The 70,094-nt window shown below is 48.2% G+C and overlaps 3 protein-coding genes across 11 annotated transcripts in view; 2 read left to right on the forward strand and 1 right to left on the reverse strand.

Annotated features, from left to right (window-relative positions):
* Positions 1 to 14,174: 14,174 nt before the first annotated feature.
* On the forward strand, positions 14,175 to 18,212 carry LAMTOR5 (late endosomal/lysosomal adaptor, MAPK and MTOR activator 5). 3 transcript variants are annotated; one of them, XM_045816815.1, is made up of 4 exons: positions 14,175 to 14,292; positions 15,158 to 15,219; positions 16,994 to 17,111; positions 17,886 to 18,212. In XM_045816815.1, the coding sequence occupies exons 1-4, from the start codon at positions 14,258 to 14,260 to the stop codon at positions 17,944 to 17,946; spliced, it is 276 nt and encodes a 91-aa protein (XP_045672771.1). In that variant the 5' UTR covers positions 14,175 to 14,257; the 3' UTR covers positions 17,947 to 18,212. The 3 variants fall into 3 exon arrangements, with proteins under 3 accessions (XP_045672771.1, XP_045672768.1, XP_045672769.1); XM_045816812.1 differs by having other exon boundaries at positions 16,994 to 17,088; XM_045816813.1 differs by lacking the exon at positions 17,886 to 18,212 and adding an exon at positions 17,225 to 17,466 and having other exon boundaries at positions 16,994 to 17,088.
* A 7,328-nt stretch (positions 18,213 to 25,540) lies between these two features.
* On the forward strand, positions 25,541 to 57,180 carry SLC16A4 (solute carrier family 16 member 4). 6 transcript variants are annotated; one of them, XM_045817097.1, is made up of 9 exons: positions 25,541 to 25,764; positions 26,886 to 27,008; positions 32,888 to 33,020; positions 33,786 to 33,929; positions 34,097 to 34,258; positions 35,537 to 36,052; positions 37,862 to 38,073; positions 39,520 to 39,613; positions 48,137 to 48,888. In XM_045817097.1, exons 2-9 carry the CDS (start codon positions 26,922 to 26,924, stop codon positions 48,259 to 48,261), a joined length of 1,473 nt encoding a protein of 490 aa, XP_045673053.1. In that variant the 5' UTR covers positions 25,541 to 25,764; positions 26,886 to 26,921; the 3' UTR covers positions 48,262 to 48,888. The 6 variants fall into 6 exon arrangements, with proteins under 6 accessions (XP_045673053.1, XP_045673052.1, XP_045673054.1 ...); XM_045817096.1 differs by lacking the exons at positions 25,541 to 25,764; positions 48,137 to 48,888 and adding an exon at positions 39,922 to 40,322 and having other exon boundaries at positions 26,660 to 27,008; XM_045817098.1 differs by lacking the exons at positions 25,541 to 25,764; positions 48,137 to 48,888 and adding an exon at positions 57,161 to 57,180 and having other exon boundaries at positions 26,664 to 27,008.
* A 5,826-nt stretch (positions 57,181 to 63,006) lies between these two features.
* RBM15 (RNA binding motif protein 15) overlaps positions 63,007 to 70,094 on the reverse strand; it is a 9,277-nt gene continuing 2,189 nt past the window's right edge. Inside the window, exons 1-2 of one of the 2 annotated variants that reach the window (XM_045816584.1) lie at positions 67,403 to 70,094; positions 63,007 to 63,375 (exon numbers count right to left, since the gene is read on the reverse strand). The exon at positions 67,403 to 70,094 is cut by the window's right edge and continues 2,189 nt beyond it. In XM_045816584.1, the coding sequence (XP_045672540.1) occupies positions 63,353 to 63,375; positions 67,403 to 70,094 (2,715 nt within the window). In that variant the 3' untranslated portion in view covers positions 63,007 to 63,352. The remainder of the gene's footprint in view (positions 63,376 to 67,402) is intronic. The other variant, XM_045816583.1, reaches the window with a different exon arrangement.

A 70,094-nucleotide genomic window follows, 5' to 3' on the forward strand; every position in this document is an offset into this window, starting at 1 on the left:
AGACAGAGAAGGAGCCACGATGTTAATATTTCATCCCGGCAGGCAGGAGTCGCCGACAACCTTGGGTGTGGTGTTATTTGTTGTTTTTGCTGGTTTGTTTGTTTTTCTGCATATGTTTGTACACTTTCAACGTCGTCTCTTGGAGGGTGTGTTCTCTTTGTAACAGAAAACTAGGTGAAGAAAGAGAAACATCCATGTGCGATAGAAGCATTGCTATGTTGCCCCCCGTACCCGTCCCAACCCGGGATCAAACCCGCAACCTAGGTAGGTGGGTGCCCTGACCAGGAATCGAGCCAGGGAACCCTTGGTGTACAGGACACCGCTCCAACCAAGTGAGCCACGTGGCCAGGGCAGTAAAGGTCACTTTTAAATAATTATAAAGTGGTGGAAAAGGAGAAGTTAAAAAAGAACTTGAACTCGGGGATCATTTAGAACTATGCTCAGATGGAGTGTCATTCTCCCTCTTTTTGGCTGGCAGCCTTGGACAAATTGCTTGTTTTCCCCGGGCATCTGTGTCCTCTCCCTAAATCACCCAGTGCTTGCTGAGACAGAGAAGCCACACCTATGGCTCTCATGGTAGTTGGTCATTGTTTTCAGGGCCAGGGTGTTCGGCAGCCAGCAAAGACAGTTGTGGTGCTGGGAAGAGATTCTTGGCTTCCTCTGCTGAAGCTGAGAAGGTAGAGGGGACGGGAGGTGGCCTGGGGGAGCCCAGACATGGCACACTCGCCACCAAAGCTCCCAGAAGCACCTCCAACTCGGGCATAGGGAGCGGAGACCACCAGACACTGCCGGGACTCCAGCCAGCCAGACTGCAGCCCCCTTGGCCGTGACTAATGCGCGCTGACGCTGGAGGGTCTGGTACACCGTCTCCTGGTGCAGACAGGGCACGTTCTCTCCGAAACACTGTGCGAGCGCTTGCAAGTGGGGAGCCGAGCTGGGCTGGCAGGGGGCAGAGAGACGGATTAGCCGGCAAGCTGGTGGCACCCACAGTTGAGGGACCCAGAGGGACACTGGGATGAGACTGAGCCTGGCTCCAAAGGCTTGCGGGGACTTTGCGCACCATGGGAAAAGCAGTGGCCCAGCCCCGCCCGCCAGAAAAGCAGCCCCGGCTGCCTCCTGCTGCGCCAGCCTCCTGCAGAGAGAGCACTCCGAGTTAATTTCAGCCAGAGCTCCCCCCTCCCATCCCAGCTGGGAGCTCATTCCACATTCCTGATGGATCGCTCAGACCCGCCTAAGAAAAACAAGAAGAGGAGCAGCCAGAGCTGTCAAGAAATTAATTGAAAACAGCAATAAGAGTCTCATGAATACGTAATAAGACAGTAACTTGCTCTGTTCTCCAAGGCAGACTGGGAGGCTGCAGACGCTCCCTCTGGGGCTCACTGAACCCGCCAGCCCCCCCCCCCCGCCCTCTCCCATCCCCGACTGTGGGATGAGACCCTCCCGCCGCCAGCGAACCACCCCCATTCCCTCTCTAGCAAAGCTACGAAGCTGCAGTTCCCCAGCACGGGAGCCAGGGCCACAGACGTTATGGCATCAAGTGTGGTGCTTCCAAGAACAAGAAGAAGAAAAACGCTTCTGTCTGTCGCGTGTGCCCGAAAGAGGTCTTTCATTTACTCGTTGCACGTCCCACTTACGTGTCTGCATGGATCCCTCTGGAAGCAGTCTGAGCAGCTCCTTTCTCGTGCGGGTGATGAGCCCAAACGGGAATCCACGCGAGTTTGGGAGCTGGAAGGAAACCTGAGGAGGCAGCACCGCCCCCCCCCGACCCCCGACCTCCACTGCCTCCCAGTGCCCAGCACAGCTCCCAGGACTCAGGGGCAAGGTCCTCACTGGATGGGTGCGAATATCGAAAAGTCACCATGGTCGTGGCCACGGACACACAGAAACACACGCCCACGGCTCCTCGCTGGCGCCTCCACATTGCTCTTTCTTTCCGTCGCATTCCGCGAACCAGAACCAGGGAGGTGGCGAAGACAAGTGAGACCCAGCCCCTTCCCTCCAGGGACCAGTTGAAAGAACAATGGCATCAATGACTGTGGTGTTACACAATAATACTAACCGTGGGCATGCTGGAAATAAGGCCACAGGAGGACAGTCTGTCCTTTGACGTCACTTAGCCTTTGTTCCACAAGCCCACCCAGGGGTTACATTACTCAGTGACCTAGGGGAGTGTGTCCCTGTGGGCACTGGCTGTGTGCCGCTCACGAAGAGCTGGGACTCTGTGAGGTTACATAGTAACATGCAGATCGAGTCCAGCAAGGACATAAAGCATTTACACCCAGCAGTAAAGGTAACACCAAAGATTATTGATGATTTCATTGCCCTGTAGGACATTAACCAGTTTTGTTTTGTTTTGTTTTGTTTTGTTTCAATTGTGGTACAATATGTACAACATAAAAGTTTACTAACTTAACGATTTTTAAATACACAGTTTAGCGCATTAAGTACATTCACATTGCTGTGCATCAGCACCACCCATCTCCGGAACTCTTCATCTTTGCCAGACGGAAGCTCTGCAACCCATTCAAAAGTAGCCCCCCACTCCTCTCCCCCAGCCCGGGCAGCCACCCTCCTTCTTCCTGCCTCTAAGGGTTTGACTACTCGAGGTACCCAGTCTAAGGGGAACCATACATTATTTATCTTTGTGACTGGTTTATGTCACTTAGCATCGTGTCCTTAAGGTTCAGCCATGCTGTAGCTTGTGTTAGAACGTCTTTCCTTTTTAAGGCTGAATAATATTCCAATATAGGCACGGTCCACATTGTGCTCATCCATTCGTCTGTTGATGGACACTTGGGTTGCTTCCACCTTTTGGCTGTTGTGAACAATGTCACTATAAACGTAGGTGTACAAATATCTCTTGAGGCCCTGATTTCAGTTCTTTGGGATATATACCCAGGAGTGGAATTGCTGAATCATATGATTCTGTTTGATTTTTAGAGGGACCGCCAAACTAGCTCCCACAGTGGCTAAACCGTTTTACATTCCCACCAACAGTGCACAAGGGTTCCAACTTCTCCACATCCTCGCGAGCACTGTGGGTTCACCCTTCCGGTCCTAGCGGGTGGGAGGGGGAATCTCGTTGTGGTTTTCACGGGCATTTCCCTCTGTCTCGTGATGTCTGTGGAGCATGTTTTCAGGTGCTATTGGTCACTTACAATCTCCCTTGGAGAAATATCCGTTCAGTTCTTTGCCTGTTTTTTCATCAGGTTGTTTGACATTTTTGTTGTTGAATTGTAGAAGCTCTTTCTATATTCTGAATAGTAACTCTTTATCAGATACATGGTTTGCAAATGTTTTCTTCCATCCCGTGGGTCGCCTTTTCACTCCACTGACAGTGTCCTATGATTTATAAAAAATTAATCTTGCTGTATTCAAAGGTATCTACTGTGCCTTTAGTGACATATCTAAGAGACCATCGCCAAATCCTAGGCATGAAGAATGTCCTTTGTTTTCTTCCAAGAGTTTGGTAGTTGTAGCTCTTCCTTTCAGGCCTGTAAGCCACTTCACAGTGGCTTAAGCTTTGTACAAGGTCTAAGGTAAGAACCCAACGTCATTCCATTGCATGTGGATGTCGCATTTCCCCCACCCCTTTGGCTGAAAAGACTGTCTTTTTCTCATTCAGTGATCTTGGCACTCTTTTTTTTTAAGATTTTATTTATTTATTTTTAGAGAGAGAAGGGAGGGAGATAGAGAGAGAGAGAGAGAGAAACATCAATGTGCGGTTGCTGGGGGTCATGGCCTGCAACCCAGGCATGTACCCTGACTGGGAATCGAACCTGTGACACTTTGGTTCGCAGCCCACACTCAATCTACTGAGCTATGCCAGCCAGGCTAATCTTGGCACTCTTGTCAAAAATCATTTGCCCAAACACACGAAGACAACCAGGCTGGTCTTGTAACCTGGAAATTTTACTCAGGCATTTCCCTCAACGTTCATCAGTTTCCGGTCCCTCAAAGTGAGCTTTGAGCCAGCTCCGCCACCTCTGTGGCTCCCCAGGCGGGACTCACTATGTCTTCAACACCCGTCCAGCCCGTACTTCTGGAAAGCCGTGCTTTGAAATGTTTGAACATCATGGTTGAACAGGAACGCTCCAAGGGCTGTGGGTGTCAGGGTGAGGATCGCTTCCAGGTGGGGGGTCCCAAACCCTTTTCACTTCTGCGCCCTGACTGGCGTGGCTCAGTGGGGTGGGCGGCATCCCACAAACTGAAAGGTCCCGGGTTCGATTCCCCATCAGGGCACACGCCGGAGTCTCGGGCCAGGCCCCTGGCTGGGGGAGTGCCAGAGGCAACGGATCCATGTTTCTCTTGCATGTGGGTGTTCCTCTCCCTCTCTTCCCCCTCCCCTTCCCCTTCCCGTAAAAGAAAATAAATAGATAAAATCTTTAAAAACAAAAACCTTTTCCCTTTTGAGATCAGCCTTACCGTGAACGGGCGGACTGCTGGTAGGTACAAAAGGGGGTTGGGGGCCAGTGGCTTCAGACCCTGGGGATGGCAGGGAGAATGCTTCCTTTCGTATTTGCTTCTTTTCACGTGTGTCTTGGACAGTAAAATCTACGGGCAACACCGTGTGATGCCTTTACACGAGAAAGCCCCGGAAAAAACCGCTTGCCCCTCATATGTTCTGTCTCTTCATGGCCCTTCTCCCCGGCCGGCACCCAGCTCCAGGACAGGCCAGCCCCCCACCCCCCGTGACCCCGCCTGCCCCTCACATCCCCCCGTCCACCACCCCACAAGAGCCTATAAAGAACCTGGGCCTTTCCGTCACGCTCCAGACTCCTCTCCGACCCTGCCCTGACCGGGGAACGGCATTTCCGGGCTGACTCCACGCCCCCTCGTGGGACGGCCGTGAACTAGCTCCCCGACAGGCTCTGAATGTCACCAGCATCCATCACAGAAATAAACCACCAGCAGCCCCGCCACAGAGCCATCTCTGGCGGACCCAAAGTGGCATTAATTAGAAACTGATTTCCAGCCACAGAGGATAAACACTGCAGCCCTCGAGTGACCTTTGCGATGGCAGTGCTGTCGCCACCAGCATGGGGGCGCTTTCCTCCGGAGGGCGCGTCTGCCCCCGGGTTGAAGCAGAGAATCGGACTTTAGGGAGAGACTTGTGTTTGCTGAGGATCTCGGGTGTACCCGTCCCTTCCTGGGTTTTCGAAACCTCACTGTTGTGGTCTCTAGACTTTCCTAACCTAAGCTCCCTGACCCGCGGCCATGACCTTCCCGTAGGTGCTCAGTGGCCACCACAGCCTGCATAGCAGCTGGACGCTCCAGACGTCCCAGTCCGCTGCTCAGAGACTGTCCCCAAGCCTGCCGAGACCACCACTGCCCACCGCCCACCCCTCCACCCCTTCTCGAGCCTCAGCTGTCCATCCGGACACTCTGACGGAGGCCTCCAGATGCTCCAGCCCCTCAGCTGGGGCTCAGCCTCCACACCAAGCACAGGGCACAGCCCCTTGGGTCCAGCAGGCTACCCAAAGGGCTGGCCCCGGAAGAGGTGAGTGGAGCGGGGCCAGGGCGGGGCGGGGGGGGGGGGCTCAGGGGTCCCGAAGCAGAGCCATCAGGGCTTCTTTTCAGGCTGCATGGCCTGCAGGACCTGTGTGCAGTCAAGGGCAGCCCCAGGGGAGCCACACTGCCTCTGACGTCACCCCTCATTAGCTGAGCACCCTCAGGCGAGCCACTCACCATCTCTGAGCCCCCATGTCTACAGCCATAAAAAGGCGCTAATTCAAGAACATCTGTAACGGACACACGGACAAAACCAAAGGCGGGTAGGGTCAAGGGAGGGAAGTGGGGGTGGCTGGAGTGGGGGGTCCTGGGGGAGGGAAGTGGAGACAACTGTACTTGAACAACAATAAAAAAATGATTTGTTTTTTTTTAAAAGGTGCTAATAAGAACACTCTAGAAAGCAGCTACATTGTAAATAAAAATACTGAGGACAGCAGCTGGCAACAGCCACCCTCAGCAAATGTCTGTCTCCTGTGGGTCGAGGGCGGACCTTGCTCTGTCTGTGGGGATGTGTGTGCATAAAAACAGACAGACACACCGAGCAGCAGGGAAAGCACCCCCAGAAAAAAGCCAGGGAACCTGCTCACTCCCCTAGACGTTCTCTCGGCTGATCGATGTGTCTACCAGCAGCTCATCAGGCAGGTTAGTCCCGGTTTCACAGGCGCGCGTCCAGAGAGTGATGAACTGCTGTCTCCGGGAAGTAACCTCTGCTGCCGCCAGACGGGCCGCTTCCCCCTGACGGATGGGGTTCCATTCCTCTGCCTGCCCCTCCGGCGATGGGAACCATCAACGAGACATTAGTCTCGTTGCCTCTGACCTTCTTCTGGGGGGAGATGCTGATGGCCCAGAATTAATGTGGCGGTTGATTTACTTCCAGTGTCTAAAGGCACCGGGACGAGCCCTCCCCCTGCCAGGAGGGGAGAAGGGCCCAGAGCCGCCCTCGGCCACTCGATGGGGCTGACTCGCAGGCCTGTGCTGTCCGGCCCGGGTGAGAGGCCAGCTGCTGAGGGGCCGACTCATCTGGGATCTACATCCTGGAGACTGGCCTGCCCTAGTTTGAAGTCCCAAGGCCATGAATGCTTTCAAGTTCTGTGACCTTGACAGGTTAGTTGCCCTCTCCAGACCTCAGTGACTTCATCCACGAAATGGGATCGAGATTCCTCCAAGCATGACCGTGAGATTAAAGTGAGAAAATTTGTGTGAATGGATGTGCTTGGTATAAGTTAATTTTTCCATCTTTAAGTACATGGGCAAAGGCAGCGTTCTTGAGTGAGAAACTGACCGAGTTTACAGATACTAAAACCGAAACCTCACCACCCTGGCTGGTGTGGCTCAGTGGAATGAGTGCCGGCCTGTGAACTGATCAGTTACGGGTTCGATTCCCAGTCAGGGCACATGCCTGAGTTGCGGGCCAGGTTTCTGGTTGGGGAGTGGGAGGCGGGCAGGCGTGAGAGACAAACAACAGATGCTTCTTTCACACATCGATGTTTCTCTCCCTCACCTTCTCCCTCCCTCCCCCTCTCTCCAAAAATGATAATAAATAAAATCTTAAAAAAAAAACAAACCCTGGAGAGGTGAAACCCTTAGCAGTCAAGCAAGTCAGGGAGACGGTCCCCGCTGCTGCCGACACGGGTGGCCCGCCCCGTCATTTCTCCTGGCTCCGTGGGAGCACCGCCGTGCAGACAGTGGCTGGAGAGGGCCAGCCTCCCATGAGACTCCCCCAGGTCCCCCTGACGTCCCCACGGGGATGCCCTCCCTGACAGAGCAGATGTTGACTGAGCCCCATGCTAGGGGCCACGGCATTGAAGACAGACCACACCCTCCAATTCTGAAAAGGCCTTGACCCTGAGGATTTGGTGTCTCCCTTTTTACCCTCCCGCCCCTCCCTCTCGTCTTGTCCCAGAAGCATCTGCCTCCCCGAAAGGCGTGGGGAGGGGGCCCTGCCTGCGCGCTGAGGCCTCTCCTTAAAATCTGGTGCCCGAAAAGGCAGCGCTGCCCCCAGGCTCCGGGCAGGGCCGGACACGCGGGTTGTTGCTGGTCAGACAGGACCTTTGGCCTGAAAAGTTTCTCTAATCCAAAATAGACCTTGGGTTTTTCCCACCATCTCTAGCTGATTTACCACATAGAACGCAAGGCCCTTGACTAGGGGAGTTGTGCCCCACTGACTATGGCCCCCAGCGTAGACTTTGGCGAACTAGCAGTGAGAAGCAAGAGGGCAACAGGACCACAGAGCCATGCGAGGCCACAGCGTGAGGCTGGAGGACCAGCGCACTCTGAGGTGCAGGTTACGGCCTTTATCTGTACAGCACAGAGCAAAACGACCGCCGCTCTCGAAGGCCACAGAGACCCGGCTCGGGCAGAAAGCTCTGCTCCCCGCCTCCCCAGAGAGTGGAGCGTGCCCAGGGGCTCTCCGAGCTGTGCAAGGGGCTGGGGGCCCCACCCCAGAGTGTGTCCTCGGGCAGAGCCATGCCAGAAGCCCTGTGAAGGAGACATTGTCCATGCGCCCATGTGAATGCCTTTGCCGTGTCCGGGGCACTTTCAAAACAAATACAAAAAACAGACTATTTTGTGCTTGGCTTCCTTTGCCACTGAAACTGGCACGTGACCCAGGCCCACCACTGACATATACCTACACAGCCTGCCAGGCAGGGGCTCTGGGAAAATTCCACTCGCTGGCAAAGGCAGGGGCTGAGCAGGGGCCTAGGGGCTATAGGACGAAGTTCTTTCTGTCATAGTGACGTGGGTGTTGCAAACTGCTGTGGGTGCCGTTAAGCAGGAAGGGGGGGCGTGTTTTCCTGGCCGGGGGGCGGGTTTAGAGCTTTATCTCTGGAAGTTTAGACTGAGTTCTCCAGACCCCTCCCTGCAACAGTGACCACGAGCTCCCCAATGTCATTTTAAAATCCCTTTTTGCCCTGGTTGGTATGGCTCAGTGGACTGAGTGCCAGCCTGTGAACCAAAAGGTCGCAGGTTCGATTCCCAGTCAGGGCACATGCCTGAGTTTCAGGCAAGGTCCCCAGTGTTTCTCTCACGCATCAGTGTTTCTCTCCCTTCCTTGCCCTCTCTCTAAAAACAAATAAAGTCTTTAAAAATTAAAATAAAACTTCCTTTCCCTCCATACACCAAAGCCAGCTTCTGTTGCTTGCAACTAAGGACCGTCAACGACCATCTCTGGCAGGTTTGCCTGGGCCTGGTTTCTCCAGGCCCAAGAGCAGAAAGCAGCAACAGCTGTTGCTCAGGGCAACCATCGCGGGGTGGCGCCATGGGCTTCGTGCGCACCTCGGGGCGGAATCCTCGCACCACCGTGAGGTGGGTACTTTTTTACCCTCATTCACAGTGGGAAAAACAGTTCTCGCGACATGAGAGGACTTGCCCAAGGTCTTTAAAAAGGGTAATTCAATAATTCAATGTTGTGAGAATAGACCAGCTCCTGAAGCTAAACCTGGATTCCAAGACAGACGGAAGCTGGTCGCTGTGCCCCCCGTGGTGGGATGGGCACGACCCAGGGGCCGTCGTGTCTTCTCAACACTGTCTTCTGAAGGACGGACCAGGGACACCCTCCTATGCTCACAGGTGCTGAAATAACCCAACGACGTTTCACTGTTGGAGAAGGATTTGCTCAGGACAGTGGCAGAGATCGCTGACCATGGAACGTGCTGTCGTCCTGCCAGCGCGCTCTCTGAAACCCAGCGGGACCGGAGGGGGGGGGGCGGGGGATGGGCGGCAGCGCCGGGCAGACGCTGCAAGTCCGCCCTGACCCACACGCACCCGTGCGCGGGTCTGCACCGCCAACACGTGCTAACACGGGTGATTCTTCTCCATTCATTCTCAGGCGCTTATTTGATTTGCATAATTCCCAGGCCAATAAATCTTAGCATTGAGGCGGATTTGATGTGTCATGCAGACAGCTAAATTAAGAATAAGGTATTTTCGCAGCTCCACTAAATTTTCTTTTCTCGGCTCTACCATTTTTTACACTGGGTTAATCTTTTTTTTATTCATAAGAGCTTCCTTGCGATTTGTCACAGCTGCATTAACAGGGCGGCTGATGAAGGCTTAGATGTGGAAGTCTGCAGGGCGTTTTTCCTCAACGGCAAAATGAATAAAGCAGCAGAAAAATAGCTTCCTGCCCTGGAACTCCTTCCTCCAACCCTGAGTCCCCTCAAATCTGTTTTGCGGGTGTCCCCCAGAACTGGAGCTCGGCTGTCAACTCCAGCCCAGGGGCCAACGCCAGCTGCCACCTACTGACCGCCCGGCTCATTGCTTAGAGAGGCTGGGATCAGAGCGGCCAGGAGTGTGTCCTCCCCGCCATTCCCTCCACACACACGTAGCGAGCGCCTTCCATGGGCCGGGCTCCGGGGTATAAACCAGGCTCGAGGTCACAGTCGAATGAGGCGTGCCACCCTTGTTGGCCAATGTCAGAAAAAGATCTTAGCCAAGAATCAAGGTTGGCAGAGAGCTGGGAAGATTGTCTGCTCTATCCTTTTGCCCTTGGGAGGGTGGCTCTCCCAACCAGCTTTTCTATTACAGAAGGGCCGCCCAAGGCTGGTGATTTCACAGCAGGGCTCTGACTGGTAGAATGTATCGATGTTCGTGTATATTAGCTTCCCAGGGCTGCGGTAACAACACACCACAAACAGAGCAGCTTAAACAACAGAAATGTATTTATTGCCTTTCAGTTCTGGGGGCTAGCTGTCCAAAATCAGGGTGTTGGCGGGGTGGCTTCCGTCCGTGGCCGCGAGGGAAGGAGCTGTCCCGGGCCTCTCTCCCCGGCCTGTAGATGGCCGGCTTCTCCCTCTGTCTCGTCACACTGCTTCTTCCTCTGTCCCCAAACTGCCCCCTTTTATAAGGACACGCGTCACATTGGATCAAGGCCTACCCTGATGAACTCACTATAATTTGATTACCTCCACAGAGACCTTATTTCCAAATCAGCTGCCATTCTGAAGTATGGGGGGCTAGGACTTCAACACGTGAACTTGAGGGAGACACAGTTCAGCCCCTAACAATGAGTGTCCCCATCGCTGGTTTGACTAAAGCTCTACCACAGCCTCCGGCAGCACAGTCCAGTTAGGGCATGCGCGAGAAGACTGAGAATCCTCAGCTGAAGTTCTAAGTTAGCCACTTCCCCGAGTAGGAGAGGCAACCTCTCCCTCCGCCCCCTCTCCCTCTCTAAAAATAAATTTTTCTCTCCCTCTCTCCCTCCCTCCCCCTCTCTAAAAATAAATTTTTAAACTACTTTTTTAAATAAATAAATAAATTAGCCACTTCCCTTCTCCAAGCCTCAGGTTTCTTCTCTAGAGGATAAGCGGTCTAGGCCCTGGCCAGGTAGTTCAGTTGGTTAGAGCATCGTCCCAAAACACCAAGGTTGTGGGTTCAATCCCCAGTCAGGGCACATACAAGAAGCAACCAGTGAATGCATAAGTAACTGGAACAACAAATCAATGTCTTTCTTTTTCTGTCTCTCTTTTTTTCCCTCTCTCCCCTTCCTCTCTCTCTCTCAAATCAATAAATTTTAAAATAATTTTTTAAGAGAACAAGGGATTAGGATTGGGCCTCCAAGCCCTCCCATTTCTCTGCAGGGCTGGGTTGCACACGGAGTGAGAGGAGCTGAGGCAGTTGGGGCGGGGCGGGGGGTGGGGGGGGGGTCCTGGGGAGGCTGCACCACTTGCCAGCAGGGTGGTCTTGAGCAAGCTTGTTCTTCTGAGCCTCAGGGCTTTTTAAACTGCAAACAGGGGTCTCGATAGCACCTACTTCAAAAACGTTGTGAAAACTAAGAGGACTGTGACTCCTGGGCACTGGCTGTCCCTTCAAGTACGGGAACGGCTAACAGCACCGCTGCTATTGTCGTGATGAGGAGTCAGGCTTGGACCTAGGACTCAGCTCCCGGGCGAGCCCCGGGGCCCTACCGGACGGCTCCCAGGGAGTGACAGGCTCAGGCTGGCCAGTCTCCCATGAAACTCCCAAAGTGTCTTCCCCACCCCTACCTTCCCTAAATCCTACTCCATTCCACTTAGCTCATTCCCATTCCCGTCACTGGAGCTCTGGCTGGGATTTCAGGTGACTTTTCTCACTGTATTTTGTCATTTTTAATAGCATCAAAATGTGTAATAAAAGCTACGTGATCATCTCAGACACACGGCGCTCTGGAGCAGCCATGCAAGGCCAGCCCCGAGGTCTCATCCCCCACGAACACCAGCCCACTGGAGGACCCTGGCCCTCCCTGGGCTCCCGCCTTTGTGGAGCCATCGGCGATTCTCTCCCGTGTCCTCGCCTGGACTGTAAGCAAATTGAGGAAACAGCCTGAGGTTTCTGAGTCAGAATTTGCTGCATCCTGACTCCATTTAGCAAAGCTCATTTACTGACTCCCACAATGCACCAGCCCCTCTTACAGAAACTCCCCACAACTTGATGAGGCTGGTGACAGTACCCCCATGTCCCAGATGAGTCCTGGAGGCTCAGCGGTCACACAGGCAGGCAGTGGTGAAGCCAGGACACAACTGCAGCTCCGTCTGACTCGGAGGCCCCCACCTAGTGCAGGGCCTCCTCTGCGAGCCTCGCTAGCTCAGGCACCTGGCACCCTCCAGCCGGGGCAGGGTTTTCCGTGGCCTTGGAGGGCATCCTCTGCTAGGCCCTCCTGGGATGACCATTTCCCGAGAGCTTGTGTTTTGCAGGAGGGGAGAAAGAAGACGATAAAGGTGGTTGGAGTTTGGGATTAAAGGTTCTTTAGTTTACACAGAGTCCATTCCCAAAAGACCCACCAAGATCCTTCGGTGGATCCGGGCGGATTCCTGCTGAGCTCTGCAATGCGCAAGTGAGGAAACAGGGAACACTCTCCTCCCTTCTTTGGAAAGTACACACGTCAATGACAATGCAGTGAGGGGAGCACGCTAACCGGGAGTCGGGAGACTTTTCCCGTCACCCTGGAAATGGTTATCAGCACTCAAAACTGAGCCTCCAGAGGCATAGAATACTCCAGGAGCAGAAGACAGTGGAAAACACTTAGGGCTCAGGCACCTCCCCCAACCATCAGCCCCGCCCCCCGCACTTCCCCCATTTAGATAAGCCCCCCCACTCCCTCCGTCACCACCACCCTGGGGCAAGACAGCAAAACTGGGCAGAGAAAGGGAATGGGGTGGAGCAGCTTCCTCCCTCTCCGGTGTGGCAAGGACGGTTGGGCCGCTGGTCCTCCCCTCCCGATGCTCCCTTCCCTCTTCAGAGGCCTTCCTTACAGCTTGAACCATGCCGTCAGCTCTTCCGGGAATCCTTTCGTCATGGATCTGGCTTTGAGATCATCGGAGACGCCCTGGAGCTCTTTGGCCAGCCCGGCAGCCGCTAGGCCCAGGTGGCTGTCGAGCCCTTGAAATGCGGCGAGTCTGAACTGAAATGTGCTGTCAGTGCAAAACAGGAACTGGGGTTTGAAGACTATGATGGTGTGTGTATGTGGGGGGGATGTAAAGTATCTCGGCGGTATTGTTTAAATTGATTACAGGTTGACATGGTAATATTTTGGACATATTATTGGATCAATAAAACACATTATTAAAATTAACTTCACCTGTTTTACTTTGTAGTGTAGCTACCAGATCTTTTAAAATTACAGATGTCGCTCACATGACATTTCTCTTGGACGTCACTGCCCTGGAGGTAAACCAGCCGGAGCTGGGAAGCACTAACCCCGCAAAGCTTTACACCGCCTGGGACCACAAGGGGGCGGTACTGCAGCGCCGACTTCAGCGGGAAGCAGGCTGGCTCTTTATCTAATGCTGTCTTTCTTCTAAAATTCAGACTAGAATTTTAAGGAAGCTGCAAGTTTCACTAACGCAGCTAGGAAAGCACTACAGGCAAAAGTCACAAGCAACCCAGCTGCACGTTAATAAGAGGGTGCTTAAATCAGTAAGGTATGGCTATAATAAGGAATATTTTGTGTTACAAAGAATGTAAATGAACGTTTACCGAATGTGGAGAGATATTTATGGTAAACTCGGTTAAAAGGGCCAGCTACAGAATTGTATGCCCAGCGTGTATGTCAGTTGCACTTAAAAATGAAAAACAAATTAAAAGCGTACATCTGCAAAGACGATGGGCTGAAAGGATATAGTCCAAGAGATTAACAGTCATCTCTGGGCAGACCATGGGTGGCTTTCTTTCTTTATTTTTGCAGCTACTTTATAATTAATTTTAAAGTTACTAAGTTGTCCCACCTCGTGTTCTTTTCAAATGCCACCTTCTTTCCCAACCTGTCCCGAACCCTTGCTAAAGAAAGAACCAATGTCTTGGTTAAAATCCCGACACTTTCCCAATACCTAGCGGGGGTTTCATCTTGTTCCCTCGCCCTCTAGCCCCGTGTGCCCGTCGTTTCCCCTCCAAGCCTGTGGACCCCTTCATGGGGTCCCGTGTCTCTTCTCGGTCCCTGACCCAGCCCCTTGCGCAGACCCTGCCTGACCACCGCATCACGGTAAAACTAACACGAAATCTGGCGGGCGTTTCGGAGTTGATTGAATCGGAATGCCATGGTCACACCCCTGACACAAGGTGGCCGGCCAGAAACCAGCGGATGAGCCTTTGGATGCTCCGCAGGGCTCCCGCGGCTGGAGCGGAGTGAGCGCTTCCGGTTCCCAACGCTGCGGCGGCGCGGCGAACTTTGACCCTGCGGAGGCGCCGTCCTGCGCACGCCCCACTCGTGTCATGTGACCGAGGAGTGTCGGGGGGCCTGGGCTGGAGGAGGAAGAACCGGACCCCTGGAGGGATGGAGGCGACTTTGGAGCAGCACTTGGAAGACACGTGAGTGGTGCGGCCGGTTCGGAACGTCCTGAGGTCGCGGCGGGGGTTCTTGAGCGGGACAAAGAGGCGAACTGTGCCTGTAGGGTGGCTTGAGGACACCGCGCGACCCCCAGGCGGCGGGGTCGGGCGGTGAATGGAGCTCTGGGGCCGTAGGGAGCTGTTAACCCGGAATTCAGGTGCCGTGGGGCTCCGCACCCTCCCTGCGGAGCGAGTCTCCGCGGCCCGAGGCCTGAGCCGCCGTTCACGGTGAAATTGTCTCTGGACAGGGGCGTTCTGCGCGGGGTTCGGGAAATGGCTTCATTTGGGGGAAGTGCGTGCCACTGGTGCGGACGAGCCTTGCAGTGTAGACGTAAACACACACACGCTTCTTCTCCTTCCGTGTGTGACCAGTTGCTTGGTGATTAAGAATGAAAGACGTCCCTTTAGTTTTTCAACGGGCACTAGCTACGTACAATTCAGAATAAGAAGACGTGCAGGGAAACGCCTCCGTCGTCCCGGTGCCCCTCAGCTTCCCAGCCCCTGCGGGAGGCAGCCGTGTTGCTTGAGTGTTTCAGCGGTTGTTTTGAGCGAGTTAGCACCCTAGAGCCTGCGTTTTCAACGAGGGCAGCAGAGTCCTAGATACTGCGATGTTTGTGGCCCTCCAAAGCTCCCTGACACAGTCTTTTCTGTCATCGGAGAGAAATTGGCTTAACTATTTGAGTTAGATAATTTTTCTCGGGTGTGGGGGGGGCGGGGCGATCATGGAAAAAGGTTGAGAAGCATTGGTTTGTAGAACTTGCAACAATGCCTGATGTGTAGAATGCCTGTGTGTGTGTTGCTGTGATATTTAAATTCATTTTTTCACATCGTGTGTTTCTGGAATTAGAATGAAGAATCCGTCCATTGTTGGAGTCCTGTGCACAGATTCGCAAGGGCTTAACCTGGGCTGTAAGTATCGCCGTCAGCGTCGGTGGGTGGCACAGCGTTGATGCTGACGGGGAGGCAGCGCGCCGTTCGGCCGCCACTTTGTGGCTACTTTTGTGAGAGTAGAGATTACCTCCAAATAACGAGACTAGAAAATTAAAACTTTTCACTTTGTGCTTATGAAGGTAGGAACGTTCCTTGCAGTACACAGTTGTTTCTACCAAAGCAGTGTTTGACTCATTTCACAGTGGATGGGGAAGGGACTTCCGGTCATGGCAGCAGTTATGTGGGTTGAATGGGTACCGGCTGCCGGCAATGCTGGGCTTCGTGTACTAATCTCCAGTTTTCACATTCGTCCTGCGGGACGCTGTTGCTTAGTCTGCGCTCAAACAGGGAGTAGGCGGTGACAATGGGGCCTCAGAATTGGACACACCTGGGTTCAGCCCCTGCTCTCCCATTTAATTTGCTTGGACCAAAAATCTGAGCCTCAGTTTCTTCACTGAGTTGTTGTTTAATAATGATAGTAATTATTGAATTGCGTTTACTGAGCTTTTACTAGGTGCCAGGCGCCACTCGTGTGTGTGGGAAGTCGTTTAATCCCCATAACGGGAGGTCGACAAAGAGGGGCAGGGGTTCTGTTGGGATTTGAGGCCGGCTCCGAAGCTGCTTGGTCACGGCACTGTAAGGTTGCATAGTGTGCACCAAACACAGCACACAACCCAGCCGTCATGCTCGATAGAGGGTGACAATTGCAGATGAGGAACGAAATCCGGAAAGGTAGATAATAACGCATTTGGCTGATTGATATCAGAACTAGTCAGCCGGAACTCCTCTTTACTGCGGACTTTTTGGAAATGAACTTCTGTGAGGAGGGCGGCCGGAAGGGAGCCTGTCCGTGTGACCCGGGTTTTGCACACACCGTGAGTCGGGAGAGGAGAAGCGGGTGGGGCGTGGGGCGCTTGCCTGGCTCACGCCTGGAAACTCGGGCGAGGAAACCTTCAGGTTTCCGCCCGGAGGGCTGCGCCATCTGTACGGCAGTGCCCATCCCTCGCTCTGCGCGGCCGCGTGCCTGGCACCGGACTCGGGTTCGGGCAGACAAGGCGTGTGTTGCCGTTATACGTGCAGATACGTTGTGAAGTTAGTGATTCCTCTTTTGCACCTGCTGCCCGAGATTCAGTTACTATTTACAGGCTGAAACAAGCAATAAAAAGCCGATTCTGTTGACACTGGCTTTTCCGTTGACAGCCAGCTTGCCCTGGTGGGACTGACTGCTCGCAGAATGCCCACATGTGCTGTCAAGGTGGTCTCCCGGTTGAGCCCCGGAGTAAAGACTCTCACGCCCCTTGAGGCTGAGCTCAGTTAAGGGAAATCAGATTTCACTCGGGGAGTTGGTTTCAACAGGTCTCTCGCCCTTGCCGACTGCCCTTTGTCGATCTCACTTCCAGCTTGCTTGTTGGTTTCAGCAAGGCTCCTATAAAGTGAACTTACGACTTTCAGGTTGACTTGAATCACAGCGTCCTTACATGCCTGCGGAGGTGTTTGGAGGTGGTGATGGGACTGGCTGAAAACGGAGTGTCGGTTATGGCTTTATTAACTCGAGACCTGAAGTCCGGCTTTCTCGCCGATGCAGCCAGCTGAGAACACTGGCGCAGAAGCACTTCTCGTCCGTTTATAACCTGGGAGTTTCTAACCTGGGAGTGAACTCTGTTTGTGAAAAATTCGGTGACAGGGACGACCACCACAGCCCCACACCCCCTTTAGGGCAGCCAGGCGCCACGACGTCCTCTCTGTCTTCCAGGCCGCGGGACCCTGTCGGATGAGCACGCCGGGGTGATATCCGTGCTGGCCCAGCAGGCGGCCAAGCTGACCTCGGACCCTACCGACATTCCCGTGGTATGTCTAGAGTCCGACAGTGGGTGAGTAGGAGTCAGCGGGTCCCTTCCTTTCCCTTCCGGTCAGAAAGTGCCTGGGAAGCCTGCTCGGGCCACAGGCGCAGGCAGGTCGGTCTCTGAAGCCCCTGCGCTTTCAGACAACAGCGACGCCCACGCGAAGAGGAAGAGTTGCCATGAGCTGTCAGTCCACCAAGGAAAAAAGTAAAATGGAGGGAGACCAGTCAAAGAACAGAAACTACTTCTGTAGTAACGGGAATGCTACAGCTGTCCCACATTGTCAGGAGGACACAGCAGACTAGATGTGGTGTCGTCACAGTTCTGTAGGAAGAGGAGAACACATATGATAGGATACGTGCAGATAAAACCAGGAGTGGTTGGTAATAGGATTCATTTCCTTTTTATACTTCATTCTTTTCTGCATTTCCCAAATGTTTTGTGGTGTTCATATATTGCTTTTATTCATCGAAAAGCACTGTCCTGGCTGGTGTGGCTCAGTGGATTGCTTGCCAGCCTGTGAACCGAAGGTCGCTGGTTCGATTCCCAGGGCACAGGCCTGGGTTGCAGTCTGGGTCCCCAGTGGGGGGCGTGCAGGAGGCAACCGATCAAAGTGTCTCCTGCACATCAATGTTTCCCTCTCTTCCCTCTCTCTAAAAATAAATAAAATCTTCTTTAGAAAAAGAAAGAAGTGAAAAGTGCTACATATTTTTTTTAGTTGTATCCTAATCCAAGCTTCACCTTTAATCGTCCACCAGCTCCCATGTGGAACGTCTTACGAACGTCTTGCACTTTGCCTTCCAGGAACATCATGATCCAGAAGCACGACGGCATCACCGTGGCGGTGCACAAGATGGCCTCCTGACGCCCGGGCCGCCCTGCCGCCGCCCGCCCCCGGGGTCCGCGCCCCTCCGTGTGACTGGGGCGGCACGTGCGGCGCCGGCTGCAGTAGTCAGGCTGCCCCCTGCATGTGCTCTGGGCCCTTGTGTGCTGAGTTCGGGGTGAGTGGCCCGTGGCCGCTCCGGGGCTGACTTAAAACATTGGCAAGAACGGACCTTGCTCTGCAGCGGCAGGTGCAGGTGACTTGGCACAGAGAGTTTTGTCGTGTTCAATAAACGTGGTTGGAGGAAAGCTTGGGTCTCTTCTGGATTCTCTAACTAAGTGTTCGTATTTACAGTCATCAGACTATAATTTTTTTAAAAAGGTCTTTGTCCAAATTACTCTCTTTCAGAAGCTTCCTGAAATACATACATTCTCACAGAAGTGCGCATGGATTGTTTTTTATTTTTTCAATTGAGTTTTATTGTACTTTTCCATTACCATTTAGTCAGTCCCCTTATCCCCCTCCCCCCACAATTACCACACTATTGTCCACGAGTCATTTTTCTTTTTTGCTCAGTCCCTCCATACCCTCACCAGCCCCCATCCATGGATATTTAAATTAAGCGTATTCCTGCCCCATAATAAAAATATAATGGCTAATATCATTAAGTACTTACTATATGCTAGTAACCCCCTGGATTCTCATTGATAACTCTATATGGTAGGCCCTCTTCCTTGCCCATTCTGTGAGGCTAAGGGGTCAGCAGTCACCATGTGGACTTGAGAGTCCAGCCCATAACCTGTGCTGTCCACGGCCAGGCTGTTGTGGAGATTGGCCAGAGAGAGAACCATGTGAGAGTGCAGACCATTCTCTCCTCTTCAGCCTCTGTAGTTCTCGGCAGTGGTTCCCCAGCAGGCATGAAAGATCTTGTTGCATTTGCATACAGCTTCTGTTGAGCAACTGCGCATTTGACAGTATGAAAAAAGTCTCCAGAACCTTACTATTACTCAGAAACGGCAAGCACCTCCCAGTAGAAAGTGCTGTGTGAGGCGGGGCTCCAGCCTGGAGCTCAGACGGGGGGGTGGGGGGGGGGCGGAGGCCGGCGTGCGTGCGTGTCGCCTTCCTCACTCTCGCCAGTGCCCAGCATATGCTGTGCGTGTTCATCTCATCGCCTATCTGCCCCACTAGCTTGGGCGCTTCGAGGCAGGAGCTTTGTCCTATTCTTGGATGTATTCTGATCCCTGGCCAGCCCCAGCACACGGTGGGCACGGAATAAACCCCCGCAGAGTAGGTGGACATCACAAAGGGGAGTTGGGCACGAACCAGGCCTCTGCAGGCGGAAGGGGTGGCAATGGCGAAGACGGGACGTAAACCAGAAGGAACGCCTGTGACACTGAACGCTGCAGTGCGGTCTGACAGAGGAGGTGGGGCAGCTGCCTGAAGGAACCGGAAGATTTGCTTTTTGGTTTATTTTGTTTTGTTTAAATAAAGAATCCTAGGCCTGCCTTACCCTGTTAGAAAAATGGGTGAGAGTCAAGAGTTGAGCTTTCAGGTAAATCTGAGGTGGACTGGGCTCGTTTTTTTTTTTCAAGGGGAAAAACTTCCTCTTGCTTATCCACGTGTCTCCAGTTCCCAGGCCAAAGTAATGATGGCCGACCTTGAGTGGGCTTTTGCTGTGTGCTAGATACGTGTTAAGCAATGCACAAGCATTTACTTTAGTCCTAACTACATGGGGTGGCATCTCCATGTTAGGAAGAAATAGGCTCTGTGAAATAAAGTAGCTCAGAATGAAGTACTGGAGACTAGGAGCGAATTGAAGGGGGAATAAAAGAGGCCCTGGCTGGTGTGGCCCAGTGGCTGAGTGCCGGCCTGCAAACCAAAGGGTCACCGGTCTGATTCCTTCTCAGGGCACATGCCTGGGTTGCGGGCCAGGTTCCCTAGTAACGGGTACATGAGAGGCAACCGCACGTTGATGTTTCTCTCCCTCTCTCCCCCTCTCTAAAAAAAGTAAATAAAATATTCTTTTTAAAAAAGGACGATTGAAGATAATTGAACCGCCTAGTCTAGAAGATAAGACCTGGGTGCCTTCGAAGTCGGCTCAGGAAGGATGACGTGGGAAAGACGGCTGGGTTTGAGATTGGTCCTGTTGATGCAAATTCTGACAGGACGTCCTCAGCGCTCAGCAACAAACACGTTGGGTGTGCTCATTATGCACCACACACAGTGCTGACCTCCCTCCGGGGACCTCCCTTGCTTCTAGAACAAAAACCCGGCGCTCCCACCGCAGTCTCCCAGGCCCACGTGATCCAGCCCACCTTCTGCTCGGGCTCATGCCGCCTTCTGCCTACACACACCCCTCTGTCCAGCACAGCACCTGGCACGTAGGAGGCCACTTCCCTGAGGGACACGAATAAATGAACTTCTTGTGTATTCCTGTCTGTTGCAGTAGGAGGAGGCAGTGCACCCAGTTTTGTGCATGGGCTGTATTTGACAGTGGGGTGAGGGCAATTGTGGTGACATAGGAAATCAAGCTGCAATTCTTGCTGAATAGCATCAGGCCAAAAGTTAGGAGGTTAGAGGTTAAGGGGCCCTGACCCGTGTGGCTCAGCGGGCTGGGTGACGTCCTGCAAAGCAAAAGGTCGCCGGTTTGATTCCAAGTCAGGGAACAAGCCTGGGTTTTTGGCCAGGTGCCCAGTTGGGGGTGTGTGAGAGGCAACCAATATTGTCTCAATCCACCAATGTTCCCCACCTAAATGTTTCCCTCCCTGATCCCCTCTCTGAAAATGAACAAATAGAACCTTTAAAAAGAAAAAAAGATGCCCTGGCTGATGTGGCTCAGTAGATTGAGCACTGGACTGCAGAGCACTGGGTCACCAGCTCAATTCCCAGTCAGGGCACAGGCCTGGGTTGCAGGCCAGGCCCCCAGTAGGGGGCGTTCAAGAGGCAACCACACACTGATGTTTCTCTCCCCACTCCCCGTCTCTCCAAAAAATAAATAAAATCTGCCTGGCTGGCGTAGCTCAGTGGATTGAGCGCGAGCTGGGAACCAAAGTGTCCCAGGTTCGATTCCCAGCCAGGGTACATTCCTGGGTTGCAGGCCATAACCCCCAGCAACCGCACATTGATGTTTCTCTCTCTCTCTCTCTCTCTCTCTCTCCCCCCCTCCCTTCCCTCTCTAAAAATAAATAAATAAAATCTTTAAAAAAAATTAAAAACTGATGAATATTCAAAAAAATAAATAAATAAAATAAATAAAATCTTTTACAAAGGAAAAAAAAGGTCAGAGGTTAAGGGAGTTATGTTTAGTTACATACCCTATAAGCTTTATTAAGTCCAATGGGTACAGATAGGAAAATGCTTGTATCATGACAATGACGTCCGGGTCCTTTACTCTTGACATGGGGCCCCACCTGACTGATAAGAACCATTTGCAATGAACTAAGTACCGGCAGTGGGTCTGATGTGCAGCCATCGTGTTGGCATCAGTCCTCACAACAAACTTGCAGAGTGGCACCAGCCACGTGCTACTACAGGTGGGTGAGGAAACAGTAATGGCCGGCAGCCCGCAGACCTGAAAGGGGGTGCAGCTGAGATCCTCACCCCGTCTGCATTTCCCACTGCACCCCCCGAGCTGCTCCTCTGCAGGCCCTTTCCAGGGGTGCCCACCTCTGAAGACTCCGCATCCCTCGCGCCTCCGAAGGACTCGCGGCTCTGCCAGACCGCAGCTCTGACCCGGCCGGCCCCGCAGAGTTCTCCGTCGATGAAAGGCCCGGCCCGCCTCACCCTGCCGTCAGAGTCAGAGCCAGCCTGGCTTTCACAAAGCAGCCAGCTGCCACGAAAACCTGAATCAGTCCTACCAGAAATCCTTTCCTGAGGATGTTCCTAAAGACACCCGAATAGTGTTCCCCTTCTCTCTCCAGGGGTTTCGCCTCCTGCTGGAGGCTTGCTCGGTCCTCGCCACCAGCACCTCGGGACTGCGTCCCCTTCCCTGTCACTGACGCACGAGGCTTCTCCCGGGCCACGAGGCTGGAATTATGCTAGCGCGTTCATCAAAAAGTATCAGAGAGTCTAGTTTTAAGAGCTTGAGAGCCTCTTACTTCTTAAAAAGGACCACGCATAGCCCTGGCCATTGTGGCTCAGGCGGTTGGAGCATCGTCCCAAAACCGAAAGGCCGAGGGTCCGATTCCTGGTTGGGGCCCAGACGCGGCTTGCGTGTTCGATCCCCGGTTTGAGCGTGTACAGGAGACAACCGTTTGCTTCTCCTTCAAATCAACGTTTCTCTCCCTTCCTCTCTCTCTAAAAGCAATGAAAAAAATGTCCGTGGGTAAGGATTTAAAAAAAAATAAAATAAGTGAAAAGGAACATGCGTAAATATGTGCCGATTGTCCAGCTAAAACATGAAAAATACACTTTGGCCTAAAATACACTTTGGTTTGGAACCTGGAATGCTGGTGCTGGGAGATGAAACGCAAGTTCCTGTTGACTTTTTTTTTTTTTTTTGAGGTGGAGGGTGGAACAGAAGAAGGAAATGGAATGAGAAAGCCGAATCATCCCAGTGGTTTTCCAGAACACTCAGCCTTACCCATTTCCAAAATGCAATAAGGAAAAAGTTTGATTAAAATTCAAGGATACACCTTCTCTGGGAGGTGTTTGGCAGTCAGGTTATCAAGTATAAAAAAACAGCAATTAAAATGGGGCCTGGAACTGTAATGAGGTGTAGGCCGGTAGGCCCCAGGGCCCCCCAAAGGGGGGATTTGTAATAATGTCTAGAACTTGGGGTGTCGGAGAATATGGGATGTCCACCCCGCACAAAGCTTGGCTGGGCGTGGGGAGACCTGGAGCAGGGCCACAGAGTTACTTTGCATATCAGTAACAGCAGACTAGTCTTCATATCTAGATGCAAAACAGCTATTTTGCATATCCACAGCGGGCTAGCTTCCAGCCTGAGTGGGGTCAGAAGGTACTCAGCACTTAAACCCATGATGTAACGGGAAGGCAGCGCCCCTTATCACACCTGCGTGACCACGCCACAGGGCCACACCGGCCCGGGGCCACTGGGGCGGCCTGGAAAGGCAGAAAGGGGAGGTGCTGGCAGGTATAGTCGATTTGGGAAGAGAAGGAAACGGGGCCATGGGGGAGGTTGCGGGCTGGGATTTAAACTAAAGGCGGCCACCACGAGGAACAGGGGACAACGCGAGACGGAGGACAGTGGGAGACCCTGTGGGAAGGAACGGGGTGAAGGTGAAGCAGGAGACAGTGTAGGAAGAACTCTGAGACTGCAGTACTGTCGCTGGCCAGCATTCAGCACCCTGGTTGCCAGGAAACACCTTTTACCAATTAAGTAGAATAAAAAGTAAACCGAGGCAGGAAGGAGGAAGGAGACAAGTCTCGCACGCTAACTCAGCAGTCCTAAACTGGTCTGTTAATACTGCCAGGTGTTCCAACATCACAAGAAACACTGTTAGCAAGAAAGAAGGAAAGTGCCCCAATTGTAGTTAACTTCCTCCTGTCTCATATTTGTTTTACAACAGGATGACCGAGGGGAGTGTGGAGCAAGATAAGGATTTGGGGCTGAAAGACCCCCACACATCCCTAAGTTTGGGCAGTCACAGTCCCACAGGAAAGCTGGCACCACATTTACCCGCTAATCAATATGCGACCTTTTCCCCTCCTAGCCCACCAACTATGTAAGTCCTGAGAATAAAGGACTCTCTCTCCTCTCTCTCTCTCTCTCTCTCTCTCTCTCTCTCTCTCTCTCTCTCTCTCTCCTGGCTCTCGGGCCACAGGGCCTCTGGCCACCTGGCCTCAGGCTGCCCAGGGGCTCGCCACCCTGGTCTCCAGCCTCTCTTGCTTTTCTCACCCTGCTTTGCCCTGAAACTTTGCCTTTCACCCCCTACTCTACCCAGTCCTGTTCTCTTCCCTGGGAACGGGCCACTAATAAACTGATTACATGCTACTAGATTTGCTGGTATGTAATTCTTTACATGCGTCAGCAAGAAGAACCAGGTCTCTCTCATCAACAAAGGGACTCTCGCTGGCAGGCCATGAGGAGGTGCCATGTGGGTTTGGGTTGAGAACTGGAGACCTCGGTGACACAGCTGATGGTGCTGGGGACGGCGGGAGACCTGCCAGCCGAGCACGGACGCCCGGGAGGGACTGGGAGTCTGGCCGCGCTACAGACCTCGACTCTCTTCCTGAGATGCGGCGCCCCTGCCTGGCCTGATGGGGCAGAGCGGGGAAGGCAGGACTCTGTGTGTGTGTGTGTGTGTGTGTGTGTGTGTGTGTGTGTGTGTGAGGGGTTTAAGGGACTTAGAGATTTTTAACGGCAACATTCCGCCATTACTCTAAACCTGTGTAACTTTTTTTTAACACACCAAACCGATGTTTTAAAACCTGTGTAACTGTGGAATAAACAGTTCCTTTCCTTTTTCCAAACTCTGGCACCGAGAGCCACAGTTCCGAAGGGTGAAGGGCCGCAGGCAAAGAACCATCGTACAGAAAGACCCCAGGGGAGGGGGCGTGTTTTGGTGACAATGTCTGGGCCCGCATGCTTCATCTGTAACAGAACTCCAGCCTGCTCCCCAGGTCCTTTCACAATACACAAAAGGCCACACAAATGAGCTGAACTTCCTGAGCATGGCCATTCGCAACCCAGGGAATGAACCCGCCACTCTGGGAGGGGGCGTATCTCCTCCTGTGAAACACGCATATCCCAAGGTTCCCCAAGAACAGCAGAGGCACAGGTGTCAGAGTCCTGGGGTCCCAATCTGTGCCTTGACCATAGTGTTAAGAAGTAAACTGAGGCATATTAAAACTTGAAGGAGCCTAGCCCTGGCTGGTGTAGCTCAGCAGATTGAGTGCGGGCTGCGAACCAGTGTCAGGTTTGATTCCCAATCAGGCCACATACCTGGGTTGCAGGCCACGGCCCCCAGCAACCGCACATTGATGTTTTTCTCTCTCTCTCTCTCTCTCCCTCCCCTCTCTAAAAATAAATAAATAAAATCTTAAAAAAAAAAAACAACTTGTAGGAGCCCTGGCTGGTGTGGCTCAGTGGATTGAGTGACAGCCTGCGAACCAAAGGGTTACAAGTTCAATTCCCAGTCAGGGCACATGGCTGGGTTGTGGGCCAGGTCCCCAGTTGGGGGCATGCAACAGGCAACCACACATAGATGTTTCTCTCCCTCCCTTCCCCTCTCTCTAAAAATAAATAAAATCTTTAAAAAATAAGTAACAAACAAACCTTGAAGCAATTTATTTGAGCAAAATTCAGTCTGAATGGAACCGGGCAGCACCAAACCGGATGCAGCTAGGACTTAGGTAAGAGCAGCGCACCGACAGCGTGGGGAGAGGCTGTTAGAGAGAGAAGAGCGAGGCCGAGCGAGGAAATGATTGACTGGCTGTGGCTCCGAGCCTGGCTGCCGGTTCGTGCTCAGATTCAGGTTTCTGCCCCCTGCAGCGTCTGCAGGCCTAGGTCTGGGTTTGCTCTGGCAGGCCACCGCGGCCCGGGGCCACCTCTGCAAGGAGCTCCTTGGATTTCCTGCTTCGCTTCTCACTCCGATGCTGGCTTTCTTTCCGGCCCACGGTGAATGCTCTACCCCGAGTCAGCGTGGGGGGTGGGGGGGCCCCCCGGGCCCGAGTCGGGTCAGAGTGGAGTCTCCTCAGGAAGTGAAGTCCACCGGCCAGGGGCGCCGACCTTGGCTCTCACGTCCTGGACTCTCACAATGCTCACTTGTTTTCATAGCACTGCGTCATGAGCGGCCTTAGAAAAAGAGTAACATTCTAGAAAACGGCAGGGTTTATTTTTCTTCCCAAAGTGTCTTGCCTGTGGAGGGTTCCTGTGCTGAACACCACACATGAAAGGTAAGAGGAGTATAGGACTGGGTGTTGGGGTTGGTTTTCTAGAATGTTCTCCACGATCCGCCAGCTAGCCTCCCAGCCCAGCCTGCTCACCACACGGCCCTTCCCTGTGCCGGGCCGGCGGACCCTCCTTCCCGGTGAGAAACAGCCCCTCCGCCAGCCTGACGGCAGGAACTAAAGAATGCTGGACCCCGTCCTCAGAACGTCCACATTTTCTTTCTTGCTATTTCTCTTTATACCATTTGTGAGAAGGTAGCAGACTATGACACTTTGCTCCTGAATACTTTCTAGCATGTTCTGCAGAAGCACAAGACCGTCATCACACCCAAGAGATTTAACTTTGCTACATGGTCCATATTCAAACTTCTCCAACTGACTTCCCAAAGTCCTTTGCCGCTTTTTTCCTGGTCCAGGGTCCATTCAAGGAAGTTACTGCATTTCATTGTTGTGTCCATTTCGTCCCTGGGAGTATTTTCATTGTAGCGAGTGCTTTGCAAATGGAATTCCTAAACCCGAGACACCCACCCTTTTTATTTCTCTAAAGGCCACAGCTCACCCAGAGGACACAGAGGACAGTGCCAGGAGCGGCCACCCCCACAGTCGGGAAGGTCAGGCTTCGAGGTTAACTCCTTTGAAATTCCTGCCTGAGACAAACTGAGTGGTCCTCTTGCCGCCCTTCAAACTAGTGGTAGAGATTTTTCTGCGGTGGCTTCCAAGTCCCTCAGACCACAGCCTGTTCTTCCTTCTCCCAAGATTCTGCCTGCACCGTGATTACGGAATAAGCAGGGACCGGGGTTATTTGAGTCGAGCGGACTTTCTAGGCAACTGAGGACATGCCTTGAGGGAACTGTCAAGCTGCGTGAACTTGCCAGCTGACGCCAGGCCTCAGACCGGCAGAGAAGTCCCCACAGGTGGTCCAAAGTCCTGCGTGCATTTGCCAGGTTGAGGTTAGAGAGTCAATGAACAACTTTTAGAACGAGAGGAAACCATCTATTTTTAAAGGGGGTAGGCTAATAAAAAAAAATTACGGTGCAAATGGCTTCATGCCACCGAGGAAAATAAAGTTTAAACGTTTCGATCTGTTTCTTGCCAACCGGAACAGCCACGTCTTGGGTTCCTTGCAGGGACTGTCTGCACTTGACACAGACGGACGCAGCACCATGCCGAAGAGGGCGGGGAAGGGCTCCCCCTACCTGGGGGCCCTGGACGGAGGCTGGGGATGGATGGTCGTGCTCCACTACTTCCTGGTAAGAATGCCCGTTCCCTCTCCTGCGGCCGGAAAGACTGCGCTCTGGGGGAAGGCTCCGAGCCGCCCGCCTCACAAGATTGCTCTGAACTCCTTGGCATTTGAACAGAAAGGGGGGCAGAGCAAGGCCAGAAACTGCGGATGGTCACTCAAGTGAGCGGCCCTCCGGGAGCCCAGGAGGCTGAAGCCGTCCACCTTGACCGCAAGCAGAAGCATCCCCCCCTACCTGGGGTCCTCCTGCCCTCCACTCTCCACCAATAGCTCTGCCCTGCTGCACGGCACTCAGGTTTGGGGACCATGACACATCGGACCTCCCCAGAAGTAGCACTGGGAAGTGCGAGACAGTGTTTTTGGGGTGGGGTCGCCAGGGCAGCCCAGCGTGGGCGGATGGCTGGCAGCTACCCCCTTCCCTCAGGGGGAAGGGCCGGTCCCCTCTCTGTCCTGTTTGCCGCCTCCCACCCCCTCTCCACCGGCCTCTGCGAATGCCGGGACTGGGCGCCACGTGTGTTTCCGATATGTCTGCAAAGGGCGAGGATGCAGATTCTGAAACGGCAGCCTAGTTTTTCTCCTTCATTCATAAGCAACTGGACTGAGCATCAGTTTTTTTAACGAGCCTCTCGCCCTCGTCCTCCCAGAAGCTCTCAGGGTTAGAGTGGCAATCTGATGGCTCAGCGTTGACTGCCATCCTCGAGTATCGGCGCATCCCGACCCAGCTCAGCCCCAAACAGCCCTGCAGCGTGGCACTGGGGCCATAGTCCCTCTTGCATCCCCAAATCGCACAGAGACCCTTCCCCTCCTGACCACTCCCTCCCCAGCCCGGCCCCCCCGCCCTGCGGTAGCTCACGGGGAGGGGAGCGCCGGCCCTGGTGACCACGAATGTCCCGTAGTCCACAGTGTGGATAGCACAGGACGACAGGAAACACACGTCTCTGCCCTGATGCCAGAGAAGGGAATGTGAGTCCAGGGCAGAGGTCATATAACACAGACCCCTAACCGAGTGAACGTTGGTGGAACATTAGCCGTGTGACCAAAGAATGCGGAACCTCCGTTTTTGTAGTGAGAAGCAAAGGGCGCCCTGGGTCTGAGCCCTTCCTGCGCGGGGCCAGCTCCCGAGGCACAGGCTTTGCAGAGTGGGCACCGCTGGTGAGGCTCTCCCACCTTCCTCCCCAGTAACCACCCTGGCTTTTCCTGCACTATCCTCTGGGGGCAGGGAGTTCCTTAACCGATGTAGTTGCAGGGAAGAAAAGTAGCTTCATAAAGAGATTAATAAAGCCTGTCCCATTTTGGGGGGGGGCGGTGTGATGCTGCTTATAAAAGCATGAAGACTAAACGAGGTCCTCAAACAGTGTACAGTAAACCCTGGCGCGTCGCCTGCGGTGGTGGTGTGGGCGCTTGGGTGACTCTGCGTCGCAAGTATCCTTCTCTGCAATCGATGAGCTCCCGAAAATCGGGTGAAAGGTTCTATGGGGGCTCCCCACATGTTAAGAAAGGACTGGCTCTAAGTCTCCACTTTTTATATTGGCATGACCGTTGTCAGTGTGGCCCGTCTCACGGGACTAGATGTCGCGTGAGGCAGGGACTGTGTCTACTCGCCACTGTAGGTTCCGCGCTGTAAGCCCAGGCCCTACTAAATAGCCTGGAACCCAGCAGGCACTGTTGGTGGGGGCATGGGTGGACGGGTGGACAGACTCACGAACAAACAAGGAGGAAGGCGGTAAATGCTGGAACCGGAGAGAGGGCAGGGCACTCGTACGACACGTTAAGAACCTGGGTTTTCATCTTGAGGAGCTAATAAAATGAAGCAGGAGCGTGATGGGGTCAGACTTGCTTCCCCAGGAAAACAGCTCTGGCGGCAGGGGGTGGACAATGGATTGCTGGGGCCCAGGCCTGCAGGCAAGGAGGTCCAGGGAGGGATGGTGCAATAATCCAGGTGAACTGCGGCCCTAAATTGCGGAAGCAGCCGTGAGCTCAGAGAGAATACAGATCCGAGCGATACTGAGGCGGTCGATTCACAGGACTCGGAGAGTAACTGGAGTTCAGGGAGAGAGGGAGCCCCAGGCTGTCGGCTCAGGGGATGATGGGTGCCCTTTGCTGAGCTGGAGGACACAGGCCGAAGGGGGGATCAGCAGACGGCTTGATTTTGGACAGTCTGGGGGACGTGTGGTGTAACCAATGGGTGCAGACGGCCTGTGCACGCGGGGCACGGATCCGCACCCCGAGACTGTGAGTCATCGGCATCCCTGGGGGTTTGAACCATGGGGCGGGGTAGGTCAAATCGCCAGGGAGAGGGGGGGAGAGCAACTAAGGGCAATTCCCCCTCGGGAAATCGATGTGTAGGGGGCGGGTGGAGTCGCCCGCGGAGGAAACCCGGAGGCAGTCAGAAGTCAGCGAGATCCAGAAATGCGGTGTCACAGAAGCCGAGGCAGCAACGTCCCGGAGAGAATGGGGAGCAGATGCTGCCGAGAAGTCGCGTAGCGTAGAAATGACATGGGCTACAGGGAAGCCTCTGATTAGCTGGGTGAGGGCCAGTGCAGAGGGGCGCTGGGATGGGGCGACGTGGAGACCACCTACCTACTACTCTTTAGTTGGTCTGGGAAGGTCAGGAGGAGCTAAGTGACGCTAGCGAGGGACCCAGGGTGCTTGGGGAATTTGCTGTTCAACCATTTCAGACAAAGCCTGATGCTCTGTATTCCAAAGCGGCCCCTGTGGCCAGCCCAGCCCCAAGGCAATAGGCTAACTAAGTGATCTGGGTGAGGAGGTTCTTGTGGGGTGGGGTGGGGTGGAGGAAATGACTGGGCTGGGTCAGCTGCAGGACAGCTCCTAGGAGCTTTAGTGTTGGGGCGAGCCCGCTGACGACGTCGGATGTGGGCCCTGGGAAAGGACCGAACCCCAGTCATGCTGTTCCGAAGCATGGGGTGAACACAGATATATCTAGTCTGCTTAAATAAGGGGAAACCCTTGGCGACATTTTTTTTTTCAAGCTATGATTTCCCAATCCCTTTTTGAGAGGGAAGGGAGGGCAAAAGAGAGAAACATCAATGTGCGGTTGCTGGGGGCCATGGCCTGCAACCCAGGCATGTGCCCTGACTGGGAATCGAACCTGCGATCCCTTGGTTTGCAGCCTGCTCTCAGTCCACTGAGCTGCGCCAGCCAGGCCTTGGGGACGTTTTAAAAAAATATCTTTGAGTGGAACAGAAACAAAGTTGGAAGGTTACGAGTTAAGGGAGGGAGGCAGGGTAGAGGCCGAGGCGGACCTCGGCTTTTTTGGCGTCCGCAGTGGAGGGCGCAGACTCGTTTACTGGAGACAAGTCATGTCCACTCACTGCTGCTGTGCCCAGACCGCAGAGATGGGGCAGAGAGGGCAATTTCAGAGCTGGGGGGCCCAGGGGCTCACCAAATTCAGGGTGCGGAGGCCAGCCCAGAGCCCACATCCACAGGAAAAGAAGAAGGACATTTCCCAGAGTGGCGCCCCGTTGTAGTGCTCCAGGCTGATGACAGGCGCGGTCACCACTCCGTGTGCTCGGAGCTGGCAGAAACCAGTCCGGGGCCTTCGAGGTTCTGGCGGGTCCTCCAGCCCCCTTGCCTGATAGAAGCACCTTTGGGAACCCTCGGACTGCGAGCCCTCTGACTGAGGGCCTGGTAGAACACTGTTCACTCTGAATGCGTAGCCCCGGTGTCCACAGCACCGTTCACTCCACATCATGCAACACTGGTAGCTTCTACCAGCATCGGAATGGGGGGGAATGTTTTGAGAGACCGCCTCCTCACCACCCCCAACCTCTGCAGCCTTGGGGCACCGCCTCTGGTTCTCGGTCCCTGGCTGCAGAGGAGAGGCAACCCTAGTCTGCAGTAAGGGTCCGGCTGGGGATGGATGGAGGGGGAGGTCCCGGTTCCCGAGCAGAGAGGGGTCGAGGGATGAGGAGGCCGAGAGGAGTCGGGCTCTGACTTGGCCGAGTGGGTGGGAAAGTGGGCCTGGCTAAGAGCGAGGTTTTCATCTGAGAGGGGTCGCCCTGAGTTGGAGAGAGATGGTGAACGGTTCTGTAAAGGAGTCTGAAACTCCTGGGAAAGGACTCCGGTTGCACAGGATAATACAATAGTCATGAATAGTTTGACTATTAAGTGCTGCTTGATGGTCCCGGATTATGATTGTTTGATCTAATGATTTTTCCACTTTTTGATGGCGAAGAAGCAGTAATAAATTACAAGATAATTCAATGCTTTGTTGCGAAATAGTCTTTGTGTTAGATGGTTTTGCCCAGCTGTAGGTGTTCTGACATACCTGTAAGGTAGGCTAAGCTATGATGGTCAGTAGGTTAGGTGTCTTTGATGCATCTTCAAGCAAGGGTATTTTCAATGTATGATGGGTTCGTCGGGGTTTAACCCCAGAATAACGTATTAAGTACTTCATGGGGACTTTCTCAATCTTCACAATCCAGGGTTAGCTAGTCCTGTGAGCTGACTAACCTTTACTTCACCTCCGCCTTACAAAAGAAGAAGCTTCATTTCTGATAAAGAGTTTGCCTAAGGTCACACCACTTGTAGGAAGCGGAGCCAGGAGCCAGGCCGAGGAGGCTGACTCTGCAGAACACCCACTTCTGCACCGCCCGTGGGTGGCAGTGGAAACCGGGAGCGTGAATGACTGCCTACAGGGGCACACAGAAGATCGAGGGAGATGAAGACAGAAACCGAAGGCAGACTTTTCAGTAGCTGGACAGAGAAAGTGAAATCAGTCACAGAGCACTCAGAGTCTGTGATTCTTTTTTTTTTTTTAATTTAATGTAATTTATTTTTTAGAGAGGGGAAGGAAGGGAGGGAGAGAAATATTGATGTGATATATCAATCAGTTGCCTCTCGCACGCCCCCTACTAGGGGAATCAAACTGGTGACCTTTTGATTCTCAAGTAGGCACTTAATCCGCTGAGCCACATCCGCTAGGGCAAGGTCTGTGATTCTTAAGTAATGCATGGCCAGGATGAGAGCAGAGACAGTCGCTTTAAAAAAACTAAGGCCAAAGAAATGGGAAGCTAGGAAGTCCCTGGGGACAGAGTGACTGTGGAGTCTGAGTAGGTGGCTTTCCTTCCAGTTCCTCCCTCCTGAGCCCTGCTCTTCACTGCCCCAGGCTATCCAAGTTGCAAGAAACAAATGCTAGCACCAACAAACAAACAAAACACACACACAAAAAACCTCTGACCTCCAAGGAGTGCTCCTCCTAGTGGTGGGGGGAGGTGGTGCAGGTAAGGAGGGCTCCGTGGGGCAGAAGAAAAGGAAGGGCACATGACCCAACCAGGTGACCTCGTTTACTCCTGTTCCCCTGGCACAAATTAACAGCGGTCCTGTAGGCTCTCAAAAGTGTTTTCAATTTGGATAAATGACATAGTTACCCTATTTATATGTGATGTGAGGGGCCGGGCACTCAGCTCAAGAGCTGAGTTAAAGCAACGCTGACCTAAGAACTGATAGGGACAATTCATCTTTTGGTCCAGTGTGCTTCTCTCCCAAAGGTAAGGGGGCTGGGTTCTGTTCCATGTCACTGTAACAGGACAGCAGGGTAGCGGCTGATCTGGAGTCACTCTCTCCAGGTTCTAATCTCAGCTCCAGCACCTCCATCTTCAGCAACTTTTAAGCTCTCTAAACCTCAATTTCCTGATCTCTGCTATGACAGAGACACACCTATTCCACAGCCTTGTGAAGACTGAATGAGACACTTCCTCGTGAAGTGCTGAGAGAAACCCTTAGGGGATGACCACCCGGCAAAATACCGAATGTACGAGGAATTGCCCAGCGACCTGTAGGTGCTGGGGGAATCGGAACCTCGAGTGGTTGCAACCTCCTCTGTAAGGGCTCGCTCACCACATGACTGGGACTCTGGTCTGCTTTTAGGTAAACGTGTTTGTGGTGGGGATGACCAAGACTTTTGCCATTTTCCTTGTGGTGTTTCAAGAAGAATTTGAAAGCAGCGCGGAGCAGACTGTGTGGATCGGCTCCATCATGGCATCGCTGGCTTTTTCCGGAGGTATGAGCCAGCGGTAAGCTCGCTGTCCCAGGAGCGGGATCACAGAGGGCAGGCAACTCCAACACTCGTCTGTCATTCGCGACCGAGGCCTTGCTGACTCAGGCTCGTTTGTTAATGTGGAAAGTCCCACTTTGCTGAGCAAAGTCCCAACTTGCAGTGTGTAGCCTCCACTTGACTTGGCAAAGTTGGACAAATTCGAGCTCGAGCAAAGGACGCTAAAGAATCCAACTAGTTAATTCCATCGCTGAGTGGTTCACGCCTTGTTCCTTTCCACGGGGCCTTAACCAGGGCTCAGCCAGCCAGTCTCCCGCTGGGCAGTCAGGTCCTGGAGTCCTGGCCTGATCGCCTCAGCCTACTCAGAACAAACGGAGAGCCACCTCCTGTTCCTTTAGTTTTGTGTGGAGCTGCCGTGGGGTGGAGATTAATGAGCAAAGCTCCTTCTAGCCATAGGTCACCAGATGCAATCTCCTTCTGTGGAGGTTTTAAAAGCAATGCGTTTTCAGTAACCTTCTCTTCTGAACCTGCATATTTACAGTCCTTTCCTTAAAACAAACAAACAAACAAACACCCTCTTTTTCCTAAAAGCAAAATAATGTGGGACTGGGGATGGTAAGAAACCCAACACAGAGACCCTTCTGAAGGACACAGCGTACTCCCGGGTAGCGTCCTCCTGTTTACCTGCGGCCGCCCCCCTCAGCTGCACGTCGGTGGTGAGAAAGGCCACAGCACACTCGCCTAGTACTGGCTTCTCTTTCTTTTCCCGAGGTCCCCTGGTTTCCATTATCGGGGAGAGATTCGGAGAGAAAACTACCTCCCTTCTTGGGGCTTTTCTTGTTTCCGGTGGATATATGATCAGCAGCTGGGCTACGAGCATCCCCTTCCTCTTGGTGACTATGGGACTTCTACCCGGTGAGTCCACTGCGAAAAGGCTCTGACGAGGGAACTAGAAACCTCTCACGGTCCCTGGGTTCAAAGGGCCTATTTTATTATCTCGGGTCCAGGAGAATATCTGGTCCGGCACCACGGCCCTTCATTTGATTCCAACCTATTGTGTGTTTTTTTTTTTTTTTTTTTAGGTTTGGGTTCCGCTCTCTTGTACCAATCAGCTCTGCTGATAATTACCAAATACTTCAAAAAACGATTAGCACTTTCTACAGCCATTGCCCGTTCAGGGATGGGGCTGACATTTCTCTTGGTACCTTTTGCAAGAGCCATGATAGATTTGTATGACTGGACAGGTGAGTCATTCTACGTTTCTGACCTATGAACTCTGCACCATTTCCTGTTCAGCTTTCTCCCTCTGATGGCTGGAAGTGAAGATGTTTGGAGCCAGAGTGGGAATAATTTCTAAAGGAAACGTGCTCCTCCTCCTTGGAGAAAACACAGGAGAGATCTTGAACTACCTACAGGCTCAGCCAGTGACAACTCCAAGTTCAGCTGGAGGGGCCCTGAGGGCACTGAAATGTCCCCTGTGGGGACAGCGATACTCCTGGGGAAACAAGGACACCCCTTTCCCCCTCCCTTCCACTCTTTTTTTCAACATTTCCCTCTAAGAAAAAAAGCTGCATTAAAAAAAAAAATGCCTTCTCCATCACCCTTATTAAAACAGAACCAAAAAAGAAAGAATTGGGTAAAAAGAGGATTATGTTCCTTAATACTTAGTCTTTTATATACTGTCAACTATAAATTTTCACAAGTGGATGAAAATCATTCCCTCCACAGTCTTCTTTGTGCCTTAGATAACTAACTGGATTGAGTAATCTTACATTACTGGAAAAATACGATATGCGCATGTGTATGGATATGCCCATTTCTAGATAAGCATATACCCCAGAGCAGTTTTGTTGAGTCTGCCCTTTTCCAAGTAAGAAACCACCAGCAGTGTCGTAGTGAACAGGACCCGCTGGCAAAGCCGTGACGGGAGAGCAGAACCGCAGCTGAGTCTGTCTCTGGAAGCACCGCACACGAGTCCCAGCACTGGGTAGGCCACGCTGAAATCAGGCACCTACTGGCCTCAAAGGCAATACTGGCATCTGTCTTCTTTCAAGGAGATTAAGAATGTCACGAGATGAAAGGCTGTCCCCTCTTGCACAGCAGTTTCCCAATGATTCAAGCCCTGTGTTTATTACGCCCAAGTTTATACCCACCTCAGAATATTTCAAATCCCCATTTAAGACACAATGCAATTGTCTGACATTTGAAATCTCTCCCCTCACCCCAAGAAAACCCTTATTCTTTTTTCCTTTAGCACAAATGGCACTGCCTCCTTCCACACCACGCACTGGGGCTGCTTTCTGGTACCGTAGGTACGAAGGACACCCTTTTCACAAGGACATAGCAGTGTGTATGGCCAACAATTAAGTCACCACATTTACTTTCAGTTAAAATCAGGGGACAAAGCAGCATCTTAAGGAATTATTGCACCATGGGCATTTAGTGGCGGGCTCTTCTGAGCCTAAGAACTCAGCATTATGAAATGAGAGGTAATTTCTCACTTCTCAACTTCTCTCTTTAAGGTGCCCTTGTATTATTTGGAGCTGTCATGCTGAACTTGGTGCCTTCTAGTATGCTCTTGAGACCCATCCACGTCACCAGCGAGAACAATTCTGACATGACGGATAAAGGGGGCAGTTTGTCTGCAGGTGGCCTGGAGGCAGCGTGCAGGCCAGACGCGCCCCGCTGCAGTGCAACGCCGGCGTCTCCCACCAGGGACAGTGCTCTGCAGAAGGCTGGGCCAGCCGGTGCAAGTGCAATAGGCTCACAGGATCAAAACGAAGAGGTCAACAATGGGCCGAACAGGAACAGGCTGTTCCTGGTAATGAAGGAAGAACATTTCGAGCCAAAGGGTATTTCATGGAGCTGTAAACAACTCTGTGACATGTCTCTTCTGAAGAAGCCTTTCTTCTGCATATTCACGTGGTCTCTTCTCTTCAGTAACTTGGCATACGTGGTGTCCACCTTCCACCTGGTAGCCAGAGCCAAAACACTGGGAATCGACGTCACGGACGCCTCCTACCTGGTCGCTGCTGCAGGTAAGAAAGCCTGCTGCAGCCTCACACTCAGCCAAGGAGAGAGGTCTTAGTAGTTTTTCACAGGTGCCCATCTGACCCAGTAGACATTGTTAGTTGGAAAATACTGTAATTTTTAAAAGATTTTATTTATTTTGAGAGAGGGAAAGGGAAGGAGAAAGGGAGAGAAACATCAGTGTGTGGTTGCTACACACGTACTCCCTACTGGGGACCTGGCCCACAACCCAGGCATGTGCCCTGACTGGGAATTGAACCGGCGACACTTTGGTTCATGGGCCAGCACTCAATCCACTGAGTCACACCAGCCAGCCAGGTTGGAAAATACTGCATTTTTAAAAGCTAGTGCTTAGTGGCAACTGCCACCCAAGGAAGCAAAAGAAATTCTAGGTGGAGAGCTTAGCACCGTGGTTGAAAGGTTTGGTTCTGTGGCTAGACTTCCTGGGTTCAACTTTTTGTTCGCTACTCCTGAGCTATGCTACCTTGGGCAAGTCACATGCTTTCTCTGTGCCTCAACTTCCTCATCTGCAACATAGGGATAATAGCATGCACCCTGATAAGGCCATTAGGATTAAACAAGTAACGCGTTTGAGGTTTAGCGTAGTGCCTGGCCCATTGTGAGCATTCAACAATATTCTACTAACATTTGTAGCTACTTTTTCCCTTGAACTCACAGTAAGACATAATTATGCTTGATGAGGCTAGTCACTAAGGGACCAGCTGACATTTAAAGTAAATTAGAATGTAAGTTAAAAAGGAAAAACAGTTAAGCATAAAAATGTATGGGAACAGGATGCTTGACCCAGTACAGGCTCTCACACCTGCAGAAAGAGGAAGTCTAAAAACGTGAGCAGGGGGAAAGGGAACCGGTTTGCTGTCACCTGGAAACTCTCGGCAGCGCAGCGCTGACTGCCCCCTCGCTAACTTCTTGCCAGACCATGTACCAAGTCCTCACAGGCCGACCGCACTTCACTTCCAACTGCAGAGGTGTCTGCTTCAGACCGAGTGTACGCACGCACACAGAAAACACAGAGCTAAACGCTCTTTCACTGAACTGCCAGACGGTGTCAGTTTAGGTCAGATTAGGGCTATCCAACAGAACAAAAGAACGTAACATACAGACCAAGTATGTATCCTAGGAACAGCAACGGCGGTGTTCGGTACTTTCATTTCCTTTTGCGCGTGCGTGTGGGGGTGTGTAGTTTATGTCTGAACTGTAGGGAGGATCTGAAATATAAAACTGCAGCTCATGCTCATCTTCTCTTGGTGTTCAACCACATTAGCTTTTAACAGTGTAAGGGATTAAGAATGCTTTATTATCATGGAATTGAGCAAAAATGGGGTTCTTACATTTTATTCTAGTTACATCACAGCCCCAGTGTTCAAAATGTAATCTTCCATTTCCAGATTTCCTACACATTTTCAAAACAAGCATAATAAATTTTGGAGAAGGACTTACAAAACCCCAAATACTCAAATATAAGGAAAGAGTCCTGACATTTTTTTAAAAACATCAGCCTTTATTATTTATACTCCAGTTGTCACCCACCCCATGACCCCATGACCCTCTGACTTCCCGACACGGGCCTGTAACCAGGGATTTCAGCTTGGTGGTGTGAACTCTTTGCTATTTTATGTATTTGGAATACGTAAGTAAATTATATGATCTACAGAGAGACAAGGGAGAGCATTTTTTTCCTCCTATGTCCTAGCCTCAAGATGACTTAGGAAAACACATCTTAGGTATTCACATTTTTCAAAGGGGCTGGGAACATGGAATTAGGATTTCATAAGACCTTTTCAAAACTGTTCCAGGCATCACTGAGGCAGTCAGTCAGATTCTCTCTGGATGGGTTGCTGATCAAAACTGGATCAGAAGGTATCATTACCACAAGCTCTACCTGGCCCTCTGTGGCATCGCCAACCTGCTTGCTCCTTTGGCCACCACATTCCCACTACTCATGACCTACACCGTCGTCTTTGCCATTTTCTCTGGTGGTTACCTGGCACTGATACTACCCGTGCTGGTGAGTGGGCGCGCTTGTTACCACTGTCACCCCGTTCAGCAGAGGCAAGGGGTAATACAACACTCTCCCCCAAAGAGAAGACATACTTTGTAGTAATTACATACTTTTTAAAAAAAGATTTTATTTATTTATTTTTAGAGAGGGAAGAGAGGGAGATAGAGATATAGAGACAGAGAGAGAGAGAGAGAGAGAGTGGGAGAGAAACAAACATCAATGTGCAGTTGCTGGGGGTTATGGCCTGCAACCCAAGCATGTACCCTGGCTGGGAATCGAACCCACGACACTTTGGGTGGCAGCCTGTGCTCAATCCAGAGCTACGCCAGCCAGGAATAATTACATAATTAAAAACTGCCATGCCCAGGGCCTCAGAACCCCTGCAGCCGTACCCTGGCCCGGCCATTCGACTAATCTTGGGGGCTGGGACGTGGAGAGAGCTGCCCACACGAAACAGGAGAGAAAAGGGAAAAACATGGGATCCGCAGGATCCCACTTTGCTTACCCGTTTCCCAGGTTGGGCTTCTCCTCACCTCTCCCCTTGAGCTCCAGCCACCTCCCTGGCTCCTTTTTTTTTTTTAATTTTTAAAAAAGATTTTATTTATTTTTTTAGAGAGGGAAGGGAGGGAGAAAGAAAGAGAAAAACATCAGTGTGCGGTTGCTGGGGGTCATGGCCTGCAACCCAGGCATGTGCCCTGACTGGGAACCGAACCTGTGACACTTTGTCTGGCTCCTTCTGAGACACGGCACCTAAGTGTTCCTGATGGAAGGCGCTTCCTGCCCAGCGTGGCTCCTCTTGTTGAGAAGCTCTGTGCATTTCAGTGGGGACTTTTTTTAAGTCTTCCTTATTTTTACCCCCAAATGTCTTAAGTCCTGGACACAAAGGGAACTGAAGTACAAACTTCTGGATTCTTCTTAGAACCAGGCCCCCAGTGTGCGGGAGGGCAGTCCCTACAGAAGTTCTGGCCTCACGCCAGCGTTAGCTGAGTGCTGCAGGACATCCCGTGAGGCTCAGGCAGAACCCAGCCTTCTAAAGCTGCCATCAGCTCCTCCTAATACAGGATCTTACAAACCCATGGTTGGAACTGAGCCTCAGGAGGGTTCGAAAATACCACTGTCAGCTAGACTATGAATTCCATTTCCTAAAAGAGAAGAGCAGTAAGGTTGGCGGGGGGGAAGGAGGAGAAGTACTCCGGAACCACCTAAAAGACTAAAAAGAGAACCACAGAACCAAAGTTCCTTTGTAATGCAGGGAAAACACCGCCTGCCTAGCGGTATATCGCTGGTCCCCCTCAGCCCCCTCCCAGTATTAGGGCACGGGCCATCCCGGTCACCTCAGGAGTCCATGGGTCACAGCCTGAGATGACATAAGCAGGATCTGTCCCTTGGTAGGCACAGGCGTCCACAGAGCTCCCCCTCAATGTGGCTGACACTGAATTCTATCCCCTACAGGTTGATTTGTCTGGGAACTCAGTATGTTACAAGGTGCTGGGCCTTTCCGCCTTCTTTGCTGGGACAGCTATTCTTTCTGGACCACCCATGGCAGGTAACAGCTTAGCCACAGTCTGAGCTACTGAGAGACAATGCTGACCCATGATCAATAGTAACGTGTAATGACAACATCAGCTTAGAAGCAGCTAGTGCCGCCTATGCTATTCCCATCCCACCCCCGCACTGCATCACCAGCCCGGGAGACAGGTGTGCACCGAACAGGTTCTTGGATCCCCGTGGGCACGTCAGAGTAGGGCTTGTGTGTACGTCTGCTGGTTGGGGAAGGCAATCCAGTTTTATCAGACTTTGAAAAACCTATGATGCTCCCAAGAAAAAGAACCACCACCATTTTTACCCACACAGGAGTCTCTTTTAGAGCCTGAAACTGTGGGCCCGACCCTCTGCTCTGCAGCTGTGTCCAGGGCTTCTCGACACCTCTTCTTCTGGAAGAGCGCCGGAGGCCCTTGTCTTCTCTCCGCACCCAGGGTGGAAGGGCGCCTGGCCCGCAGGCCAGAGTCTCGAGGTGGGGTGTGCGGGCCCGCAGGCACACAGCAGAGTGCAAGCCGGGGGCGTTCAGGTGTTGGTTTCCACCCACTTCTTCCTATCCGGACGTGTACCCCAAGACTATTGAAGACTGACTGCTCACGCAGAAATACTTCTAGGGAACACACTTAAGCTTTTGTATCTTCCATACTACAGTTCTCAATGTATCTGACCATACAAATCACTGCCACAGCATTTCCAATCGCCCACAGAAAGGAGCGCAGCCTAAAACCTACTGCTGCCTCCTTCAGTCGTAAAGTGAGACAGAAAAAGGATCTGATCTTGCCCACTATATCATTTTTTAAAAACTAAGTTATATAGTATTAGGTGTGCACTTCTATAAACTTAAGACTTAGAAAAGGCAAATATCTAAAGAAATGTATAAAAATCTAATAACGAAGACTAGTGGAAGGAAAAGGAAAAAATGCAGGTTTTTAATTTTAATTTTTTTTTTTTAGTTTTAGGTCAGGTGTACCTAATCTTTCTTTTTAAGATTTATTTATTTATTTATTTTTAGAGAGGGAAGGGGGGAGAAAGAGAGAGAGAGAGAGAGAGAGAAACATCAATGTGCAGTTGCTGGGGGTCATGGCCTGCAACCCAGGCACGTGCCCTGACTGGGAATTGAACCTGCGATACTTTGGTTTGCAGCCCACACTCAATCCACTGAGCTACGCTAGCCAGGGCGGTTAGGTGTACCTAATCTAAAGGCAAAACTTACTCAAGTATACAACCGAATCCTCATTTGCACGATGAACACACATCTGCCCCTGCTGTCTAACGCAGCCCGCACAGCATACCCGGAGAGCAGGCTAGGATTGCAAGTCGAGGCAGAATCAGCACACGGGGCCTGGTGAAAGCAGACCAAACACGAGAACTACCTCACGGCTAGTGCCCAGCGCAGCGAGATGCAGAAAACAGCCCAGTTACAGTTTTGCCTTGTTTTGTTTTCTTCATTCTGTTCCTCCTGGGACTTTGCAGCCTATTAGACCAAAAGTGCAGGGAGGTGCCCGCCACCAGTGCACGGAGCATCTCGGTCAGACCATAAGATAAAGGCAAGTAAAGCTACGGCATGTTTAGAGATTCCATGTCTTGTGCCTTTCTGTGCACTCCTTGAAATGAACTGTTCAGAGCTCCACACAGGAGAAGACATGGCTAGTTCTGTGAGAACCGCGGCCCGAAAGGCAAAAGCTATACATGTGTGTGGGTCTTGAAATCCATGTTGGATCAAAAGATCAAGATCAGTGATCTTTTATTTTTTTTTTAATGTAAAAGGACAGACTACAACAGCAGATTAGAAAACAGAATGCATCGCTTTATTATAAAGCTTTTATTTTACACATACACCTATGTATCTTAAGTATATGTGATGTAAAGGATACTTCTTACTGTTAGTGAGTCAAAAAAAATTTACAAACCTTTTATTACCCAAAGCCCACAACACCCGAGCAGTGTATGTGAGAGAAAGGAAGCTCACGGTAGAATCTTCACACCTGTTAATTCTGAGAATATTCATTAGGCAACTATAAATTTTTTAAGTTCTTTAAAAAGTCAAAAGGAAACACTAAAGCTGCTGCTGAAAGCTTAACCTACAGACTTTTTAGTCTCAAGTTGCTCCCCGTGTCCCCAACAGGATGACGGGAAGTAGTGCAGGCAGGCAGGCCCCCTGCTCTACCGCGAGCCTGCTCGCCCCGACTCAGGACTCGGGCCCTGTGTGGACGGCGGGGAGCTGCAGCGGGGCCTCTGCGCCTGCAACTCCTGCCTCTGGGAGGTGACAGAGGACGCTAGGAAGGCCACTAGATTTGTTCCTAAATTCTGACTCCAGCAGCAATTACCCGAGAAACACCCGAGATTCTGCTTTACAGACTCACTCGGCCTCCACAGGACCGGGCAGCCCCGTTCCCGTCCTTAGCCTGAAATCGACCAACAGGCTGCCACTGGTTATAAAACAGTGAGTTCTCAACCAAACTTAGATCTTCAAAACGGTACGGGATTCTCACTCTGGAACTTACCTGTCAGATCTTTCACTAGCAAACTGCAAAGGCTGAAGCTCCTAGAAAAGATCACAGGCATTTTACACTAGGAATCTAGCACACAGTGCAACCTTCCACAGTGATCCTCAGCCAGAACACTAGTCAACAATGGGAACGCCAGTTACCTGAACAGTATTTTTCTCCTTCCTGTATGGAAACGAGAAAGAAAAACAAGTTAGTCCTATACAGCATATTTTAATACAACATGGAAAGGAAAAAAAAACCATGAAAAAATCCATAGGAATCATAACAGCTTCTTGAAAATATACTTTTCTCTTTTAAAAAATGTATGAATATATAGGCAAGAAATTTATACACCTTTTAAAACCATGATTATGACAGTATAGTAGGCAACAAAATTCTCTATCCAGTCTTTGCTGGAGCTCTTTGACAGGGGCTAAAATGGGTGTGAGTTTAAAACGACGCCCCAGTAACACACACCTGCTCCACAAGCCACGCCCTGCCCGCTGCACCCCACCGCCCGCCCCTCCCATTCCCCTCACAGACTCGGTGACCAGTTCGCAGTGCAGAACGTGGCCTGCTTCAGACGGGGTGAGCTTCGGGGTTGTTCTGGGGTCCCCCGCACAGGCGACCAGGAGACCTAAGTGTAGCCTGGACGTCGCCCCTTAGCCACACCCAGCCGCTGTTGTTTCTGCCGGGAGCTGGCACCCAGATGGAAGCCTCGAAGGTTGTGGGAAAATTAAGAAGTACTGCTATTTTAAAACATTATTTCAATTCTAGTAGATCCTGTTACCAAAAGTAAGCCTGCAGAAAGCTGTGATAGCGCCTCTGGCAAAAAAGCAAGTGTATCATCATATTCTCCAACACACGAGTCAGGTGTAAGCCAGTTATGTGAAATTCCTCATCTTCCATCCAAAGGCATTTGGCACGTGAGCTCAAAATGCTAAAAAGGCTCCGTTTCATGTAAAAACAAAACCAAGGGCCCCTATTAGCTGCCCGTAAACTAAAGCTCAACGCAGTCCGCTCTCCTCCCCGTGTCCCCATCCCCAACTGATGGATGCACGTAACATGCTAATACACATTCCAATCAATCACAGTCACCTGCTGAAAACTCCCTTAAAACACCACAAGCAACTTATTTGGAAACTCAGTTTTCACTCAGTAACACCAAGGAACTTACCGGCCCAGCTCTCTGCCGGCTGCTGCGGGGGACGGGGAGCAGACAAAGGCTCTTCTCCGACTGTTCCCCCAGTTTCCTGGGGGGGGGGGTGGCGCCCCGCCCTGCCGCGCCCCCTGACGGGACTTAACTCCAGAACAGCGGCCTCAGCTCCAGCACCGGGTCCTAACAGAACACGCGTCCTCCCTCCACTTCACTGACGGGAAATTTAGGGAGGCCACTGTAACCCACGTCTCCATTTCCTTACCCTTAAATGAGGACTTTCTGAGCCGTCCTACAGAAAGAACGACCTTAAATCCCATTAAAGCTTCATGCAATCCAGTGCAGGTTCTTTACAAAAGTAATTTTTTCCCACAAACTCAAGGCAAGCCATTTCTAAGGCAAAATAATTCTGTCAGCTGCACACCAGCCTAAGTCCAAGCCAACCAGTCCCTAAAGGAGAAGCACGTGGCTCTCCTGCTACTGTTCGCCGACCTCACACTTCTCAACAACACCACGGGGTGAAACTGGGGATGCTGCACCAGCCATCGCCTGTGTTTTGTAAGAAAGGACGGTGGCTAGATGGAAACGCATCCCGCCAAGCTCGCCTCTGTGCCACTAACACAGAGGGGTTCCCCGCATGGGAGGACAGGTCCGTTCCCATCTCTCCCCCACCCGCACTTCGGGTCCCACATTAAACACTCCGCCCAGCCCCCACTCCCCGTGCCCGACCACGCCCTCCGCGCCTGTCAGCCATCTCTGCCTGTCAGTGGGGAATTGCTCTACAGCCTGAAACTGTGTTTGGAAGACAGACAAAACAACTTGACCCCCTGGTCTGCTATAAATCCCTTCGGAGGTTAGGAGTAAGTGAGAAAGCAGGGCAGAAGTCTCTGTCTCCTAAGTCCTGAGGGATACATTAGACTCTGAGCAGACAAAGGAAAATCATCTAAATAATTTCTTTATCCAGTGATTTTTCCCATAAACAACAATGCCCCATTAAATTTTATTTCGATCCAGTTTTTCTAGGATTGATGAATCCCTACAAAAACATCACAAAATAAATTCCAAATAGCTCCTTAGTGAGGTTTAAAAAAAGAAGGCGGTTATTCCTTCTCTTGCAAATGTACTCCTCTGCAAGGCCAAGGAAGCAAGCTTCAAAATCCTAACACAGACCACAACCTTCTTAATAAAATCCACAGCTCGGAGCCAGTACCTACCTACCTTACTGCAAGTCTCTATCATGGGCCTTTGGAGAGTTCCAGTCTTAAAAGCACCAAGGGTTGGACCACATTTCCCAAGATGACTGAAAATACCTGTACGTACTTTCCCATCATGGCGCATATAGGAAATATTTGCATAGCACACCCAAAGTAAAACAATGAGGCTGCTAAGAGCCAGCCAGCCAGCAGCTCCAGTGACCCCAGGGATGGGATAAGATCACTGTCTTGTACACCTTGGAAGTCTGCCCCTGGGCTGCAACCCAACAGCCCCAAGTTCTGGTTCAACGCCGGCCGGCTAGTCACTCACAGAATTCTCAACCACTAATTTGAACTAGCATCAAGGAACTTTGGAATTAAGAGCTTTGGGGTATATGTCAAGTTTTCATAAGATGACCAACAGTAAACTTGAAAGTAGTAATTCTAATAAAAAGGATTCATAACTGAGTTCAATCAAGCCCTGAGATACCACAGGTATAATATTTAGACAGGATGTTAAAACTCATTTTTAAACATGTATGGCTTAACCTGTAAAGTGATGTTAAATAGTGTATTTTTAAAAGATTCTTAAAATTTATCTTTAGACAGAGGGGAAGAGAAGGAAAGAAACATCAATGTGTGGTTGCCTCTTGTGCAGCCCCTACTGGGGACCCACCCCACAACGCAGGCATGTGCCCTGACTGGGAACCGAACCAGTGACCCTTTGGTTCACAAGTCGGCGATCAATCCACTGAGCCACACCAGCCGGGGCTAGTTTCATAATGTTGACATCTTATAAAATGAATTTAGAATCCTATATACATATCAAACGACAGATTTTTCTAATCCCTTTTGTGTTGGCTATAAGAAAGCTGGTTTGCAAAACTATTGAAGGAAGTGGAACCTTATCTTAGTTGTTTCAAATTATCACAGGAAACATTATTAGACATTCTGCCCAGAACATGGGTTACAGCTACAGACATAAGGAAGTAGTGTGGAGAACCAGTTTTTGTGCGTAAGAATCACTGGGCGCCATGCACCTCAGGCGAACCCGATGCAGGTGGTGCGGGGACACCGAGGAAATGCCCCAGGGGACTGCCGCTGAGCAGGCTGGTTGCCGGTGTCCCCTCGTGCGGGCCGCACACAGAAACACTAGCATGGAGCAGACACCTCTCTGAACTGCGGCTGTCACCTCATCACGACCGTCTCTGCCCCACACAAGGCTCTGCTATGACCACAAAGGAACCCAGTCTCCTGAACATCAACGTATGTGTGTGTTTCCTTTTGAAACAGCACACAGTAGCTTCTAAACTACCAGCAATAATTTCTTTTAAAAATATGTACTTGGAAGCATTAAACTGTTTAGGGTTGAAAGTGCATTTGTATACAGCTTTTTTCTACTGTTACCAAAAAAGTACAAAGCTCTGATAAAATCAGGACAAATACACAGTGTTCTGCTGTTCTGTGGTGGAGACAGGCTAATTGTTCCAGCCAAACAGAGCAGATATTTCGATATTCACAAAGTTCTGAATTTCACTTACCCAGGAGCCACTTAAGTCTAAGCCTGATTATGACAGCTAATACTTTTACAAGGCAATTAATTAATAACACAGTCCTGCACCCTATATCTTCCCTCAGATTTGGTGTTACAGACTCCTGAAACTAAATGCTCAACTGTACATTACAGTCCTACTGAAATGGCAGCTGGGTCTTAGAGACAGGATAAAAATGTATACTAGTATCTCAATTATCAAGTACAAGAAACAGATCTAAAACAAGTTATGTCATTACATTTTGCACGGAAATACATGGACACAATTCTAAAATATGCTAAGTGATATTTTAATCTTTAATGTCTCTAAAGCAACATTCTGACTTTAAGTGTACGTATATAGGTGAAATGACAGGCTTATAAGCAGTTTTCTCTTAAATTGTTTTGGGCCCTCTGGGATTTCTTAACAGCAACAACCACCGGTTTGCACTATTTTTAGCTGTGCTCTCCTGACCTTTTAGCAGCAGTATTTACCTCCACATCCAAGAATTTCTAGTTTTTTTCCCACAGTTATTCTTTCCAATACTGCTGGTCTCATAACCCACAGGTTATGTATATACTGGTAAATTTGCTGTATTAGTGAGACTAAGGCAAGAATGACAAGGGACAAAAGGGGTGCTGATGCTTTCCACATTCCCTTCTTTCTAGAAATTTCTAAAGGAGCTGGGAGATTGGTCACCTATTTCTCGGTGCATAAAGGTCAATCACAGCATACTACAAGGACCTGTCCTAGTCATTTTCACTCCAGTCTTTTGCTTAACCCCAAGAAACGTCTGAGATCCTTGATAAACATGGAGTCAGTAAGTAAAAAGCAACTAAAAGTTAGCTAGTTTAAGAGGCTCTAAAACATTCATTCATTACATTAAGAACAGGAAACATCAAGCTAATGAAACAACTACAAAACATTTCCAAGTCTGCATCAGAGCCAAATAAGAACAAAGAAGACAGGAGAGAGACATACACAATCAGACCAAAGAAAGGGTCCATGGTCTACCCATCCCGTGAGAAATCCAAGTACAAACGAAAATCAAAAGACACAACGTAAGCTCCACGAGGCCAGACATCTCCACCTATTTTGTTCACAGGTACACCCGCCCGCAGCACCCAGAACTGCGCGAGCACACAGCACCAACATTTTTTCAATCAATGATCAGAATAACAGCTTTAGCTTTTCTAAGGACTTTCTGGATTTTAAATATAAAAGCCATGATACAAGTTTGCATCTACAAACATAACAGGCATACAATCTCTAGAAAAGGAGCTGTCAGGTGTGGTCAGCAGCACCCCCGCAGAAGTCCTGAGACATTTTGAGGGAGTCTATAAGGTCAAAAATATTTTCATAACAATGAGATGTTATTTGCCTCTTTCACAGGGTTGACTTTTGCACGAGTGTTTAAATACTGGTACCTCGCACTAATATTCTTTGCCACTACACGCAGCTTTTTTTTAAAAAAAAAGTGTTACACTTCAGTTCTAGTATGTGCCGTTAGCCAAATGATTTTGAGGACCCCTCCCCACTCTTGCTTTGAAAGAGCATTTCGGGGTGAATTAGTCATCGTGAAACCCAACCAAGCAGCCAGTTCCTTTTCATCTGCTCTTGCGGTGTCCTGAACTTCCCTTCCTGGCCCTTATCGCGGTGCACTGTCTGTGACTAACACCCAACCCCACGGAACCTGACAGTCTGTGAGGGCAGGGGCCACGGCTGCTCTGGCTCATGACCGGATCCTCAGCCCCTAGGGAACACAGTCAAGATGCAAACATTCTTCAGTGAAGGAAGAAGACAATCAGTTCTCTTTCTTCCTTTGGAAAACCTTAGGAATTCACAGTTGTTTTCTTTGTAAGAACAGTGGCCTTCTAATAAGAGTCATCATAAAACAAAGTGGTATGTGTCCCCAACTTTCTCCAACTTCCACTCTAAGATCAGAGATGAGTTCTGGGTCCACAATGACTTTTTCTCCACGGGTTGAGTCCCTACTACCTCCATGGGCAGAAAATAAGACAGGTAAGGAGCTCAAGTAACTTTCTAATGGGCCGAGATGCGGCCTGGTAAGCGCTGCAGACTCCTTTCTTCCAGGACGGCTCGTGGCTGAGGGGGACCAATGAGGTCCGCCTGGCTGACAGAGCCATTTTTCCCTTCCAGGCTGGTTGTATGATTACACCCGGACCTACGCCGGCTCTTTCTATCTCTCCGGCGCGTGCTACCTCCTCGCCTCGGCCTCCCTGTTCTTTGTGCCCCTGGCTGAGCGCCGGAGGAGCAGAGCTTAGGCAGAAGGAGAGGAATGCCAGCAAGCGCGGGCTTAGCAGGAGAAGAGCCAAAGGGGCAAGCCACCGGAAACAGAAGAAAGCCTGCGGGAATAAGCCGCTGGAAGCAAAAGCTCAGAAGAAAAGTGTCCTCACATGTAAAATAAGAAAGCAAGTCAAATATGGATAGTCTTTAAGGTTCCTTTTTCCTTTAGCATTCTGTAGAGTGTCTAATTGGTAGTACGAGAGGAGTAATAGCAACTTAAATTATGCCAGCTGTTAGTATTTAATAGGTCACAATTTTAATCAGTTAAAGCAGCTACCTTAGGTATTAAATGAAAATCAGAATGTTCTATAATAATAAATTAACCAAATTCTCAGTTGTGCTGTAGTAATTCAGTCAATAAAATATGTGAAGACAAAAAAAAATTTTTTTCTTAAAGAAGTATTAAATACAGCCAATGGTTGACCAGAACTCTGGAATCTGAATATTAAAACCTTGTTTAGTAACTATAATGTTCCACATCCCCCAAAAGTTTATCTTTGCTTATTCATTAGAGGTTCTTTATTTTCTCTGCATTATTTTGCTTTTTAAATTTTCTGTAATGTACATTGCTATATAAAAAATAAATAAGAATTGCTCAAAAATAACTTTTATTTCAAGATCATTTAAATAGTATTCCTACCCATCAACATTACTTTTTCACTACATCAAATTATCTAAAATAACCAAGCTCAATGTCTAGATGTGTCTTTAGAACAACAAGTTTTATGAAAGCTGAATAAGTGACTTTTTTACAAAAAGATTTTAGAGACAGGGGAAGGGAAGGAGGAAGAGAAACATCAATGTGTGAAAGAAACACGGTTGCTTCTCACACTCCCCCACCAGGGTGCCTGGCCTGCAACCCAGGCTTGTGCCCAGACCAGCAACGAGCCAAGACCTGTCCTTGCTCTGAGGGACGATGACCAGCCAACCGAGCCACACCAGTCAGGGCGAACAGGTGGCATTTACCCAGAGATACCCTTAAACTAAAAGATATTTCTTAAACATGGAACAATTATGTTAACTAATAATGTCCCTTAGACTAAGCAACTACATGCCAAAAGCCAGCCCTTCATTATTTGGTGATTTTAAGAAGGAAAAACCCCGAACTGTCTGCAACACCAACCTCGCTCAGTATCTCCTTCAGAATGCTCCTTTAAACTACTACTATTGTTATTATTAGTACATCCTTCCATTCTTTTCTGCTTTAAAATAGCCACTGATTCCCTACAGAGAAAAACCCTAAACTGAAAGCTGGTTTTAGTTCCAGAAGGCCACACCCTCTCACTCCCAGGGCACGCCTTTGTGCAAGGCTGGCCACCAGCCACCTCCCCAGGGCCTGCCCCCCCCACCGGGTGGTCTCACTTTCCCTCCCAGTCAGACTCAGTCCAGGCCAGCTCCTCTGGGAAACCCTCCCTAGCATTTCGTAAGCCATCCTCTTGTCTGGAACCCCACCTACCTTTCACCAGAGTACAACCGTGTGAGCTTAAATGTCAACCACTTCCATCGGCCTGCAAAATCAACAACGTGGATGGTGTTTCATTCACTGTTGTACTCCCCAAGGCCCAGCATAAACTTTGGACGAGATTAATCTGGGTTCCAACCTCAGTTATCTTAAAAACAGTAGCTGGTCCTACTTAAAATGCACAGGGTTTACATGTCAATGTAATATCTAACAATTCTTTTTACATTTTAGGTGTAAGATACACGAAAACAACAGACACTCCTCCTCTCACACACACAACGGCAAATGTAGTTAATAAAAAATCCCAGCTCTGCCACCTGTTGCCATGTGACCCCGTGAAATTTACTCCACTTCTCTAAGTCCCAATTTCCTGCTCTGTCAATTCAGGAGAGTATCACCCACCCACCTCACAGATATATTGTGGGGATTAAATGAAAATACACTGGTATCAAGCAAAACACTCCCTCATACACAGTAGCTTCTAATTTCCTTTCTTCTGCTTTCTATGTCAGGAAAAAAAAAAATCAATAAATTATTAGGAACCACTTTCTTCTACCCCCCCTTCCCCTTTGAGCAATAATTATTTTCAAAAGAGCCTTTACCTAAGGCAACTCACTTCCCTCCTGTGAAAGCAGACTGTGCATTTTAGGCAGGACCAACGAGGGAATCAACCCCAAGTTGAATTCTGGTGCATGAACCTTACACAACAGCCGTTCGTGCTCCTCAGTGGCCTCGATGGGAACGGCCCGACAACGCGGCGGCGCGGACCTCCGTCACTGACGTATTCCCTGTGATCGGCGCCTCGACGTTCCTGCTCCTTTCCCACTTTTCTTGGACAATATTATCAGACGTCAACAGAATTTTAAGAACCCATAATCTAGAAATAGTATCCCAGATAGATATAGATAGGGTTTCAAGAAAAGCAAAATAGTACGGTGTTTTTTGTTCTCATTTTTCCTCAAGAGGTCCCCCGGGGGCAAGGAAAACAAGTATTAGACTTCGGTCACACCACCATGTGTGTTTGGAGTGGGAGGGCAGTGAATAATTGTACCTTAATATCTAATATAATCCATACTAGTCACCGAGGCAGGCACACTGCACATGTATCATCGGGTTTAGTCTTCGGCAGATACTATCATGCCCGTTGGACACACGAGCGAACAGTCCAACAGACCCCACGCCCGGGAAGTGCTGGAGTCACAAAGCAAACACACACCGACGCCAGACACCACGCTTCCTTCCCTCTCTAGACCGTCCTGGCTTCTTGGCAGCACCGCGGGTTTACGAAGCCAATGAACTGAAAGCAGCTTATATATATGTATATATAAAAACTAATGTGTATATATATTACAGATTTTTTACAGAGAGGGGAAGGGAGGGAAAGAGAGGGAGAGAAACATCAACATGTGAGAAACACATTGACTGGCTGCCTCTCACAGGCCCCCAGCTGGGGAACCTGGCCCACCAGCACTCAATCTGCTGACTCACACTGGCGAGGGCAAAATTATCTTACAATTATAAATTTGTTCTGGCTCAAATTAGCATAAAATCTTAATATGTAGATTGAAATGAAAATGCAAAGTACCCAAGAACTAAAACAAACACATCTGCTACAATGCAATAACTATATAGTTGTTAAGATAATGAACTTTAGATGTTCTAATATTCACCAACCTGATCAAAAAAGGTAATGCCTAAGTATAGGCCACTTGTAATTCCTTCATATAAAAATATTAGCTTAGTAAATAAATTATGTCATTAAATATTATTTCTGATACTAAAACTCTATTACCTTACAGTACTTTTAAGTTCTTTCCAATCTGTCACCCCATTATCATCATTTCTGTAAGTCCTGGGAGGAAGCTGGAAATGTACCATTTCTATTTTATAATTAAGGAACAAAAGCAAATTAAGACCAAGTTATCTGCCTAAAGTTAGGAAGCTCATCCCAGACAGAGTCAATTCCAACACCTGGTGACCAGTGTTCGTCAGATCATGGCCCTTGGCTTCTCTCCTTTAACGATTCTGTAGTTTAACATTTTTCTAAAAAGATTATTTATTTATTTATTTATGTTAGAGAGACAGGAATTGGGGGAGAAGGAGAGGGAGAGAAACATCAATACATGAAAGACACATCACTAGGTTACCTCTCACACCCCCCAGCCCGGACACAGGAATTGAACCAGCGACCCTCTGGTTCGCAGTCCAGCGCTCAATCCACTAAGCCACACCAGCCAGGGCTGTAGTTTAACATTTAATAAGAGCAAAAGTCATACTTGAATGGACTGAAGTGATAATGTTGTGATCAAATAATCTAGGCATTTTAATATACATGATCCTGTGTTTGCAAAAAAAAAATTAGCTCCTTAATGGATCAATGTGTCTCACTGCAAAATCAGCTTTTCCCGTAAGAGAAAAAACACACTGTGTATAAATAGTTGATGTTAACTGTGTTTTTTTCTTATTTTTTATTTATTTTTTTATTTTTTTAGAAAGAGAGGGAGAGAAACATCAATGTGTGGTTGCCTCTCACATGCCCCCACCAGGGACCTGGCCTGCCACCCAGGCATGTGCCCTGACTGGGAATCGAAACAGTGGCCCTTTGCTTCGCAGTCTGCGCTCAATCCACTGAGCCACACCAGCCAGGGCAATGTTAACTGTTTTTAAGAGAGACATAATACAAAACTTGGACAGAGGTTTCTCGGAAGACCTCAATGTAAAACCAAAGCCCACTACTATTTAAAAACCTTGAGTGGTTTCTCTTAAGTCAGAACCAGCTTCTGTGAGGCTTTCTGCCGACACATATGCCTCATTCAGCCACGCATTTGCCACAAGTATCTCTCCGATTGTCTCACCTTTGTCACCCAGGGTCTTAACACACACAAACAACAGTGAAAAGTCCTTGGTCTTAAATTGTTTTTGCTCTTGATTTATAAAATGGAAATGATACATGCCCAGCTCCTTCACAGGACTGACATGATGATAATGAGGATAGGCCGCAAGGAACTTAAAAGTACCGTGAGGTAATAAGAGTTTTAGTATCAGAAATAGTTTTTAATGACATAATTCATTTATTAAAGCTAATATTTTCATATTAAGAAATTATAATTGGCCCTGGCTGGCATAGCTCAGTGGATTGAGAGCGGGCTGCGAACCAAAGTGTCGCAGGTTCGATTCCCAGTCAGGGTACAGGCCTGGGTTGCAGGCCATGACCCCCAGCAACCGCACACTGATGTTTCTTCTCTCTCTCTCTTTCTCCTTCCCTTCCTTCTCTAAAAAATATATAATAAATAGAACCTTAAAATAAAGAGAAGCTGTAAAGAAGCACATCATAGAATAGACTAAATTAAAATATATATATATAATTGGCCTATACTTAGGCATTACCTTTTTTTGGTCAGGTTGGGGAATATTAGAAGACCTAAATTTTTAAATAAATCAGTTTAAAATTCATGTCTTATTTCTACGAGAGAGGTAAGATGGCATTGCCATATGACAATCATTTCTTTAAAAAAACAGCCTAATCCCTGGTACATTCCGACAGAAGCCAGCGCATGGTGAAATCTCCAGAATGTTCAATAAAAACCTAGAGAGGCCTTTTCAGGGGTGCAGAGAACAGACTGAGAGAGGATGGCCAACTGTTTGGGTTTGGCTGGAAACGAGGGCACCCCTGGGACTTGGACTTCCAGTTTTAAAACCAGGATGAGGTGGCAACTCTTACACTGAGGACTGGAGAACCCATTGAGATACTCGATAGCATATACACAAAAAGTAAATTTTTTCCTAGCCATTTCCCCCCAAAATATCACAAATTCACTTCTATTTTTGCCTCATTCAAGCCACAGTGAGCAAACAGAAATGAACAGGATACACAGTAGTTAAGAAAGGGAGGCGTACATTTTTACTGAGAATCTACTTTTGGGCATGAACTTGTGAATGGACTTGTGAAATTTTAAAAAATGAATTCTCTTTCCCTACTAAAAAACTTCCGACTTTCCCTTCTTACGCTATTTTTACAAAACTGACGATCTGACCTAACATAAAGCCAAGGTGTCCCACTCTGCGGTCCGTGTCAACGAACACTGAAGTTCATGTAGCAGGGAAAAGAGAAGTCTATCAAGGAAATGAGACAGATACATTTCAAAGGACAAGAGCTATTACTATCCTCCGTCCAGTTTCTCCAAACCAGCCAGTCTAGTATAAACCATTTCCAAACACCAACCTATAGCTCACAGGAGGTTTCCACACCTGATTAAACAAGTTCAAGCCTCAGGGCCCCAGCCGGCAGCATAGCCCTCTGACGCCCTACCAGTAAGATGACTCACCCAATGGCAGGTGGCTGAGGTTCTACAAATAATGGACATCTGCCTGGATGAGAGCGGACCAATGTTTGTGTCCAGCAGGTGACCCCTCCTACTTGGCTAAGGAGAGAGGCTGAAAAACTGGTCAATAGTACAGTACTTATTTTATAACGCAAAGACTAAGACTTTGCTCCAAAGAGGCTTATAATTCATGCAGACTTTTGAAATGTCCTCTGTACATATTTTATATTCCAATTTCCGTTTACTGAAAAGTACAAAACAGTAAGTTCTAAGAGGATAAAAATCAACTTTATGACCCCCAAATTAGAAATAACTCAAAATGAGAATTATACTAAGTTAACTGCTTCAAGAAATTTGAGGTCAGAGTCATGAGAAAAGTAAATCCATATTTAAACCCTCCTATTACATTTAATGACTTGATGCCAGTTTCCATTCAAGTGAAAAGTAGTAGTTCGTATTTAAGTTCTAGTTCCGATGGGTATCCTTATAGTGAAAACTGACACCATGCCACAGTTAATAAGATACGGGTTTATAAATATGGACTTTAAAAGAAACTTACCCTTTCCCTTTGTGCAGCTCTGACTTCCAACCCAGTTTCTACAGAAACAGGAGGACAAGTACCAGGGCCAGAAGTCTGCCAATTAGAACGCATCTTTTAGGTGCTGAATAATAAAGCCATATCCCAAAGTCGGCTATAGGGTTTTGATTGTCAGTAGTTCCTAAAAAGAAACCCGGAGGAAAAAAAAAGACATTTAACCAATTGCTGTACTTAGAAATGCTCCCTCCTTTAATATGGCTATTACAATAGAGGAGGTCGATCCAATAACATGTGTATTTTTTAAAAATTTGTATTAGGGCTTCAGACATCTCTAAACTTAGGAAGCAGCAAACAGAAGTGTCTTTGAAGGTTCAAAATATCTTTAAACCCATACATTAAAGCAAAAAAAAAAAAAAAAACCCCAAAAAACACCACTAATCTATCGCGGAAATAAAATATTTTCAACCACCAACTTTAAAGTTCAAATGAATTCATTTCTTTTCTAGAATGATTTTTCATTTAAGATCGTAACATTGCAGATGGTAAACTGCACAAAGAAATAAATGGTGATACAGGTGAGTCCCCATTAAAGAAAACCTCTCAGGTCTCAAGAGTGCTGTGCTTGAGAAAAATCCCTCCAAAACACATACACCAATTTAAAATTTTTAAAAACTGCGGGACGTGAGAATAGTCTGGTTGCAGTTTTTCATTTGATGTCAACATGGTTGCCTGGAGAATGTATTACAGAAGCTTTCATCATAAAAAGGGACACATTAAGAATATCATTTCTTCATCTAAATCGGTATGTTGCAATTTAGAGTATTCTAAGTACATTCATACTGGACCATTCCGGTTAATGTATATGAATCTTAAACACTGTATTATCTGCCACTGTGAACTTTAAGATGAAATAAATGTTAGATTTTTTAATTCTTACTGCTATATGAGGAAAATCAATTTATTTATGAAGTTACTGTCATATTAAAATTAAAACACATAGGCCATGAAGGAACCACTCCTCAATCCTGTCCATAGCCATTCTCCCACTAAAAGCTCTAAACTGACCTCTACCAAATTTTCTAAATTATGAGACAGCCATCATCAAACAGTGTCTCGAATATCCCCATCTGTATCTATAAAAAGTAACATGTTCTATCTCACAATGAAGAGTGGACTAGAATAGAATAGAAAGGGGAGAAAAAAAAGTATGCATTACAAAATAATCAAGAACCAACCAAGTAGGATAGGCAGTAATGACCTTCCCCCTCTTGATGGCAGAGACCTCTGGTCATTTTCTGGTTACCAGAAGCTCACTAAGAACTCTTTTTGTTCCTACTTTCCTAAAAACCTTTTAGTTTTTAAAAAGATTTTATTTACTTTTCCTTTTAGACAGAGGGGGAGGGAGGGAAGAGAAAGGGAGCGATACATCAATGCGTGGTTGCCTCTCATGCCTCTACTGGGGACCTGGCCTGCAACCCAGGCATGTGCCCTGACTGGGAATCGAACCGGCAGCCCTTTGGTTCACAGGCCTGTGGCTCAATCCACTGAGCCACACCAGCCAGGGCTGTTCCTACTTTTTTTTTAAATTTTTTTTTTAAATGCTTTAAAGTAAATGTCATTGACTAATACACATATCTGAGAATCTTACTCATAAGGGGTATGAGTCTAATCACTCGCTTTTATTACATAGGATACATGTATTTATGTATCTACAACTTAAGCTGTGCTTCTCCAACTTTAAAGTTCATGCAAATTGCCCAGAAGAGGTCTAGGGTGAGGCCCTGCAACTCTATTTCTAACACCCTTCCCAGCGATGCTGAGGCTGCTGCTCGGAGGACCACACTTTCAACAGCAGCGATCTAGAAAACCAAGCCATAGACCTGCTGTACTGAACCCCAATTAGAGTCTCAAAGTTTTGGGTTTTCATTTTCAAACAGTTCTTAAGGGACTGATGGTGTATTGTATGCTGAAGATTTGTCTCTGGAGCAGTGGTTCTCAATCCTGACTACGTAGGAGAGTTACCTGGGCACTGAAAACAAAACAAAAACAACACTGGGAACTTGGCAGAGCCCCACTTGACCTAGATCAATTTAGGCGAAGCTCTGAGAAAGTATCCTGGTTATTGGTAGTAGAAAGTTCCTTAGGTGATTCTACTACGTAGCCAGGTTTAAGATCTCTACTATAGAATGCAGAAAAATTCTAATTAAGGTGTCTAGTTTACTGAAGTGTTCCTGTATATAAAGAATATATACACACTAGATTCTTACCTAGGGAACAAGGTAAAAATATTGTCAATTTCCATATGTTGAAATACTAATTTTATGAAACATCAGTTTTCCCAAGATGTCTTAAAATATGTAATAAAAATATATTTGTATGTAGCACCTCAAAGTGTTAATTTTGCCTGTGACGACAGCTCTACTCTGGACACAGATGTATTAACATGCTTATGCATAACATGTTTTCATTAAGTTCTTTTCCTGGGTAAAAGGAAATCTGTTGGTCACCTGGAAAAGGTCAGATATCAATTCAGCACATGTATCTGGTTTGCACAGGATGACAGTCATTCTACGAAAAGACCACCTCAACTGATTTTTAGTAAGGAAGTGTGGCTGGACAACACTGGAGAAATGGCAAGTTGTGGAATACAGAAAGCATGGTAGTAAGTTACAACAGAAGTACACAGTATGACTGCGATGGGAACTTTCATGAGAGTCTGCTGAAAGCAAAAAGAATGAGAACATGATGAAAAATGAGGTGCTGGGGGGAAGATAGCTTTGAAACCTTAGGGTGGCCAACAATGATTAGCTTGAAGAAGAAATAAAATCTCTACAACAGTCTTTAAATATGGAACACTGCTGATCTGAACATACAGTCTCACAGAGAATGTTAAATGCTAATTTATTTTTGAAAGAAATGTTAACTTTGACTTGTAAATGGCTGAGAGAATTCCTACTATGAATTATCTATGTACTGGCTTATCTTCAATTAGTGTAGCTAATTAATTTTTCAAATATTATGTAGCAGGCATTATTCTAGATCTTGGAAATAACTGAAGGTATCTGAAGGAAATTTGTGTTACTTTCCTGAGACAAGTAGGCAAATCTTGATCAAATCACACCATTCCCCTTGCTTAGAAACCTCCAGTGGCTCTCCAGTGCATTCAGCACTCAGAACACAATCCAAACCCTTTGTCCTTGGCAACGAGGCCTAACTTAGAGTTTACTACCTCACTACCTCCCTTTGTCCATGGGAATGTAAGTTCCATGAGAAAAGAGAACCTGTCTGTTTTCTCACCGATACACTCCTCCAAGATCCGGAATGATGCCTGCTATATATAATACCGTATTTTGCTGTGTATAATGCGCTCCCATGAATTATGCACACCCACATGTTAGTAACGCCCATGTATAATACGCATCCTTATTTCCCCCTCAAAAATGTGGGCAAAAAAAAAAAGTGCACATTATACCCTGGCTACTGTGGTTCTGTACATTGAGTACCAGCTTACAAACCAAAGGGTTGCCAGTTCGATTCCCAGTTGGGGCATATGCCTGGGTTGTGGGCTAGGTCCCCGGTAGGGCACACACAAGAGGCAACCACACACTGATGTTTCTGTTCCTCTCTTTCTCCTTCCCTTCCCCTCTCTAAAAATAAATAAATACAATATTTTTTAAAAAGTGCACATTATACATGACAAAATACAGTAGGTAACTAAATATTTAAATAATGCTACATGATTTAAATTAATAATGCTACATTAATAGAAGACAACTCAGTATAGATAATTCAAAATAGAAAATCTTTCAACCATTTACAAGCCAAAGATACACTTGACTTTACCTATAATCCCATCGTCTCCGCTCTCTTGGGAACCTGGTCAGAAGGCAGGAGACAGGTGACGCTCACCCACAGAAAACACCTTAGATGTGCACTTCCACATGCGATCCTCGAATTTTAATTTAGGTTAAACTACAGCCACATTATTTTTAGATTAACATCGAAAACTCAAGGATATCTCAATCAGTTCCTGGCTATGTAACCCTTAGCCAAGTCACAGAACTTTTCTGGTGACCCTTGAGGATTTCATAAACTCAACAGGGGCCCTTCTTCAGACTGTTATAAGGCAAAATTAAATACCATGCGAGATTGACTGCCTTGGAGAAATAATTACTTGACTGTAAAACTGTTATTTAAGTGACATTTTTAGTGATACATTCCGCAGCACTGCAGTTTTATTCTGCTTGTCTCTGCAACGGCTTTGAATTATCTTCTGGAAGCGCCTCCTCCCAGCTTCCGGGACAGAGCACCATCCTGGCTCCCCGACTGGGCCTCTCCTCCAGTGCCACCTTCCTTCCCCTCCCGTGTCCTCAATGGGTCATCACCCCAAGTACATACCTAAGCACTCTACTCTGTGGGCCAGTGTTGCTCGACATGCGGCCACTGACCACAGCCTACATCCTGGGGGAATTCACCTGGGGAGATGTGAAAAGACAGACTCCTGGGCCATGCTGGCCCTAACGCATCCCAGAACTCTGGGGCTGGAGCCAAAGGCCTGTTCGCTTCCCAAGAACTACAAATGTCGATACACTCCATAGTTTGAAATCACTGCCCACAACTCAACTTTGCAGCTCTCACCACATCCCAGCCTCCAGAAAAAGAGTAGTGAAGTCTGACAGTATAGTGACGACAAAGGCCTGGCTGAACCCTGGCTCTATCACTTACTAGCATCTGATTATGGTCTGTGCTGATTCACATGAGACAACGGGTATGGGACTCAGAATGCTGGCCTGAAATGGGCATGGAACACATGATTGCTATTATTAGTACTCTTGCTTTTTATCAACATGTCTCAACTGATTCGACATCCTCACTCCCTGCCCTCCTCAAACTGGCTTGCCCTCAGGATGCCCTTTCAGTAAATGACCCAACCATTTTCACTGGTTTTCCAAGCTTCAACCTGCACCTTTTTCCCGGATCAACAGGCCGCTAGAGTGTTATTCATGACTGCCTGCCTGACATCTCCATCCCAAACTCCCTCCTCCATTCCACATCCTTCTCCAAAGAACTCTTTTGTCTTTCTTGACTGTCCCACCTTAAAGGAACCTGTTCATATACTCACTCCTATACCCGTATCACCTAAAACACTTATTAGCAAATCAACTCCAATATCAACCTGTGAAATCTCTTACAGTTGTCTTAAACTGTGACCTTCCCTGATATTTAACTCTTTACCTGTTTATATCTAGTTTCCCCAATTAGAGTATAAGTTGCCCACAGGGGTAGAGACTATCTGATACTTTCTTCTATATGCTCAGCACCTTGGTTCTTAATACACAACCAGCATTCAAATGATTACACAGAAACCCTACCTGAAAGCTTAATATTACAGCATTCCATTTGGGTGAAAACACGTTAAGTCACTTTACTTCAACGTCAAAATCGCTTCTGGTGCTAAGAACAAACTTGTCTGAAGTTTGAAGGAATTTTGTTATTCAATAAATTCCTCTGCTAACAACTCAAAACTAGGTTATAACTCGACTTATTAAGTAAAAGCGTCTTTTAACCAAGGAAGCTTAGAGAGTAAGCTGGGAGAGAAAGGTGGTGGTCAGATAAGCCATACCCAGATATCCTATTGAAAAAAAGAAAAAAAAAAAAAGATGCTGTACAAGCCATATGCACTCAATTTATTGCCTCAGATAAACAGCTTGGAAATAACAATGTGACTTAAGCTATAGAAGTGGCAATTTATAAAATCAAGGTTGTTTTACCAAAGTCAAGGTAATCCCTATTTTCAATTTTAATACTCACAGCCAGGCTTTCCAAATGAGCAGAAACCAACTCAGGAGTGTTCATGGAACTATTTCCTTTAGAATAGGACCCTAAATTTAGAATATATGAAAGCTACTGGGAAACCACACAAATATTTCAAAAGGGCAGTTTCCAATTTATAAAGCCTCAACTCTAGATCTAACAGTCAACCCAATTAGTATTTTTTCCTTCCTGGTGTAGCTGGAAATAAAATTTCTTGAGTAGTTTTAAAATTGTCATGCTGTGTACCTTTCCATTTTGTATAGTTTCATAAACAAACAAACAAATGCCCAGGGCCAACATTTTCTTCTTGTTCCTGAGAGAGGAAGCCTGAGATCTTAGAAAGATACCAAATATGCAGAAGTAAGTGGAGTGTAATATAATCTTTCTCAAATCACTATAGTGATTTAAAATACTTGTTTAGTAACGGGAAAAATTATTTAATGGGTTTTCAGTGTGAACTAGTCAGAGAAAGAAAATACATTGGAAACTGACATTCCCAACAGGTAGAGAAAGTTTAAAGGCATGTAGGTAAGAGATCATTTAGCAAAGCTTTAGAAAGCAGCCAATTCATAAGCAGGTTTTTAAAAACTCTTGTAAAAGACACCGAGGACCTGAAACAAACCACTGTACTTGACGTTTCCTCTTTGGAAAAAGACAGATACACATTTCATGAAAGAGAAAAATTACCCTCAAAATCTTCAATCCCATTTAAAATAGAGCGAGAAAACCTAAATTGTATTATGCATGAAAAAGTTGTGCTTGTGTTCAGCTGCCAAAACCTCCCACTTGACTACTGTCGGGGGAGAAGCTGGAAGGGCTCAGAAGGCTGACAGGACCAAATGGACCATGAAAACGACGATAACAGCACCGCCAACACTGTCTATTCACTCCCCTCAAGTTGTAGTAGCCTGATTTAATAATTAATCTCTTTGTGGGACAAGAAAAAAAAACCTAACCATTTTGGCTAAATTATCCATCATTCCTAGTCTGATGGTCCACTTTTTTTTTTTTTTTTTGGCTATATAGTTTTGTTAACTTGGAGGTTTATACAGCAGAAAATTCTTCCAGCACACCACTAAACCACCACTGAGGGCGAATGTCACAGCTAATAGAAAATGTCACAGTTTTAAAGGGCATCAAGGCTGTAGGCCCCAAATCCATAGCCAAGATTTTAATGTTTTGGTTCATTAAAAGAATTTTTTAAAAAATACAGACACAAACATCCATAGAACAAAAATTCTGGCCTGGAATTTTACAAATACATCACTCTGGTGAAGGACGTAGCTAGTAATAGCAGCAGAGTGCCTAAAGATTTCCAGAGAGACATACCCCCACCATTGAAAGTTCTCACCCTGTTAATTATAATGCATTTTTGACCTCTAAAAACCCTCTTACCTGTTTACAAGAGTTTATACAGCTGTTTGCCACTGGAACACCACCTTGCAGAGTATAATCGTGGCATCCTTTGTTGGTAAGCACCTGTTGCCTAAGTAATCATCATCCCGCATGGAGACAGACAGCACTAGGGCTCTTCCGTCCGAGGTTAAAATTCAAAACAAGCCCAACAAGCCTGCATTTCAAGGTGGTCTTCGTCTGCAACTAGTTAAGTTTACAACTGGCAAACAACAGTGGTGTCTGAAGCCAAAGGTGCAGCACTGCTGGCTTCCTCTTGAACTCCAGCGTTGTCACTGTGCACCGAAGTCTCCTGCTGCAAACAGGGTTGCTCTCCTGTGCTGGGAACAGCTTCCAAAGCTCAGGACCCCTGTGCAGGATAATGCAGGAACTAAAGGCAAACACTTTTTTCCTCCTTAAGGATGCCTCCATTTTTTCCTCACCATCTGTACTACCGACCGAGGTGACTGGGCCTGAGTGTGCGTTCGTACCTACGGAACCGTCACGGTGCATGCACATCCGAGGCATGTGGAACCACAGGTCAGATAAGGCACAGATACCAAGTAACGGTTCTAATTACAAACACTAGCTCTCAGGAACTCTTCATCCATTCAGAACTAAACCCATCACCGCATACCTCTGGTGAGAAGCCCCTGGAGATGAAGGAGCTCCTCAAGTGTGTCAGGAAAGGCTTTATTAACATCAGCATTAACATTTAAAAAGCAAACGGAGCATTCTCCTTCTTTTGGCAATTTGGTGCAAATGTTAAGTGCAAGATAAAGCAATCGCAAACTTTTCTTCAAATTAAAAATGAAACTAAGGCCAAACGTGATGGGTGAACAAAATAAATCAAAACTTAAATTTCAGCAACTCCGGCTCTTCCAACCAGCAAAGCCCCCGACTCGTGCACTGTGGTGAGGCTTACGGTGCTTGCCCCGGCTTCTTGCGTGCCAGCCAACAGCACCATTTCCTCATCAAGTTGAGGACCGAGAAGCAAATGATCCCCTTCACTGCAAACAAAGGGGGTCACAGTAACACTAGAGATCCTTCAGAATTGACACACCATGATAAGTCAAAATGATGGTCTCCCTGCTTCTTGCTCAAGACACACGAGATCTGAGCAGCAGCAAGTAACCCCGGCTGCAAACAAAGGGGTCAAAGGTTTGCCGTCAATTCACTTCCAGGCAGAAAAACATTTTCCTCAAAAGAAACAATTTATTTAGAATAAAACAAAAGCAGCTCAACTGTGAGCGCACGTTTGAGTGACAGCTACTCTTAAGCTGTGTGAGCCATAAAAAGGGTTTTTCTTTACTTTTCCAGAAATCTTGTGTACACAGCACAAAGCAAGAGGTCATTTTTTTTCCACTTAAAACACCGGCATTGGCATCACAATAGCAGATACACAACTTTAAGCTGCCATTTTAGTAAAATGCACAAAATACTAAACAGATTAGCTTTCTTCCATCAAGAGGCCCATGTAAACTCCACATAAGCCACAACTCCTCTTCGAAAGGTCCATTAGAGCTTTGATTTCCGTATCTTCATCCACTGTTCACCAGCTTTGCTTGCAGGAGGGAAAAAAAGGTTATTCAGTAAAAATGTTTACAATATTAAAAATATATATATATATATATTTCCCCTATGCCATCATAGATGAACATAATGTTAACAAGACCTTCCTAGATAGTCCACCTTGACCTCAAAAAGCACCAATAATACCCACTGGCACAAACCTTGAAATGAATTTCCTGTATGAGCAGACAAATAACAAATAGAACAGGGTGGATTTTTTTTTTTAAAGACTGCAATTAAGTGAGCATTACAGGACTGAAAATATCCTTTATACTCATGTAACTGAGTAAAACATATTGGAAGAATTTAGAAGAAAGTAAGTTTATAATCAACCTATAATCAATATATTCTACATATAACTTTAAAAAAATGAAACTGGAAAAAGGTGGAGTTTAGTCAAACTTTTACCCCCCTCTATTTTCATTCTGTAATTTATGAATGGAGCAATAATAAACTGCTCCATTATTATAGAAAGGATTCCAGGTACAAAGCCATTTAAAAATCCACCTTCATCTGTGTTACCAAAGACAACAACTCTTACTTAAAAAACAAAAATAAAAATACACTCCTACAAACCATTGCTAAACAGCCAAAGAACACTTTAGGACTTTGACTTTTCAGTGCTGTTTAAATCACACTCATAAAAGTCTTCATTAAGGTGGACGGTTCACTGTGGTTGCCTGAATCACCTTCTCCCCTTAGGGACATCACTCTCACCAGAATGCTGACAGGGTCACATCCACTTCTCCTCTGCTTGCTGTACTACCTGACTCCCATGCATCTCAAAACCACGCACTGTGGCAGAGACAGAAAAAAAAGGTCCAGAAATTCTCCCCCGAATTTTTTTCACATGAAAAGTCATTAAGGCCCTCTTCTCAAGAGGATTTCCTAATTCTGTTACCACAGAGTTTGTTGTGAATGGTTCCTACACGAACCCCAACTGCAGTTCAAGCTATACCTGCATAATGAGCAATTTCACTGCCTAAAGAAAGTGGATTTAAAATTAATTAAAAAAAAAAAAAAAACAGCTGTCAGTGAAAACCTGCTCTTAAGTTTAAAAATAAACCTAAACAGTGTTTGACTATGAAAGCAACAGACACACAACTTACTTTCACTGCTGCTGACCTCAAATGATCTGAGTTAAGAAGGGCCAGAATATATTACCTTCAAAATGTGACAAAAGATTATACCAGCCAGAGAATGGACATTTTAAGGTCTAATCCTTAAAAGGAAGTATATCTATGCTCAATTCTGAGTCAAAGTATACATCTTAAACCGGGAATTTAAATTTTGGGGTGGAAAACTCCAAGGGTCCCAGTTATAGACAACAAAATAATTAAAAATTGGCTAGGAGATGAAGGCTTAATTTTCCATAAGTTCTGAAGCAGTGATCCAAAAGTCTTAATTAGCTTGATGTGTTTCACCAGTAATACTTAATAAGTCATTAAATGATATACTGAAGATATTTTCTCTCCATTCATTCAGACCAAGTTTCAGAAACATCAACTAAACAAGTATTTTCTTAAAGTATAAGAAAAAGAAAAAAATTGGTTGTTACAAAGAACACCCAATGCTGAGATTATGAAATTCTGACTAATGAGCATCAGAACCAGTTTTAGACTTTTGCTTTCATTCCGTTCTGAAGGTTTAAGTCAGTAATTTACCAATGTTATAAACCTGCATAAACAGAATGCACATCACAAAGAAGATTCATCTGAATGATGGCACTCTTGCTGGTAAGCACCAAACTAAACATAATTAGTTATTTATAATACATACATTTAGAAATGGTATCAAGCCATTGTTTCAAAGACACTGAAGCACAAATTTCCCAGATCTAACAAAAGCTGCAATATCAAAGAACGATTCAAACAAATATGGAGCATGAACCACTAAAAAAAGAGGTGGGGAGGAGCTGCACACACTTTGGATTATCATAAAATTAGATGTCATGGACTTCACTCTCCAAAAGAGCAAAATTATTTGTCCAACCATCTTATGAAAAGATATTCAAAAGTTAATGGTTAGTCAGAGTTAAACTGGAAAAATGTATCTAGTTAAACTGTACTTTGACCTCATGTATGCAGGCTGCATACTGCATTGGTTTCTGACCAGGTGTCTACGCCGTATTACCATGCCAAGCTCGGCCTTTTAAAAGCAAAAAGCACCCAAAGCCTTAACCGTAGCACATTAGGTATTTTCCCTACAAGCTAACCAAGGGTGTTTGTGTTCATAGCCTAGTACTTTCCTTCTCTCAAAAATGGCTAGTTTTTCCAGTTTAAAAACAAAACAAAAAACCCACAAAACCCTCCAAACCTAAAAAGAAAATTTATGAATGCATAATGAAGACCAAAAAGAAAAACACAAAACAAAACACAGCAGTGATGAGGCTTTCAGGCTGACATGCATTACACACCTGTCATAATGGAAAATTTAAAAATTGCATGACGTTTCCCTGGGTTATTATTGGTGCTATTTTAAACCACCAGCTTTGATTAACAGAAAGAAAACAGTTGGGTCCTGCCAGGCTTTCAATAAGTCACTTTCACAGAATAGAAACACGACCATGATCCAAATGGTCCTAAAGTTTCTAATCATAACTAAATTCAGGGCCTTAGCTAAAGTCCTCAGCATTTAAATCAAGAGGGGAAAATATACTAACCAGCTGAGAAACTAAAGTGGCAGCTATGGATAGATGAAAAAACAAAAACACCAAAATCATTATTTTTAAGCCAAAAAAGCCCTTGTTAAGAACCAAAAGTTGTTATAATCTTCAGCTTTGAAAAAACTGTAAGGGTGGGTTAAATTATTTTGAATTAATTCCGGATGTTTGGGAAAGTAAAACAATTAAAAAACGGTTTTCCTACACTGACATTTCAACTCTCTGTGGTTGGACACCAGTAGAAATATTAAACACACTATTTCAAAAGTATCCAAAATATTTTCAGTGACGTAATATCATTGCTGCTGTTTAAATATGAAGATAAAAAATACAAGCAAAATTTTAAAAGAGCACGTCAAAAGCACTTCACAATGACTTTAAAAAATTCTGCAATCTAGATATGGCTAATTAATGCCCACTGAAACAAAAGATGAATCATGAGCCTGCAGACAACTCTTCTTTCTATTATTGAAATCAAGAATTTGAATGGGTACAAAACCAAAAACTCATCTTTAATGAAAAACACTGAAGTTCTGAAATATGCACAACTAGAACTGTACCTACTACAACTCCCTGAAAAAGTAAAAACGCCACCACATACCGATAACTGACCAAAGAATTCTGATTTTAAAAGCACCTACTCACATCTTGCACACTAGTGTAAGCATAAGACATATGGTCTGTAACATATTCCTCAATTTTTACTGAACAGTTACAGCTACAAACCAAAAGTGCATATAAAGGATACAGAACTCAAGAACTAATGATAAAAATGCGTATGTTAAAGCAAACTCTGGGAATAAACCGTGTATTTTAAGAGAAATACTCAAATACCTGATTAAAATAATTACACTGCTATACAATTTACCAGCTTATACTTTTGAGGGACCTAATCCGATTTTTTCATACACGTTAAAACTTCTGGTACAGGAATTTTACCTACATACCAATCAAGCCATTTTTAGGTGTGTATTACCACCTTTATATAGTGAATGCGCTCTTTTCTCCGAATTTTGACTTTTCAATTTTTTGGTTTTGTAACTTTGAGGATTTTTTTTATGCTCGAGATTAAAAAAGAAAAAAAGCAAAGAAGAGGAAAAAAGTCACTCAAGAGTAGGAACTCCTAATTAAAGTAAATCTATCTGCCTGCTACCTCCTGGGCATCCCTTTCACTTAATAGCTAGACTGTCCTGATGTCTATTTTTAAGAGGTTTATAAAAATATAAAAAAGAAAAAGCTATTAACTAAACAACTAATTAAAAAGAAAATGTCATCTGATGCTGTACCCCATCATACATCACAAAACAAGAACCATGTCAAAGCAGTAAATACAGGTACACATGACTTTAGGACGCACCACGGACAATGATCATGACCAGGTAATCTTCTTCAGATTTGGCCAGTGCCTTGGCAGGAGAATCCAGGAACTGCTGGGAGAACTCACAGGGTGGGAAGGCGTGAAGGACTCCGGTGTTTTCCTTGTCTTTGTTGCCCCCCACAGGAAGGCTGATCACCCCAGCGGCCTGCTTTTGCTTTAAATAGGACACCAGGTTCCTAAGCGGCCTCTGAGTAGAGGTGGCAGTGTCTGACGTGGCCGAAGAGGAGGACCTGCTGTCAGAACTTCCAGGCACAGCCAGAAGAATGGCATAACCATTGGGGCCTGCCACTTTGATGCGTCGAGTTACTTCATCCAACTTGGGCTGGTCCAAACGAAGACGCTGAGTGATCTTGAGCTGGGCCACTTTGCCTCCGCTGGAGCCCTCCACAAGAAGACTACTGGCGACTTGGAGGTCACCCTGCAACAGATGCATGTTGGAAGGAAAGTTGCTGTTCTTCAAGAGAAGCATGCCCTGCCAGGCCAAACAGAGCTTGGGAGAGGCTGCTGCTGCAGGGGCTGTCCCACCATCCTGTTTCTGGGAAGGGGACTTGAGCTTTGAAGAAGCAGTGCTGGTGCTGGCTGCACTCCCATCAGACCGGTCTTCTTTTTTCAGAGGGCTTTTTCCCTCAGTGGGAGCAGCTGTCCGATGCTTCCTATCACGTTCAGCTGATGCAGAGTTTTTGCGGTCTCGCTTGTCACCCTGGCTTTTCTCCAAACTACCTCGTCTGTCTCTGATGGGAGAGGGCTTTTCCAAGAGAAGAAGGCGAGAAGATCGATCATTGTCACTGTTGTAGCGATCCCGGCTGCTGCTCAAGTCTGGACTGCGGTCAGGAGAAGGAGCGCAGTGACGTTTTCTTGGACGGTCACTCTCCGGGGACCTATCCAGATGCCGCCCCCCACTGTCCTCAGGCAATCTTCGCTTCCTAGGCTGGTCTCTGCTGCTGGGCAGATCCCGATCACCTCTGTCCCGGTCCAAGGACCAACCATCCCGCCTGCGATCCAGGCTATCCAGTGGCTCATAAGCAGGCACAGCAGCAGCTGCAGTCCGAGTGCTGCGTTCCCGGACTGGAGGGGGTGGCGCCCAATCAGAGTCACCATAAAGGTCCCTATCACAATCTCTGTATAGCAAAGGTGGTGTCCTATCTCGTGCACCCCTCAAAGGATCAGGTGCTCGGTGTGCAAAAGTATCTGTCATCAGCTCGTAATGAGTTAAGGGCAGAGGCTGCAGATACTGCTGCTGGTACCGATGTTCTGTGTCTGCAAAGTCTACTCTAAGGCGACGATCTGGGCCACCAAGTGGAAAGCCCCGCATATGGGTCCAGGCAGCATGAGCTGCATCCAGGCTTTCATACTGGATATATGCCCAACTGTCACCTTTGCGGTAGTCTATGGTGCGTATGGTGCCAAATCGGTCAAATTCTCTTGCCAGAGCAGCCAGAGGCACCCAAGATCCCAGGCCACCTACCCAGAGGCGAGTGGTGGGGGTAGCTTTCCCATAACCAATCTTGATAGGATTCCGAATGATAATTTTGCCAGACATTGCTAGTTTGGCCCGGTGAGACATGTCTAGGTTCTCAAATTTGAGAAAGCCATAGGTACTGGTCTGGCCCCTGGAAGGCCTCTTAATGTCTACTTCTGTAATGACTCCAAAGCGATCAAAAGCCCTCCTTAGATCACTCTCTGTCACAGTGATGTCCAGGTTGCCCAAGAAAAGCGTCCTGTTAGCTCGCTGATCATCCTCCGGTGAGATCTCATCCACTTCTCTGAAAGCTGCAGCACCTGCTCCAGGAACCCTCGGCTCAAGATTGTAGGCTGGGCGCACTCTCTCATAAAATGGGTAGTCTCGCTCTCTCTCCAGGTCTCGGGGCAATGGTGGGGGAGGTGGAGGGGGCAGGCGGCCAAGAGCCAACTGCTGCAACCGGTAGTCTCTGTACCCCAACGCGGCCCCACCGGGGGAAAGCGATCTCTGGCCACCACCTCCTCCAGGCGGGTGCCGGTGACTGCCTACAGAAGCCCCGACCACGCTGGATGACGTGGGATAAGTATCTTTGTCTAAAGGCGAGCGGCTGCGGCGCCGGCTCACATACACAGCTTCTATCTTCAGGGGCCGGTCATAGAGCACAAGGCGGCCTCTGGCATGCTTGGCTGCCCGCGCGTCCTCTGGCCGCCGGAAGTTCACAAAGGCTACGCGCTCATCCCCGCCGCCAGAACCCGAGAGATGGCTGATTTTGACACTTACATCACCGAAGCGTTTGAACTCGTGAAACAGTCCGTCCTCCACCGCCTCGTCGCTCAGCTGGGACCCCAACTCGCTTATCTTCAGCGTCTTGTACTCCGCGCCGTCAGAAGCGGAGGAGGCGGCCCCAGAGGAACGTGACTCCCCGCCTCCACCTCGGGAGCTGCTGCGCGACTCGCCCCCGCCCGAGGAATTTTTAGTGCTCGGGGAACTGTAACTATGCAAGCGGCTACTGGAGCTGCCGCCACCAGTGTCATACTCGCGGCTCCCACCTCGGCTGCTGGACTTGTCGAGATGAAGGCTGCGCCGCGACCCGCCACCGCTGTCGGTCTTTCCGCTGCTGCTCCCATTGCTGCCGCCAGAGCCCCCTAACTTCTTGCTCCGCTCCCCGCGAGAAGTCGAATCCTCACCGCCGCGGGAGCGCTTGGGTTTGAC

Source organism: Phyllostomus hastatus, unplaced genomic scaffold, assembly GCF_019186645.2.
Source record: "Phyllostomus hastatus isolate PE091 unplaced genomic scaffold, TTU_PhHast_1.1 phas_scaffold_216, whole genome shotgun sequence".
NCBI classification, from domain to species: Eukaryota; Metazoa; Chordata; class Mammalia; order Chiroptera; family Phyllostomidae; genus Phyllostomus; species Phyllostomus hastatus.

Excerpts from the sequence above, each read along its gene's own strand:
- LAMTOR5 (XM_045816812.1), top strand. The coding sequence starts at position 14,258 with ATGGAGGCGACTTTGGAGCAGCACTTGGAAGACAC. Across the intron at positions 14,293-15,157 it reads GAGCAGCACTTGGAAGACAC|AATGAAGAATCCGTCCATTG; the intron begins GTGAGTGGTGCG and ends TTCTGGAATTAG. Across the intron at positions 15,220-16,993 it reads GCAAGGGCTTAACCTGGGCT|GCCGCGGGACCCTGTCGGAT; the intron begins GTAAGTATCGCC and ends TCTGTCTTCCAG.
- SLC16A4 (XM_045817095.1), top strand. The coding sequence starts at position 26,805 with ATGCCACCGAGGAAAATAAAGTTTAAACGTTTCGATCTGTTTCTTGCC. Across the intron at positions 34,259-35,536 it reads AGATTTGTATGACTGGACAG|GTGCCCTTGTATTATTTGGA; the intron begins GTGAGTCATTCT and ends TCTCTCTTTAAG. Across the intron at positions 38,074-39,519 it reads CACTGATACTACCCGTGCTG|GTTGATTTGTCTGGGAACTC; the intron begins GTGAGTGGGCGC and ends TATCCCCTACAG.